We start from the raw sequence: 70,319 nt of genomic DNA, 5'->3' as shown, positions 1-70,319 counted from the left end.
CCTTCATAGTACTTGGCATTATTTGAAATCATCTGTGTGTTCCTTTATTATTTACTCTATCCCCCAACTTAACAGTCAGCACTATAAGAACTTGTCTTATTTGTTTACTAAAGGAAGAAGCAGATAAACAAATGAATGAATAATGCATACTTTTTTTTTTTTTGACACAGTTTCACTCTGTCATCCAGGCTGGAGTGCAGTGGTGCGATCTCGGCTCACTGCAACCTTCACTTCCTGGGTTCAAGTGATTCTCGTGCCTCAGCCTCCTGAGTAGCTGAGATCATAGGCACGCACCCCTAGGCCTGGCTAATTTTTTGGATTTTTAGTAGAGGTGCAGTTTCGCTATGTTGGCCAGGCTGGTCTTGAACTCCTGACCTCTGGTGATCCTCCTGCCTCAGCCTCCCGAAGTGCTGGGATTACAAGCGTGAGGTCACCACTCCTGGCTTAAATAATATATACTTTTTAAAGCAAAGACATGACTTAGAGTTTCTACATAACTCCTGCAATTAAGATTTTTACTGTGATTCAGAATTCTTAAAATATGTATGTGTTCTAAAGAAGCACTCTAAAAGGTTTTTCCTGGAGTAGCATGGTGTCATTATACATTTTCCTCTTTATTTGGCCTCCTGGTGCTCTGACAAATTGCTAGTATATAACTGACTCTTTAATGAGTATAGATCCTTTTGTAGAGTCCATAATGGTTATAAAATGGTCCCAGTGTGTGCTGGTCACTGCCTTAGCTTAGTGGAATCGTTTGTGGAACACTGCTCTGCATAGATAACAGAGATATCAGTAACCAATTGGCCAAAGGCATGAATTCCACCAAAATATGTTTAATGTGTAAGGCTGGGGTAGAGAAAAACATTTTCTTTGCAAATAGAGAAACTATGTACAAAAACACTCGTGAATGATAAATCTCTTATGTGAATTACTCAAGATACATATCGCTTTTTTCTAATATCACCAATATTTAAATCTAAGACAAGTTTCTGTATCACTTTGCTTAGAGTCTTTATATTCCTCTAAAGTAATCTGCTTCTCACTATAAAGTGTTTCTTTTTTTTTTTTTTTTTTTCTTGAGACATGGTCTCACTCTGTCACCCAGGCTGGAGTGTAGTGGTGTGATCTTGTCTCACCACAACCTCCACCTCCCCGGATCAAGCAATCCGCCCACCTAAGCCTCCCAAAGTGCTGGGATTACAGGCAGGAGCCACCACGCCCGGCCCATAAGTGTTTTGCAACTGTACATTATTATATTCAAATAATTATATATTGAAATTATTTGAATTATTATATTCAAATAATTTATACTTATAAACATATCTTGTTTGGATGATCTTAGGAGTCTATAACTGTCATTTTCTCTCCTTTATTCCATCCTGGCCCATCCAGGTTTTCTGATCTATTTATTTCCAGCTGCAACTGGGTAGTCTTCCTCAGGATTAGAATATCTTTCCCCTTTGATTGAGTCCAGTTGATCAAAACAATGAAGTTAGTGAAGAAAACTTCTCAAACTCTTCTTATGTTCAAACTGTCGACAGAAATATGTCACACTTTACTATTAGCACTTACGCTGTTACTGTCTGTCACTGCATAACCAGGGATGACACAGGCTTCCTTGCTTTGTTCTCTTAACTGAGCTAGTTTTCTCTCCAATTGCTCTTCGTGTGTGTGTGTGTGTGTGTGTGTGTGTGTGTGTGTGTGAGAGAGAGAGAGAGAGACATCCTTCCACATTTTCTGTCTTAACTAAATCAGTAATGGCTGATACTAAATTGTTGCAATTTTCTCTCTCTTCCAGTTTTAGGGCCTCATTTTCTATGCATACAACCCTCGCTTACCTATAGCAAGTTCTGTAACCATCTGATAAATGTGCTTCATGAATTTCCATATTCTTATCAAGTGCTTTAGAAAGTGTGGTCCCAAGTTATTTGTTCTAAGGAAATTCCTATGACTGGCTGGGCATGGTGGCTCATGGCTGTAATTCCATCACTTTGGGAGGCCAAGGTGGGCAGATCACCCGAGATCAGGAGTTCGAGACCAGCCTGGCCAACATGGCAAAACCCTGTCTCTACTAAAAATAAAAAAAATTTGCCAGGCATGGTGGCATGCACCTGGAGTCCCAGCTACCGAGGAGGCTGAGGCAGGAGAATCACTTGAACCTGAAAGGCAGAGGTTGCAGTGAGCCCAGATCGTGCCACTGCACCCCAGCCTAGGCAAAACTCCCCAACTCAAAAAAAAAAAAAAGACAATTCCTGTGCTTGCTTTAGCACCCTATGCTGCCTCTCGCCACTTACTGGGGATCACCGAGAAGAAAGAAAAACATGAGTTCATGCTCACTGATATGCTCACTGAGCATTCTGAATCCCTGGTTCCCTCTAAAATCCTTTCTTGATGAATCATGTATGCCTGGGTCAGACAGGCTTCTCCCCATCTCCCCAGCCTTGCTTTTCTCGCTTATAAGTAGGTTCACTACTCTATCATTCCCCCTCCTGCAGGCTTCCTCTCCCCCTCAACTTTCTGAGTCAATGCTGACTGAGGTGGAAAGCACACAGCAGTGTAGCTTTAAATATGGCCCATGAACTACTTTCATTAAAACCACCTGGGTGGGTAGTTTCAAATGCAGAGTGCTGAACTTCTGGCCTGTCTATCCTAAAAACTATATATTTTAACAAATTTTCCAAATGATACATACAGTTCTTATCATGTACCAGACATTGTTCTAAGCACTTTATATATAACTAATTTAATACAACAACCTACGAGGTAAGGATGATTATTATCCTCATTTTACAGATGAGGAAATTGAGGAAAATAAGTTATATAATTTGCCTAAGCTCATAGCTACGATAGGATGGAACCAGGATTAAAACTGGGGCAGGTCTTCCTTCTGGAGTCCCCACACTTAACCACATATTACACTGCTGCACCCACCTAAAGTTAGAGCATCACAGACATTACGGATTAGAATGCAGGTTACCTGCACATGCTTCTCAAGAAAAACAACAAAGAACATGAAAATAAGGTCATGAATGTAATTCTGAAGAATTTTTTTTTTAAAGAAAAGGTCACACAGTCCTTCCAAGGACTGTTTTATTTTTTAGGAGAAGTTACCATTTTCTAACTTCTCTATTTAATATTAACTAGGGGCTTTAACTTTGTGAAGTTATATCGACTTGTAGATTTATGTCTGATAAAGATGCAAATAGGAGAGGTACTGTGGCTCATGTCTGTAATCCTAACACTTTAGGAGGCCAAGGCAGGAGGATTGCTTGAGCCCAGGAGTTTGAGACCATCCTGGGCAATACAGTGAGACCCCATCTCTACAGAAAATTTAAAAATTGGTAGAGTGAGGTGGTGCATGTCTGTGGTCCCAGCTACCGGGGGACTAAAATGGGAGGATCACTTGAGCCTGTGAAATTGAGGCTGCAGTGAGCTGTAATCATGTTACTGCATTCTGGTCTAGGCAACAGAGCTATACCCTGTCCCAACAACAACAACAAAAAAGATGCAAATGAATTCTCTCCAGTAAAAGACATTATTCCAAAGGTTACAGTTTACTGCCGGGTAAGGCATTAGTCAGCTTTGTTTCTAACTTAGAAAATTTATTCTAACATTTGTTTATTTAATTATCTATAAATACCCTTAAAACCAGCTTTATTGTAGTTTTCCCCTGACTAATAAAATTATTAAATCTTTGACATGTGCTCGTTCTACGTTTGCAAAAAAAGTTATGATTTTAGTTTGCAAAAAAAGTTATGAAAATTACACTTTTACACTCCAGACATGGGTAAACCATTTACAAGAATTCTTCTGACATAGTATTTTTCACAGTCAATTAAGTCTGTGGAGAAGTGCTTACTTGGTGCCAACTACTGCTCCAAAATAACTAGCAGCATGATGCCAACGAAAGGGCATGGACTGAGCTAAATGGGTCTATTTCCTTTTTTTTTTTTTTTTTTTAGACAGGGTCATGCTCTGTCTCCCAGGCTGGAGTGCAGTGGTGTGATCATAGCACACTGCGCACACTGCAGCCTCTGACTCCTGGGCTCAAGGGATCCTCCCGCCTCAGCCTCTGAGTAGCTGGGATAATAGGTGCAAGCCACCATGCCCAGCTGTCCTCCAAAGTCTATGTGGTACTTCCTTAAATTTTTAGCTGGTACTCAGCCCTCCCCTGAACACTGATGCAGAAAGTTGCTCAAATCAGTCTCATGTGAAAGTAAAACATTTTCTGATGGCTGGAGGACCACAGCACAGGGGCAAATTTCCTGATAGAAGTCACCTGCCTACTTGAGTCCCAAGGACTAAAATGGCACTCAATTTCTTCAAGGCTGATTTCCATCAGTGAATTGAATGTTCCAGTGCCAGCCACTGCTTCAGTTGAAGGTAAGCTTGCCACCCATGTACTGTGACTCAAATATCAGCCTCTGTAATTAAGAGTTCTCCAGGGTCTCCTTTGTTTTTTGCTTTTTGATCTTTTTTCTTCTTGTGGAGACAGCATCTCCATATGTTGCCCAAGCTGGTCTCAGACTCCTGGGCCCAAGCCATCCTCCCTCCTCTGCCTTTCTGAGTGCTGGGATTACAGGCATGAGCCACCATACCTGGCAGAGTCTGCTTTGAACTTGAGTCCACATACCAATTTTGTTCTCTTCTGCATATGTTTCCTACCACTACTGATACTTAATGCCTTCTCCTTAAGTTACAGGTTAAGATCAACATTTACTCAGTTTGACTCTTCCAGAGAAATAATTTGCATTTGTAACTACAAATATTTACCCATGGTCACAATTAGAATCTCCCCTATCTAAAGGTATATTTTTTTTTTCTGAGAGAAGATTTTAAAATATGAAATTGATTTAAATGTAAGAAGGTGTTATTACTATTAATTAAGAACCTGGGCCAGGTGTGGTGACTCACACCTGTAATCCCAGCACTTTGGGAGGCTGAGGCAGGAGGATCACGAGGTCAGGAGTTCAAGACAAGCCTGGTCAAGATGGTGAAACCCTCTCTCTACTAAAAATACAAAAATTAGCTGGGCCTGGTGGCAGCCACCTATAGTTCCAGCTACTCAGGAGGCTGAGGCAGAGAATTGCTTGAAGCCGGGGGGTGGAGGTTGCAATGAGCTGAGATCAAGCCACTGCACTCCAGCCTGGGTGACAGAGTGAGACTCCATCTCAAAAAACTAATTTGTATGAGAGGTCAGTTAGGTATGCATGCAAGTCACCTAAGAAAGCAGGCAAAGATAAGCCTTCATATTCTTGAGACTTTTCAAATGTCTCATCTGACACTGCAGAATTCTTTCTGGCATTTTTGCAATTTCAACCATTTAGCATTAGTATGAGCGAAGTTTGACCAGCAGGCCATATGCTGCCAACCAAAGCTTGCAATGCAGCTTAGAATTTAATTTCAGGAATCCTTTAATCCTAATAACGGAGAAACTGAGATTCACTTAGGTAAACTCAGCCTAGACCTAATTTGACCCTTGACAGTCAACAATTTCTAATTAGGTCTTGCAGACAGGGAAGGACCAATCAAGTGCAGCAGGCTGAACTGCTGTGTGTACAGTTTATGGCAAGGAGTAATTGGAAAATCCAGTCTGAGCCTGTACTTGGGCCTTTATAAGGGGTCATGGTTCAAGCTGAAGCTGACAGTTTCTCTCAGAGCAGCAGCTATGAGTCTTGCACCTCCCTGGTTGAGAATGAAACACAGTTCCCAAGAACAATTCGTAATCCCATTACATTTTAAAAATATAATTAAAGGGAATCTTGGTGGGTGGGTGGCAAGATGACAGAGTAGGAACAGCTCCGGTCTGCAGTTCCCAGTGAGATCAACAAATAAGGTGGGTGATTTCTGCATTTCCAACTGAGGTACCTGGCTCATCTCATTGGGAGTGGTTAGACAGTGGGTGCAGCCCACGGAGGGTGAGCCAAAGCATGGTGGGGCATCACCTCACCCGGGAAGCACAAGGGGTCAGGGAACTCCCTCCCTTAGCCAAGGGAAGCCATGAGGGACTGTGCCGTGAGGAATGGTGCACTTTGGCCCAGATACTACACTTTTCCCACAGTGTTCACAGTCCGCAGACCAGGAGATTCCCTCAGGTGCCTACGCCACCAGGGCCCTGGGTTTCAAGCACAAAACTGGGCGGCCATTTGGGCAGACACCAAGCTAGCTGCAGGAGTTTTTTTTTTTTTTTTTTTCATACCCCAGTGGAGCCTGGAATGCCGGCAAGACAGAGCCGTTCACTCCCCTGGAAAGGAGGCTGAAGCCAGGGAGCCCAGTGGTCTAGCTCAGCGGATCCCACCCCCATGGAGCCCAGCAAGCTAAGATCCACTGGCTTGAAATTCTCGCTGCCAGCACAGCAGTCTGAAGTAGACCTGGGACTCTTGAGCTTGGTGGGGGGAGGGGTGTCTGCCATTACTGAGGCTTGAGTAGGCAGTTCTTCCCTCAGAGTGTAAACAAAGCCACCAGGAAGTTTGAACTTGCAAGAGCCCACCGCAGCTTGGAAAGCCGCTGTAGCCACCCTGCCTCTTGAGATTCCTCCTCTCTGGGCAGGGCCTCTCTGAAAGAAAAGCAGCAGCCCAGTCAGGGGCTTGTAGATAAAACTCCCATCTCCCTGGGACAGAGTGCATGGGGGAAGGGGCAGCTGTGGGCACAGCTTCAGCAGACTTAAACATTCTTGCCCGCCGGCTCTGAAGAGGGCAGTGGATCTCCCAGAACAGTGCTCAAGCTCTGCTAAGGGACAGACAAAGTCCTCAAGTGGGTCCCTGACCCCCATGCCTCCTGACTGGGAGACACCTCCCAGCAGTGGTCAACGGACACCTCATACATGAGAGCTCCAGCTGGCATCTGGCAGGTGCCCTCTGGGACGAAGCTTCCAGAGGAAAGAATAGGCAGCAATCTTTACTGTTCTGCACCCTCTGCTGGTGATATCCAGGCAAACAGCGTCTGCAGTGGACCTCCAGCAAATTTCAACAGACCTGCAGCAGAGGGGCCTGACTGTTAGAAGGAAAGCTAACAAACAGAAAGGAATAGCATCAACAGCAACAAAAACGATGTCCACACAGAAACCCCATCTGAAGGTCACCAACATCAAAGACCAAGGGTAGATAAATCCACAAAGTGAGGAAAAACCAGCACAAAAAGCCTGAAAATTCCAAAAAACCAGAATGCCTCTTCTCCTCCAAAGGATTAAAACTCCTCACCAGCAAGGAAACAAAACTGTACAGAGAAAGAGTTTGACGAATTGACAGAAGTAGGCTTCAGAAGGTGGATCACAACAAACTCCTCCAAGCTAAAGGAGCATGTTCTAACCCAATGCAAGGAAGCTAAGAACCTTGAAAAAAATGTTAGAGGTATTGCTAACTAGAATAACCAGTTGAGAGAAGAACATAGATGATCTGAAGGAGCTGAAAAACACAGCACGAGAACTTCGTGAAGCATACACAAGTATCAATAGCTAAATCAATCAAGTGGAAGAAAGAATATCAGAGACTGAAGACCAACTTAATGAAATAAAGCATGAAAACAAGATTAGAGAAAAGAGAATGAAAAGGAAGGAACAAAGCCTCCAAGAAACATGGGACTATGTGAAAAGAACAAACCTACATTTGATTGGTATACCTGAAAGTAACAGGGAGAATGGAATCAAGTTAGAAAACATTCTTCAGGATATTATCCAGGAGAAATTCCCCAACCTAGCAAGACAGGTCAACATTCAAATTCAGAAAATACAGAGAACGCCACAAAGATACTCTTCAAGAAGAGCAACCCCAAAACACACAATCATCAGATTCACCAAGGTTGAAATGAAGGAAAAAATATCAAGGGCAGCCAGAGAAAAAGGTTGGGTTACCCACAAAGGGAAGTCCATCAGACTAAGAGCGGATCTATCTGCAGAAACCCCACAAGCCAGAGAGAGTGGGGGCCAATATTCAACATTCTTAAAGAAAAAGAATTTTCAACCTAGAATTTCATATCCAGCCAAACTAAACTTCATAAGTGAAGGAGAAATAAAATCCTTTACAGACAAGCAAATGCTGAGAGATTTTGTCACTACCAGGTCTGCTTACAAGAGCTGCTGAAGGAAGCACTAAACATGGAAAGGAACAACCAGTACCAGCCACTTCAAAAATATACCAAATTGTAAAGACCATTGACACTATGAAGAAACCGCATCAACTAAAAGGCAAAATAACCAGCTAGCATCATAATGACAGGATCAAATTCACACATAACAACATTAACCTTAAATGTAAATGGGTTAAATGCCCCAATTAAAAGAAACAGACTGGCAAATTGGATAAAGAGTCAAGACCCATCAATGTGCTGTATTCAGGAGACCCATCTCACATTCAAAGACACACATAGGCTCAAAATAAAGGGATGGAGGAATATTTACCAAGCAAATGGAAAGCAAATAAGTAGGAGTTGCAATCCTAGTCTCTGATAAAACAGACTTTAAGTCAACAAAGACCAAAAAAGACAAAGAAGGGCATTACATAATGGTAAAGAGATCAATGCAACAGGAAGAGCTAACTATCCTAAATATGTATTCATCCAATACTGGAGCACCTAGATGCATAAAGCAAGTTCTTAGAGACCTACAAAAACACTTAGACTTTCAAACAATAGTAGTAAGAGATTTTAACACCCCACTGTCAATATTAGACAAATCAACAGGACAGAAAATTAACAAGGATATTCAGGACTTGAACTCAGCTCTGGACCAAGCAGAACTAATAGACATCTACAGAACTCTCCACCCCAAATCAACAGGATATACATTCTTCTCAGCACCACATTGCACTTATTCTAAAATTGACCACATAATTGAAGTAAAACACTCCACAGCAAATGCAAAAGAATGGAAATAATAACAGTGTCTTAGAACACAGTGCAATCAAATTAGAACTCAGGATTAAGAAACTCACTCAAAACCACACAACTACATGAAAACTGAAAAACCTGCTCCTGAATGACTACTGGGTAAATAACAAAATTAAGGCAGAAATAAATAAGTTCTTTGAAACCAATGAGAACAAAGACGCAACATACCAGAATCTCTGGGACACAGCTAAAGCAATGTTTAGAGGAAAATGTATAGCACTAAATGCCCACAGAAGAAAGCAGGAAAGCTCTAAACTCAACACCCTAACATCACACTTAGAAGAACTAGAGAAGCAAGAGCAAACAAATTCAAAAGCTAGCAAAAGATAAGAAATAACTAAGATCAGAGCAGAACTGAAAGAGATAATGACACAAAAAAACTCTTCAAAGAAATCAATGAATTCAGCAGCTGGTTTTTTGAAAAGATTAACAAAATAGATAGACTGCTAGCCAGACTAATAAAAAACAAAAGAGAGAAGATTCAAATAGACACAATAAAAAATTATAAAGGGGATATCACCACTGATCCCACAGAAATGCAAACTACCATCAGAGAATACTATAAACACCTCTATGCAAATAAACTCGAAAATCTGGAAGAAATGGATAAATTCCTCGACATATACCCCTCCCAAGACTAAACCAGGAAGAAGAGGAATCCCTGAAAAAATCAGTAACAAGTTCTGAAATTGAGGCAGTAATTAATAGCCTACCAACTAAAAAAAGCCCAGGACTAGATGAATTCACAGCTGAATTCCACCAGAAGTACAAAGAGGAGTTGGCACCAGGCCTTCTGAAACTATTCCAAATAATAGAAAAAGAGGGACTCCTCCCTAAACTCATTTTATGGGGCTACCATCATCCTGATACCAAAACCTGGCAGAGACACAACAAAAAAAGAAAATTTCAGGCCAACATCCCTCATGAACATCTATGTGAAAATCCTCAATAAAATACTGCCAAAACAAATCCAGCAGCACATCAAAAAGTTTATTCACCACAATCAAGTCGGCTTCATCCCTGGGATGCAAGGCTGGTTCAACATATGCAAATCAATAAATGTAATCCATCACATAAACAGAACCAATGACAAAAACCACATGATCATCTCAATAGATGCAGAAAATGCCTTTGATAAAATTCAACACCGCTTCATGCTAAAAACTCTCAACAAACTAGATATTGATGGAACATATCTTATAAGAGTAACAGCTATTTATGACAAACCCACAGCCAGTATCATCCTGAATGAGCAAAAGCTGGAAGCCTTCCCTATGAAAACCAGCAGAAGACAAGGATGCCCTCTCTCACCACTCTTATTCAACATAGTATTGGAAGTTCTGGCCAGGGCAATCAGGAAAGAGAAAGAAACAAAGGGTATTCAAATAGGAAGAGAAGAAGTCTAATTGTCTCTGTTTGCAGATGACATGGTTATACATTTAGAAAACCCCATCGTCTCAGCCTGAAATCTCCTTAAGCTGATAAGCAACTTCAGCAAAGTCTCAGGATACAAAATCAATGTGCAAAAATCACAGGCATTCCTATACACCGATAATAGACAAACAGAAAGCCAAATCATGAGTGAACTCCCATTCACAATTGCTACAAAGAGAATAAAATACCTAGGAATATAACTTACAAGGGATGTGAAGGACCGCTTCAAGGAGAACTACAAACTACTGCTCAAGGAAATAAGAGAGGACACAAACAAATGGAAAAACATTCCATGCTCATGGATAGAAAGAATCAATATTTTGAAAATGGCCATACTGCCCAAAGTAATTTATAGATTCAATTCTATCCTCATCAAGCTACCATTGACTTTCTTCACAGAATTAGAAAAAAACACTGTAAATTTCAAAGGGAACCAAAAAAGAGCCCATATAGTCAAGACAATCCTAAGCAAAAAAGAACAAAGCTGAAGGCATCTTGCTACCTGACTTCAAACTATATTGCAAGGCTACAGTAACCAAAACAGCATGGTACTGGTACCAAAACAGACATATAGACCAATGGAACAGAACAGAAGCCTCAGAAATAATGCCACACATCTACAACCATCTGATCTTTGACAAACCTGACAAAACCAAGCAATGGGGAAAGGATTCCTTATTTAACAAATGGTGTTGGGAAAACTGGCTAGCCATCTGCAGAAAACTGAAACAGGACCCCTTCCTTACACCTTATACAAAAATTAACTCAAGATGGATTAAAGACTTAAATGTAAGACCTAAAACCATTAAAACCCTTGAAGAAGCTGAGTACGGTGGCTCACACCTGTAATCCCAGCACTTTGGGAGGCTGAGGCAGGCAGATCACGAGGTCAGGAGATCAAGACCTTCCTGGCTAAGAAGGCAAAACCCTGTCTCTACCAAAAATACAAAAAATTAGCTGGGTGTGGTGGCAGGTGCCTATAGTCCCAGCTTCTCGGGAGGCTGAGGTAGGAGAATGGCATGAACCAGGGAGGCAGAGCTTGCAGTGAACTGAGATCATGCCACTGCACTCCAGCCTGGGCGACTGAGCAAGACTCCATCTCAAAAAAAAAAAAACAAAAAAACAAAAAAAAAAAACTCTAGAAGAAAACCCAGGCAATACCATTCAGGACATAGGCACGGGCAGACTTCATGACTAAAACACCAAAAGCAATGGCAACAGAAGCCAAAATTGACAAATGGGACCTAATTAAACTAAAGAGCTTCTGCTCAGCAAAAGAAATATCATGAGAATGAACAGACAACCTACAGAATGGGAAAAAATTTTCCCAATCTATTCATCTGACAAAGGGCTAATATCCAGACTCTACAAAGAACTTAAATTTACAAGAAAAAAACAACCCCATCGAAAAGTGGGCAAAGGATATGAACAGATACTTCTCAAAAGAAGGCATTTATGTGGCCAACAAACATATTTTAAAAAAGCTCATCATCACTGGTCATTAGAGAAACGCAAATCAAAACCACAATGAGCTAACATTTCACCCCAGTTAGAATGGTGCTCATTAAAAAGTCAGGAAAAAACAGGTGCTGGAGAGGATGTGGAGAAATAGAAACACTTTTACACTGTTGGTGGGACTGTAAACTACTTCAACCCTTGTGGAAGACAGTGTGGCAATTCCTCAAGGATCTAGAACTAGAAATACCATTTGACCCAGCCATCCCATTACTGGGTATATACCCAAAGGATTATAAATCATTCTACTATAAAGACACATGCACGTGTATGTTTATTGCCACACTGTTCACAATAACAAAGACTTGGAACCAACCCAAATGTCCATCAATGATAGATTGGATAAAGAAAATGTGGCACATATACAGCATGGAATACTATGCGGCCATATAAAAGGATGAGTTCCTGTCCTTTGCAGGGACATCGATGAAGCTGGAAACCATCATTCTCAGGAAGCTAACACAGGAACAGAAAACCAAACACCACATATTCTCATTCATAAGTAGCAGTTGAACAATGAGAACGCATGGACACAAGGAGGAGAACATCACACAGTGGGGCCTGTCAGGGGGTGGGGGGTTAGGGAGAGATTGCATTAGGAGAAATACCTAATGTAGATGATGGGTTGATGGGTGCAGCAAACCACCATAGCACGTGTATACCTATGTAACAAATCTACATGTTCTGCACATGTATCCCAGAACTTAAAGTATAATAAATAAAAAATACATACATGTAGATACATGTATATATACATACATAAAAATAATACATGTGTTAAAGGCATTTTATCTTCTGTAAATTATCATAGAATTCATATATTTAAACATAAAATTATAATTCAGATTAAATAATGCAATATTAAGAAGCATTTTGAGGCAAACCTTGTTTCACAGGATTGTTCGAGGAAATTTAAAATAAACTAGTTGTAATAGTCTCTTGCGCAATGTTAAAATGTGTTCAAAGGTCAGCATTATATTTAGATACTTCTGTTACGCAATTTCTGGAAATTTATCTCCTCAAAAGGAAGTCCTTCAAGTGAAGGGGGAAATCTCTTTTTTTTTTTTTTTCTTTTTAAGACAGAGTCTTTCTCTACCACCCAGGCTGGAGTGCAGTGGTGCGATCCCGGCTCACTGCAACCACCACCTCCCAAGCTGATTCTCATGCCTCAGCCTCCCGAGTAGCTGGGATTGCAGGTGTGTGCCACCACACCTTGCTAATTTTTGTATTTTTTAGTAGGGATGGGGTTTTGCCATGATGGCCAGGCTGGGGTTGAACTCCTGGCCTCAAGTGATCTGCCTGACTCGGCCTCCCAAAGTTCTGAGATTACAGGCATGTGCCACTGCACCCAGCCTGGGAAATCATTTTATTTAAAAAAGACTGAGCTTCATATATTGTACTTTCTACTTTAATAATAATACATATGATAACTTAAGAGGGAATAAATGAAGCTCAAAAGCATTTCTTTTCCTTTTCTTGGCCCACCCATATGCATACATGTTCTAACACATTCACCTCTATGAATTGGGCTTACTCTAAGTGTTCAAGCCAACTTGTGAATCTCTATGGGAATAGTAATCACAGTGCTTACCATTTACCCTGCAGGAGAGAACCAGAACTATACCCCCTCTACACATGCATACAGTTCATTTGAACTCATTCTACTTGTACCAAGCAATCTAGCCTCCCTTGACCACTCTCAATTAATTTTCAGCTACCTGTAAGCAACAGTTCAAAAGGTCAGATGTAACGATCCCTGACCGTGGCAAATGCAGTAATAGACAAAAGCAGAGAAGAGGAACACCCAAAAGAGAAGAGAGAGAGAGGCAGACACTACGAGCAGAACGGTAGAGGCCCCTAGGTCATGTGGAAGAATTAAAATAGTTTCAATAATCCTTGAAAACACCATCAATTTGAAAGACAGAAAACCAAACAACCACAATAGCATAGCATTCTGGGGCATCTAACACAGGACATCTGAGCCTCTCAAGCAGTGGTCTGGGAGTGAAACAATGCATTATAGCATAGATCTGTCATCAAGGAATTTTAGCTGAACTAAATAATCATCTTTTGGGAATAAATTTGATTTCTGAAAGCAGTTAAAAATCACTTACTCTGGCCAGGCATGGTGGCTCACACCTGTGATCCCAACACTTTGGGATGCCAACATGGGAGGATCACTTGAGGCCAGGAGTTTGAGACCAGCCTAAGCAACATAGCAAGACCCCGTCCCTACAAAAAAAAAAATTGTTTTTAATTAGCCAGGCACAGTGGTGTGTACCTGTAGTTCTAGCTACTGGGGAGGCTGAGACAGAGGATAACTTGAATTCAGGAGTTGGAAACTACAGTGAGTCAAGATCACACCCCTGCACTGCAGCTTAGGAAACAGAGTGAGACACAATCACAAAAAAAAAAAAAAAAACACTTAGCTGCAGTAAGCAACTAGAAAAAAATAAAAATTAAAAAAATTTGAAATCACTTAGACCCCAATTTGCATGAGTAAGATATGAAGACAAACTGAGAAATGTTATTTCAATTAATAATAAAAGCTTTTGTGGTAATGTTTTATGGGACATAAAACAAACAAAACACAAATAAATAAATGCAAGCTTTGCTTGAGCTCAGGAGTTTAAGACCAGCTTGGGCAATATGGCAAAACCCTGTCTCTATAAAAAACACAAAACTTAGATGGGTGTGGTGGCTTGTGCCTGTAGTTCCAGCTACTCAAGAAGCTGAGGTAGGAGGATGGCTTGGGCCCAGGAGGCAGAGGTTGCAGTGGGCTAAGATCAAGCCACTGCACTTCAGCCTGGACAATAGAGCCAGATTCTGTCTCAAAAAACAAATTAAAAAACTAAAAATAAAAGCTGACATAATGAAACTGGTTTACTTTCGTGATTCCAAACAAGGAATTCTAAAAAAGACTGGAGAAAGGACACTTGGTTAAATTAAATAGACTGTCCACCTATTCATTTTAAATTATTTTCTAGGGTGTTCAATAAAAAGCAATCTTATTAAAACTTCTGGTTGAACATGGCAGGTGGAACACAGGTAATTATTTTTATTTCATTCTTTGGAACCCCATCAAAACAAAAAAATGAGAGACAACAGCAGATGAGCAATGTCATCACATTTTCAGTAGATAGAAAGCAGATGGAAGAGTACTAACTAACAAAGTGGAGAAAGTTTACAACCTGAATTATAATAGAGATAAATACCATAAGAAAGAATCCACAGAACCTTGGAAAAGCTCAGGATTTAATAGCATCCAGCACAGCAAAGGGAAAGGATGGAACAAGTGGACAAAGCCAGATGGACTCTAAATTTAGAGTATTTTTTCTGGTTTTATTTTTGTTTTGTTTTGAGATATGATCTTGCTCTTTTGCAGTGGCTGGTCTTGAAATCCTGGCCTCATGGAATCCTCCTGCCTCAGCCTCCCAAGTAGCTGGTATTACAGGTGTGCACCACCACATCCAGCTTAAAGTCTCTACTCTGGATGAGCTCCAGATTGCTTTCCCCTGCCTGCACTCACCAACAGCTGGGCAGAAGAGTGGTCTTTTTTCCCTGGAAAATCTGAATGGCTCCAGAGAAAAATTCCTGGTACTAACTCCCAGCAAAAAAGTTAGGCTCTCAGCCTGATTACCTCACGATAAATCCCACTACTTAAAAAGTCCTCCACAAACATATAAAGCTGCAAATCAATAGTTTGGAGCTGTGCTCTAAAACATGAACAGAAGGTAAAGAGTCAACAGACATTTAAGGAAATCATCTAATACAGAAGGCAGAGATGAAAACAAACACACAAAAAAGAACTTGGAGAAAATAAAAATAATGCACAAGCTGCCAGGCACAGTGGCTCACGCCTGTAATCCCAACACTTTGGGAGGCCGAGGCAGGTGGATCACAAGGTCAGGAGTTCAAGATCAGCTTCGCCAACATGGTGAAACCCTGTCTCTACTAAAAATACAAAAAAAAAAAAAATGAGCCAGGTGTGGTGGTGCATGCCTGTAATCCTAGCTACTAGGGAGGCTGAGGCAGGAGAATTGCTTGAACCTGGGAGGTGGAGGTTGCAGTGAGCCAAGACTGTGCCACTGCCCTCCAGCCTGGGTGACAGAGCACGACTCCATCTCAAAAACAAATACATAAAATAAAATAAAAATAACAATAATGCACAAGTTAACATCAAAAGAACTGTAATCCATGTCCTCTGAGAGACAAAAGGTAGTATTGCATCCAAAAAACAAGAACAGAATACTATTGTAAAAAGAAAAATAGAACAAGAAAGAGCTTGCAGAAATTAAAAATAGGAATGAAAATTCAGATAAAGATGAGGTGGAACAAAAGGTAAAATGGTGAGCAATTAAAAAAAACTAAGGAAATTATAATATCTGTCTAGAAGTTTGAACATTTGAATAACAGGACTTTCAGAAGAAGTCAGAAAGCAAGATAAAATTATCAAAGGAATAGTGGGCAAAGGATATGAACAGACACTTCTCAAAAGAGGACATTTATGCACCCAATAGACACATGAAAAAAATGATCATCATCACTGGCCATCAGAGAAATGCAAATCAAAACCACAATGAGATACCATCTCACACCAGTTAGAATGGCAATCATTAAAAAGTCAGGAAACAACAGGTGCTGGAGAGGATGTGGAGAAATAGGAACACTTTTATACTGTTGGTCAGACTGTAAACTAGTTCAACCCTTGTGCAAGACAGTGTGGTGATTCCTCAAGGATCTAGAACTAGAAATACCATTTGACCCAGCCATCCCATTACTGGGTATATACCCAAAGGATTATAAATCATGCTGCTATAAAGACACATGCATATGCATGTTTATTGCGGCACTATTCACAATAACAAAGACTTGGAACCAACCCAAATGTCCAACAATGATAGACTGGATTAAGAAAATGTGGCACATATACACCATGGAATATTATGCAGCCAGAAAAAATGAGGAGTTCATGTCCTTTGTAGGGACATGGATGAAGCTGGAAACCATCATTCTGAGCAAATTATCACAAGGACAGAAAACCAAACACCACATGTTCTCACTCATAGGTGGGAATTGGACAATGAGAACACTTGCACACAGGGTGGGGAATATCACACAGTGACTTTTAAAAGTCAGCATTGGAGACAAATTATGAGCTCATGCCTGTAATCCCAGCACTTTGGCAGGCCAGGCAGATGGATTACCTGAGGTCAGGAGTTCGAGACCAGCCTGGCCAACATGGTGAAACCCTGTCTCTACTAAAAATACAATTAGCCGGGTGTGTTGGCAGGCACCTGTAATCCCAGCTACTCAGGAGGCCGAGGCAGGAGAATCACTTGAACCCAGAAGGTGGCAGTTGCAGTGAGCCAAGATCTGGCCACCGCACTCCAGACTGAGCCTGGAGTCTCAGAGTGAGACTCTATCTTGAAAAATATATATAAAAATTGTAAGCCACACATTCCTACCAACTCTAATAGAAAAGGATTTTATGTATAAATCTGAAACTCAGTCATCTTGCTTACTCTCGTCCCTGGAACTGCATCCAAGTGGAGATACCTAGCAGGTAGCTGGATATGCCTGGAGCTCTTGAGAGACGGTGAGTTTTCATAAGGAGAACACTGGGTGATATAGAACATGGCAGTCTGTAAATGTTACACCAACAGTATGTCTTAAAATATTGTTCTATGTATTAACAGATTAACTCAAATCACTAAAAGCAATTCTAGGAGGGACCAAAATAATCCAGTAAAAATAAGCAGGTCCTTGACATTCTAGAAGGACTGCATATCACTTAGAAATCTTCTCTTAATATTATCCCTCTTAAATGAGCTTTTAGCAAGAGTTTGACTCCCTACAGATATGTAGTCACTTGAGGAAGTCTTTCTCCACACATTGATGATCAATTCTGCCAATGTATACAGAAACCTTTGGACAACAACGAGAGCCCAAACTTCTATACCATAGAGCTTGTCTGTAATACCTTTGGCCTAGACGATTCTCTAAGCTCATGTTACCAATTATACAACTGGTAAAAGGAAAAAAGAAAAACGTCAATGAAGTGTTTTTATTTTCATCTTAGCAGTGTACTTTGTGGTGGACACTTCCAGATATTCTAATTGCAGCATATAATCCTGGGTAATTAAATGAATTTGCCTGCTTATTTATTTCGTATAGACCAACTAACTGTTGGAAATATCTACTGAAAATGAATATATAAAATAGGTATATTTCCTGCTCTCATGGATGGAAACTAAATAAGCCATCACAAAATATATAATTACAGATTGTATGGCCGGATGCAGTGACTCACACCTAATCCCAGCACTTTGGGAGGCCAAAGCAGGTGAATTGCTTGAGCTCAGGAGTTGGAGACCAGCCTGGGCAACATGGCAGAACCCCATCTCTACAACAACAACAAAAAAAATTAGCTGGGCATGGTGGCACACACACCTGTGGTGCCATCTACTCCAGGAGGCTGAAACAGGTGGAATGCTTGAGCCCAGGAGGCAGAGGTTTCAGTGAGCTAAGATTGTGCCACTGCACTCCAGCCTGGGTAATAGAGTGACAGACACTCTATCTCAAAAAATAATAATAATAATAATTACTGATTGTGAAAAATGCTTTGAAGGAACAGTCCAGTAGAGAGAATGACAGAGCAACTGTCAGGCCTCTGAGCCCAAGCTAAGCCATCATATCCCCTGTGACCTGCACATATACATCCAGATGGCCTGAAGCAACTGAAGAACCACAAAAGAAGTGAAAATAGTCACTTCCTGCCTTAACTGATGACATTCCACCATTGTGATTTGCTCCTGCCCCATCCTAACTGATCAATTGAACTTGTGACATTCCTTCTCCTGGACAATGAGTCTCATGATCTGCACCTCGTGACCCCCGCCCCTGCCCACAAGAGATAATCACCTTTAACTGTAATTTTCCACTACCTACCCAAATCCTGTAAAACCGCCCCACCCCATCTCCCTTTGCTGACTCTCTTTTCAGACTCAGCTCACTTGCGCCCAAGTGAAATAAACAGCCTTGTTGCTCACACAAAGCCTGTTGGTGGACTCTCTTCACATGGACTCGTGTGACAGTAACCTAATTTAAACTGTGAATGGGGTATATCAAGGAAGAGCTCTTTGAGAAAGTGAGGTTTAAATTGAAACATAAAGAATGAGTAATACCTCTTCCAATAAAGAATGTAGGATTAGGCCTATTCCAGGCAGAAGTACAGCACGTAAGCATTCCCTGAGACAAAAAAAAAAGAGTACTTCACATTGCTGAAAATAGGCCTTTCGGGCTGGAAATCAGTTGGCAAGAAGATGGTCAGGGAAGGATTCTGAAGTCAAAGCCAAATAAAGCAAATAAATGAAGACCTTATTAGGTCACTGTACAGAGTTCTGATTGTACCTAAGATAAGTATTATAAACAAAAAGATGACATAATTTGATTTATGTTTCTAAAATTTAAAAAGTGCTACAGAGGGATTTTATAACAATCACCCACTTTAAGCCAGTTTAAGGAATTTTAGTAAATTTACACAATTGTGCAACTATCGCTGCAGTCACCCAAAGTTCATTTGTGCCCATTTGTGCCTGTTCGTATCCACCCACTGCCCAAGGAAACCACTAATCTGATTTCAGTCTCAGTAAGTGTGCCTTTTCTAGAAATTTCTTTTTCTTCTTTCTTTTTTCTTTTTTTCTTCGAGACAGAGTCTAACTCTGTCACTCAGCCTGGAGTGCAATGGCACAATCTCGGCTCACTGCAACCTCTGCCTCCTGGGTTCAAGCAATTCTTGTGCCTCAGTCTCCCGAGTAGCTGGGACTACAGGCATGTGCCACTATGCCTGGCTAATTTTTGTATTTTCAGTAGACATGGGGTTTCACCATGTTAGCCAGCCTGGTCTTGAACTCCTGGCCTCAAGTCATCCATCCGCCTTGGCCTTCCAAAGTGCTGGGATTACAGGCATGAGCCACTGCACCCAGCCAGAATTTTCATCTGAATTAAATACACTATGTGGAGTTTTGCGTCTGACTTGTTCTATTTAGCACAATGTTTTTGAGGATCATCAGTATTGCTGAAGCTGTCCTCAAAAGGTTAACGAAAATTCTGGAGAAAAATATAGTTATAATTAAGCATTAATCAGGTTGCACTTTGACCCACTTTCTTGTAACCAAAAGTCACACAACACTAGAAACTGACCATTTGCATCCCAGTTGTTCCTATAGATAGGATTTCTGATATTAGGATCATTAGGCTTTCAAGAAATGTTTAGCAAGATGGCCGAATAGGAACAGCTCCGGTCTACAGCTCCCAGCGTGAGCGACGCAGAAGACGGGTGATTTCTGCATTTCCATCTAAGGTACCGGGTTCATCTCACTAGGGAGTGCCAGACAGTGGGCGCAGGTCAGTGGGTGCGCGCACAGTGCGCGAGCCGAAGCAGGGCGAGACATTGCCTCACTTCGGAAGCGCAAGGGGCCAGGGAGTTCCCTTTCCGAGTCAAAGAAAGGGGTGACGGACGCACCTGGAAAATCGGGTCACTCCCACCCGAATATTGCGCTTTTCGGACCGGCTTAAAAAACGGTGCACCACGAGACTATATCCCTCACCTGGCTCGGAGGGTCCTACGCCCACGGAGTCTCGCTGATTGCTAGCACAGCGGTCTGAGATCAAACTGCAAGGCGGCAGCGAGGCTGGGGGAGGGGCGCCTGCCATTGCCCAGGCTGGCTTAGGTAAACAAAGCAGCCTGGAAGCTCGAACTGGGTGGAGCCCACCACAGCTCAAGGAGGCCTGCCTGCCTCTGTAGGCTCCACCTCTGGGGGCAGGGCACAGACAAACAAAAAGACAGCAGTAACCTCTGCAGACTTAAATGTCCCTGTCTGACAGCTTTGAAGAGAGCAGTGGTTCTCCCAGCACGCAGCTGGAGATCTGAGAAAGGGCAGACTGCCTCCTCAAGTGGGTCCCTGACCCCTGACCCCTGAGCAGCCTAACTGGGAGGCACCCCCCAGCAGGGGCTCACTGACACCTCACATGGCAGGGTATTCCAACAGACCTGCAGCTCAGGGTCCTGTCTGTTAGAAGGAAAACTAACAAACAGAAAGGACATCCACACCGAAAACCCATCTGTACATCACCATCATCAAAGACCAAAAGTAGATAAAACCACAAAGATGGGGAAAAAACAGAACAGAAAAACTGGAAACTCTAAAACGCAGAGCGCCTCTCCTCCTCCAAAGGAACGCAGTTCCTCACCAGCAATGGAATAAAGCTGGGTGGAGAATGACTTCGACGAGCTGAGAGAAGAAGGCTTCAGACGATCAAATTACTCTGAGCTACGGGAGGACATTCAAACCAAAGGCAAAGAAGTTGAAAACTTTGAAAAAAATTTAGAAGAATGTATAACTAGAATAACCAATACAGAGAAGTGCTTAAAGGAGCTGATGGAGCTGAAAACCAAGGCTCGAGAACTACGTGAAGAATGCAGAAGCCTCAGGAGCCGATGCGATCAACTGGAAGAAAGGGTATCAGCAATGGAAGATGAAATGAATGAAATGAAGCAAGAAGAGAAGTTTAGAGAAAAAAGAATAAAAAGAAATGAGCAAACCCTCCAAGAAATATGGGACTATGTGAAAAGACCAAATCTACATCTGATTGGTGTACCTGAAAGTGATGGGGAGAATGGAACCAAGTTGGAAAACACTCTGCAGGATATTATCCAGGAGAACTTCCCCAATCTAGCAAGGCAGGCCAACGTTCAGATTCAGGAAATACAGAGAACGCCACAAAGATACTCCTCGAGAAGAGCAACTCCAAGACACATAATTGTCAGATTCACCAAAGTTGAAATGAAGGAAAAAATGTTAAGGGCAGCCAGAGAGAAAGGTCGGGTTACCCTCAAAGGGAAGCCCATCAGACTAACAGCGGATCTCTCGGCAGAAACCCTACAAGCCAGAAGAGAGTGGCGGCCAATATTCAACATTCTTAAAGAAAAGAATTTTCAACCCAGAATTTCATATCCAGCCAAACTAAGCTTCATAAGTGAAGGAGAAATAAAATACTTTACAGACAAGCAAATGCTGAGAGATTTTGTCACCACCAGGTCTGCCCTAAAAGTGCTCCTGAAGGAAGCGCTAAACATGGAAAGGAACAACCAGTACCAGCCGCTGCAAAATCATGCCAAAATGTAAAGACCATCGAGTCTAGGAAGAAACTGCATCAACTCACGAGCAAAATAACCACCTAACATCATCATGACAGGATCAAATTCACACATAACAATATTAACTTTAAATGAAAATGGACTAAATGCTCCAATTAAAAGACACAGACTGGCAAATTGGATAAAGAGTCAAGACCCATCACTGTGCTGTATTCAGGAAACCCATCTCACGTGCAGAGACACACATAGGCTCAAAATAAAAGGATGGAGGAAGATCTACCAAGCAAATGGAAAACAAAAAAAGGCAGGGGTTGCAATCCTAGCCTCTGATAAAACAGACTTTAAACCAACAAAGATCAAAAGAGACAAAGAAGGCCATTACATAATGGTAAAGGGATCAATTCAACAAGAACAGCTAACTATCCTAAATATATATGCACCCAATACAGGAGCACCCAGATTCATAAAGCAAGTCCTGAGTGACCTACAAAGAGACTTAGACTCCCACACATTAATAATGGGAGACTTTAACACCCCACTGTCAACATTAGACAGATCAATGAGACAAAAAGTCAACAAGGATACCTAGGAATTGAACTCAGCTCTGCACCAAGCGGACTTAATAGACATCTACAGAACTCTTCACCCCAAATCAACAGAATATACATTTTTTTCAGCACCACACCACACCTATACCAAAATTGACCACATACTTGGAAGTAAAGCTCTCCTCAGCAAATGTAAAAGAACAGAGATTATAACAAACTATCTCTCAGACCACAGTGCAATCAAACTAGAACTCAGGATTAAGAATCTCACTCAAAACCACTCAACTACATGGAAACTGAACAACCTGCTCCTGAATGACTACTGGGTACATAACGAAATGAAGGCAGAAATAAAGATGTTCTTTGAAACCAACGAGAACAAAGACACAACATACCAGAATCTCTGGGATGCATTCAAAGCAGTGTGTAGAGGGAAATTTATAGCACTAAATGCCCACAAGAGAAAGCAGGAAAGATCCAAAATTGACACCCTAACATCACAATTAAAAGAACTAGAAAAGCAAGAGAAAACATAGTCAAAAGCTAGTAGAAGGCAACAAATAACTAAAATCAGAGCAGAACTGAAGGAAATAGAGACAAAAAACCCTTCAAAAAATTAATGAATCCAGGAGCTGGTTTTTTGAAAGGATCAACAAAATTGATAGACCGCTAGCAAGACTAATAAAGAAAAAAAGAGAGAAGAATCAAATAGACACAATAAAAAATGATAAAGGGGATATCACCACCGATCCCACAGAAATACAAACTACCATCAAGGAATACTACAAACACCTCTACGCAAATAAATTAGAAAATCTAGAAGAAATGGATAAATTCCTGGACACATAACACTCTCCCAAGACTAAACCAGGAAGAAGTTGAATCTCTGAATAGACCAATAACAGGAGCTGAAATTGTGGCAAGAATCAATAGTTTACCAACCAAAAAGAGTCCAGGACCAGATGGATTCACAGCCGAATTCTACCAGAGGTACAAGGAGGAACTGGCACCATTCCTTCTGAAACTATTCCAATCAATAGAAAAAGAGGGAATCCTCCCTAACTCATTTTATGAGGCCAGCATCATTCTGATACCAAAGCCGGGCAGAGACACAACCGAAAAAGAGAATTTTAGACCAATATCCTTGATGAACATTGATGCAAAAATCCTCAATAAAATACTGGCAAAACGAATCCAGCAGCACATCAAAAAGCTTATCCACCATGATCAAGTGGACTTCATCCCTGGGATGCAAGGCTGGTTCAATATACGCAAATCAATAAATGTAATCCAGCATATAAACAGAGCCAAAGACAAAAACCACATGATTATCTCAATAGATGCAGAAAAAGCCTTTGACAATATTCAACAACCCTTCATGCTAAAAACTCTCAATAAATTAGGTATCGATGGGATGTATTTCAAAATAATAAGAGCTATCTATGACAAACCCACAGCCAATATCATACTGAATGGGCAAAAACTGGAAGCAATCCCTTTGAAAGCTGGCACAAGACAGGGATGTCCTCTGTCACCACTCCTATTCAACATAGTGTTGGAAGTTCTGGCCAGGGCAATTAGGCAGGAGAAGGAAATAAAGGGTATTCGATTAGGAAAAGAAGAAGTCAAATTGTCCCTGTTTGCAGACGACATGACTGTATATCTAGAAAACCCCATTGTCTCAGCCCAAAATCTCCTTAAGCTGATAAGCAACTTCAGCAAAGTCTCAGGATACAAAATCAATGTACAAAAATCACAAGCATTCTTATACACCAACAACAGACAAACAGAGAGCCAAATCATGAGTGAACTCCCATTCACAATTGCTTCAAAGAGAATAAAATACCTAGGAACCCAACTTACAAGGGATGTGAAGGACCTCTTCAAGGAGAACTACAAACCACTGCTCAAGGAAATGAAAGAGGATACAAACAAATGGAAGAACATTCCATGCTCATGGGTAGGAAGAATCAATATCGTGAAAATGGCCATACTGCCCAAGGTAATTTACAGATTCAATGCCATCCCCATAAAGCTACCAATGACTTTCTTCACAGAATTGGAAAAAACTACTTTAAAGTTCATATGGAACCAAAAAAGAGCCTGCATCACCAAGAGAATCCTAAGCCAAAAGAACAAAGCTGGAGGCATCACACTACCTGACTTCAAACTATACTACAAGGCTACAGTAACCAAAACAGCATGGTACTGGTACCAAAACAGAGATATAGACCAATGGAACAGAACAGAGCCCTCAGAAATAACGCCGCATATCTACAACTATCTGATCTTTGACAAACCTGAGAAAAACAAGCAATGGGGAAAGGATTCCCTATTTAATAAATGGTGCTGGGAAAACTGGCTAGCCATATGTAGAAAGCTGAAACTGGATCCCTCCCTTACACCTTATACAAAAATCAATTCAAGATGGATTAAAGACTTAAACGTTAGACCTAAAACCATAAAAACCCTAGAAGAAAACCTAGGCATTACCATTCAGGACATAGGCATGGGCAAGGACTTCATGTCCAAAACATCAAAAGCAATGGCAACAAAAGCCAAAATTGACAAATGGGATCTAATTAAACTAAAGAGCTTCTGCACAGCAAAAGAAACTACCATCAGAGTGAACAGGCAACCTACAAAATGGGAGAAAATTTTTGCAACCTACTCATCTGACAAAGGGCTAATATCCAGAATCTACAATGAACTCAAATAAATTTACAAGAAAAAAACAAACAACTCCATCAAAAAGTGGGCAAAGGACATGAACAGATACTTCTCAAAAGAAGACATTTCTGCAGCCAAAAAACACATGAAAAAATGCTCATCATCACTGGCCATCAGAGAAATGCAAATCAAAACCACAATGAGATACCACCTCACACCAGTTAGAATGGCAATCATTAAAAAGTCAGGAAACAACAGGTGCTGGAGAAGATGTGGAGAAATAGGAACACTTTTACACTGTTGGTGGGACTGTAAACTAGTTCAACCATTGTGGAAGTCAGTGTGGCGACTCCTCAGGGATCTAGAACTAGAAATACCATTTGACCCAGCCATCCCATTACTGGGTATATACCCAAAGGACTAAAGGACTATAAATCATGCTGCTATAAAGACACATGCACACGTATGTTTATTGCGGCATTATTCACAATAGCAAAGACTTGGAACCAACCCAAATGTCCAACAATGATAGACTGGATTAAGAAAATGTGGCACATATACACCATGGAATACTATGCAGCCATAAAAAATGATGAGTTCATGTCCTTTGTAGGGACATGGATGAAATTGGAAATCATCATTCTCAGTAAACTATCGCAAGAACAAAAAACCAGACACTGCATATTCTCACTCATAGGTGGGAATTGAACAATGAGATCACATGGACACAGGAAGGGGAATATCACACTCTGGGGACTGTGGTGGGGTGGGGGGAGGGGGGAGGGATGGCATTGGGAGATATACCTAATGCTAGATGACGAGTTAGTGGGTGCAGCGCACCAGCATGGCACATGTATACATATGTAACTAACCTGCACAATGTGCACATGTACCCTAAAACTTAAAGTATAATAAAAAATAAAATAAAATAAAAATAAAAATAAATGAAGATATACTCCTCAAAAAAAAAAAAAAAGAAAAGAAAGAAAGAAATGTTTAAGCAGATCCTGAATTCCAGCAGAACAGCTGACAGCAACCAGATTAAAGACCCCAAGGAGGAACCAAGTCAGCGTGAGAATAGTTTCTTCATCTCCCTGCCCCATGACTTCACCCTGCACTCCGACCAATCAACAATCTCCACACTTCAGCCCACTCTGAAACCCTTAAAAACCCTACCTCCAAGCTCCTCAAAAAGATGGATTTGAGGTTTCCTCCTGTCTCCTTGTTCAGCAGCCTTATGATTACAACTCTTTCTCTGCTGCAACCTGGTGTCTCAGTGCATTGACTTGTTATGTGCATGGGGCAGTGAACCTATTACAATTACACTGTGTGTACCAACAGTTTGTTTCTTTTTATTGCTGAGTAGCATCCGGTGGTATGCATATAACACATGTTGTTTATCCATTCACCAGTTGATGGACATTTGGATTGCTGGCTATTACAAAAGGCCACTGTGAACATTCGTCTACAAGTATTTGTGTGGACATATGCTTTCTTTCTCTTGGGTAGAATCCTAACAGTGGAATTGCTAGGTCCTATGATAAGTTCCTGTTTAACTTTTTAAGAACTTGAACTGTTCTCCCAAGAGGTTGCACCATTTTGCATTTCCATTAGAAATGTATGGGGCTTCCCATTTCCCTACATCTTTACCAGCACTTTTTATTGTCTGTCTTTTTTGCTTTAGTCATTCTAGTGGGTGCGTAGTGGTATCTCTCTGTGGTTTCAGTTTACATTTCTCTAAGCAACAAAAACATTGAACATCTTTTCTTTTCATGTGCCCATTTGCCAGATGTATATATTCTTTGGTGAAGTGTCTATTCAAATATTTTGGCCATTTTTTAGATTGGGGTTTTAGTCTTACTTTGAGTTATTTTGAGTTATAAGAGTTCTTTATCTATTCTGGATATTACTCCTGATTAGAAATACATTCTCCTCATTATGGCTCACCTATTTTCTTGCTGTTTAGGAATTTGAATAGATGGGGATACGAGTTTGCACGTTATGCAAGTTATAAAGCCTCTGCCTTAGTACAGGCAAAAGATGTTGGTTTAAAAATGGGGGAAGTAGAGGCCAGGGACAGTGGCTCACACCTATAATCCCAACACTTTGGGAGGTCAAGGCGGGTGGATCTCTTGAGTCTGGGAGTTCGAGACCAGCATGGGCAACAAGGCAAAACCCTATCTCTACAAATAATATAAAAATTAGCCAGGCATGGTGGCATGTGCCTATGTGTCCAGAATTGGTGAGTTCTTGTTCTCGCTGACTTCAAGAATGAAGCCACAGACACTTACCGTGAGTGTTACAGTTCTTAAAGATGGTATGTCCGGAGTTTGTTCCTTCAGATGCTCAGATGTGTCCGGAGTTTCTTCCTTCTGCTGGGTTCATTCATGGTCTTGCTGACTTCAGGAGTGAAGCTGCAGACCTTTGCTGTGAGTGTTACATCTCACAAAGGCAGTGTGTCTGAAGTTGTTTGTTCCTCCCGGCGGGTTTGTGTTCTCGCTGGCTTCAGGAGTCAAGCTTCAGACCTTTGTGGTGTTACAGCTCATAAAAGCAGCGCAGACCCAAACAATCAGCAGCAGCAACATTTATTGCAAAAAGCAAAAGAACAAAGCCTCCACAATGTGAAGGGACACCTAGCAGATTGCCTCTGGGGGCTCAGGCAGCCTGCTTTTATTCCCTTATCTGGCCCCACCCACATCCTGCTGATTGGTCCATTTTACAGAGAGCTGATTGGTCCGTTTTACAGAGAGCTGATTGGTCGGTTTTACAGAGAGCTGATTGGTCCGTTTTTACAGAGTGCTGACTGGTGCATTCACAATCCCTGAGCTAGACACAGAGTGCTGATTAGTGCATTTACAATCCTCTTGCTAGACATAAAAGTTCTCCAAGTCCCCAACAGATTAGCTATACACAGAGTGCTGATTGGTTCACATAGAATCCTCTAGCTAAACATAAAAGTTCTCCAAGTCCCCACCCGACTCAGGAGCCCAGCTGGCTTTACCTAGTGGATCCCATGCTGGGGCCACAAGTGGAGCTGCCCCCACAAGTGGAGCTGCCCCCCAGTCCTGCACAGCATGCCCACACTCTTCAGCCCTTGGGCAGTCTATGGGACCAGGCACCACGGAGCAGCGGGCGGCGCCTCTCCGGGAGGCTCTGGCGGCACGGGAGCCCACAGGCAGGGGTGGGGGCTTGGGCATGGCAGGCTGCAGGTCTTGAGCCTGGCCCTGCAGAGAGACGGTTGAAGCCTGGTGAGAATTCAAGCATGGCTTGGGACGGCTGGCAGTGTTGGGGGAGCCGGCACACCCTCAACAGCTGCTGGCCCAGGTGCTAAACCCCTCACTGCCCGGGGCCAGCGGTGCCAGCCGGCTGCTCCAAGTGCAGGGCCTGCTGAACCCATACCCACACAGAAGTTACGCTGGCCTGCGAGCGCTGCACACAGTGGCGGTTCCCGCCTGCGCCTTTCCCTCCACACCTCCACACAAGCAGAGGGAGCCGGCTCTGGCCTCAGCCACCCCAGAGAGGGGCTCCCACACAGTGCAGTGATGGGCTGAAGGGCTCCTCAAGTATGGCCAGAGCAGACACCAAGGCCGAGGAGGTGCCAAGAGTGAGGGAGGGCTGCTAGCACATTGTCACCTCTCACCTGTAGTCCCAGTTACTGGGGAGGCTGAGGTGGGAGGATTGCTTGAGCCCAGGAGGTGGAGATTAGAGTGAGCTGTGATTGCACCACTGCATTCCAGCCTGGGTGGGAGTGAGACCCCATCTCAAAAGAAAATTAAAATAAAAAAGGGGGGCAAGTGAAGGTGGAAAACAACTGACAGATTACAGACATATTTTGAAGGTAGAATCCACAGGACTTAATGATGAATTGGGCATGTGATGCAAAGGAGATCTCAAAGATACTCCTGGTTTACTGGCATGAAAATAGATTGAAGAGACATCATTTTCTGATATAAGGGAGATGGCATGAAAATCAGATTTGAGACTCAGAAGGTTCAGAGTTCAGTTTAAAAAAAAGAAAGATGAGGGCATGGAGTTTTGAGATCTTTGCGCAACATCCAAATGGAGCTATCCAGTAACTAGCTGGAAATGGAAATAAGGATCTAACACTCAGAGACAAACAAAAAAAATGTTCATACGTAATTTTCTTTTTTTTTTTGAGACACAGTCTCACTATGTCGCCCAGGCTGGAGTGCAATGGCGCAATCTCAGCTCACTGCAGCCTCCGCCTCCCAGGTTCAAGCAATTCTCATGCCTCAGCCTCCTGAGGAGCTGGGAGTACAGGCGACTGCCACCACTTCTGGCTAATTTTTGTATTTTTAGTAGAGACGGGGTTTTGTCATGTTGGCCAGGCTGATCTCGAACTCCTGACCTCAGGTAATCCACCCACCTTGGCCTCCCAAAGTGCTGGGATTACAGACATGAGCCACTGTGCCCAGCCTGCAAATAATTCTATAGGCTAGATTCCTAGAACGGGATTGCTGAGGCAATAGATAAAATTCTGATAGATACCACCAAATTATACTCCAAAATGGCTACAACAATTTATACTCCTTCTCAGGCCGGGCGTGGTGGCTCACGCCTGTAATCCCAGCACTTTGGGAGACCGAGATGGGCGGATCACAAGGTCAGGAGTTTGAGACCAGCCTGGCCAACATGGTGAAACCCCGTCTGTACTAAAAATAGAAAAACAATTTTTACTCCTTCTCTTTTCAGTGCCCCCTCTTTCACATCCCCACCAAATCCAGGTCTTTTTTATTAGCTCTTTTATATAATTTTTATCTCATAACTTATAAATAAATGTGAAAAACAGAATCTATTTTGATTCACATTTCCCTGATTTGGTGGTTGAGCAACTTTTTAAGTAAATGAACCATTTTTATGTCATCCTTTGTAGTTCCATTCTTATTTTTTGGCTTTTTTATTGTTATTATTAATGATTATAGGAGCTCTTTATGCTTTGTAAATATTAATTTCTGTCTGTTATCTATGTTGCATGAATTTTCTCCCAGACTGTCTCTTATTTTGTGTATGGTAACTTTCATCATGAAAACACTTTGAGTTTTATTACAGCACATCTGTTCATCTATTTCTTTGCAGCTTCTGGATTTGGTGTCTTGCAGGTGCCTTTGCCTTTTGAAAATTACTAAGATATGCTTTGTTTTGTTTCATCTAGTATGGTTTCTTATGCATTAGCCTCTAAGTAATTTGGACTTTATATTATGCATGCTGTAAGATAGGAATTAAATTTTTTTTCTTTAAAGAGTAATTGATTTTCTCAATAGCATTTGTTGAACAATTCATTATTCCCTCATTGATTGGAAATGCCAACTTTAATATATTAACTTTCCATAAATACACACACGTTACACAATTCTTTCATTTTTAAATTTTTTGTTCTGACAGGGTCTTGCTATCTTGCCCAGGCTGGTCTCAAACTCCTGGCCTCAAGCAATGCTCCCACCTCAGCCTCCTGAGTAGCTGGAACTACAGGTGCAAGCCAACATGTCCAAGCTAATTTTTAAATTTGTTTTTTGTAGAGACAAGGTGTCACTATATTGCCCAAGCTGATCTTGAACTCCTGGGCTCAGGCAATCCTCCTGTGCTCCCAAGGTGCCAGGGTTACAGGCCTGAGCCACCACTCTTAATTCTTCAAAACTCATCTAAGACATCGTTTTTTTGTTGTTGTTGTTGTTGAGACAGGGTCTCACTATGTTGCCCAGACTGGAATGGAATGTAACGATCATGGCTCACTGCAGCCTCAACCTAGGCTCAAGCAATCCTTTCACCTCAGCCTTCTCAGTAGCTGGGACTATGGGTGTGCACCAGCTCACTTGGCTAATTTTTGTATTTTTTATAGAGACAAGGGTCTTGCCATGTTGCCTAGGCTGGCCTCGAACTCCTGGGCTCAAGCAGTCCTCCCACCTCAGCTTCCCAAAGTGTTGGGATTACAGGTGTGAGCCGCTGCGCCTGACCTCAACATTCTTTTTTTTACAATAAGAGAGTACAGTAATTACACAATAGTTCCTGATAATAAAACATAGTATCAGCATATGTGTGCTTGTCTTTTTTAGCAGGGGGTCATGCACTTTGTTCAGAGAGATATGATGTCAAGCTATTATGGAATGGCTGCTTTAATAGGAGAGTGTAGATGACATCACATAACATTTTACTTTCAGCTAAGTTAAATATCTACTGACCTAGATTTTCATGATGCTATTAAGATACAGGCTCTACGTTAGCTTCAGTAGCTCTGAGGGCTATATGTAGCAAAACAGCTACATTCAGAATAGATTCCTGACCACAAAAATAAACGTCAAGGAAAGATCGATAAAAGCTGCAAAGAATTTTACGTTGCTTCTAAGAGATTTTGCCACAAGGTGATAAATGAGTAAGACCATGGTCAATAAATGGGAGAGCAGTGCCTGAATCTCTCCTGCTTGTCCTGTAAACTATTTACCTGAGATACCCCAAGTGGAATTTGCCCAGGAGGAAACATACTGGCTAGCACTTTAGATTTAATAACTAGTGAATTAAAGGTTTATAATCTGTAGGGAATGGAGAATTGACCTTTAAAAAATAAAGTAGACCATACTTTGAGTCCCACCAGATGGGACCATCCTAATGGAGTTAAAATACAAGCAAGTGCTGCAAATTAGAAACCCTTATTCCACATGCCTTGAATATCCTAGAAACAAGAAATTTCCATCAGACACTTTTTGTTTATTGGGACCATGCTATGTGAGAGTGTGTTCTCAAACTCAGCCAGAAAAATGCTTAGGGTAGATATCCTTATTTGTTTCCGCCTATTGTTACATTCCTAAGAAAATAAAAGCTAGGATTTTGAGTCCATCTTCTAGTGTTCTAATTCAAAACAGAGGAATTCGTCATTTTAAATCTATAAAATAAAAATAGTTACCATTTCTTGAGCAATTACTTTGTGTCTACCAGTCAGCATCCTAAATGTTATACATTCATTCACTAATATTTACAGTAGCCCTATTAAACAAGGATCATTGTACCCCCCACGCCCCCTTCTTTTTTTTTGAGACAGAGTGTCGCTGTTGTCACCCTGGCTGGGGTGCAATGGTGCGATCTCAGCTTACTGCAACCTACGTGTCCCAGGTTGCAGCAATTCTCCTGCCTCAGCCTCCTAAGTAACTGAGATTACAGGTGCCCACCACTACGCCTAGCTAATTTTTTAAATATTTTTAGTAGAGATGGGGTTTCACCATGTTGGCCAGGCTGGTCTTGAACTCCTGACCTCAGGTGATCCACCCACCTTGGCCTCCCAAAGTGCTAAGATTACAGGCATAAGCCACCCCGCCCGGCCCACTGTTCCCCTTTTATAGGTGAGAAAACTGAGGTTCAAAGAAGTTAAATGACTCCAGCTGGGCACAGTTGCCCACACCTGTAATCCCAGCACTTTGGGAGGCCAAGGCAGGTGGATCATTTGAGGTCAGGAGTTCGAGACCAGCCTGGCCAACATGGTGAAACTCCATCTTTACTAAAAATACAAAAAAAATTAGCCAGGCATGGTGGTGCGCACCTGTAGTCCCAGTTACTTGGGAGGCTGAGGCAGGAGAATCTCTTGAACCTGAAAAGTGGAGGTTGCAGTAAGCCAAGATTGTGCCACTGCACTCCATCCTGGTCAACAGAAGGAGACTCTGTCTCAAAAAACAAAAAAAAAAACAAAACAAAAAAACAGAAAAAGAAAAAGGAAATTAAATAACTGAAAACTAGTGCATGGCATGGCCATGATTCAAATCCAGACGCAGCCGATTCCAGAGCTCATGCTCTTAACCCCTATACTATATCAGCTCTAAGTAGGAAAAGAATGAAAGGACTAGGGTAATGGATGTTAGATAAGTAGGTTGTCATCCTTGTATAACAAACAATGAGAAAATTGATTTGATCTAAATTTCCCTAGAGAGAAATGCAAAGAATTGATACTTATTTTCTATAAACCCAGGTACATGAATCAGCCTACAGCTGTGATGCTTACTTTAAGAAGTTGATGCTGGCTAGGTGCAGTGGCTCACGCCTGTAATCCCAACACTTTGGGAGGCCAAGGCAGGTGAATTGCTTGAGCTCAGGAGTTCAAGGCCAGTCTGGACAACATGACAAGACTCCATCTCTACAAAAACCTCAAAAATTAGCCAGGCGTGGTGGCATGCTTCTATAACTCCAGCTACTTGAGAGATTTAGGTGGGAGGATGCCTTGAGCCCAGAAGGTCAAGGTTGCAGTGAGCTGAGATCGTGCCACCGCACTCCAGCCTGGGTGAAAGAGCAAGACCATGCCTCAAAGAGAGAGAGAGAAAAAAAAAAGATGTTTAGGCTATGCGTGGTGGCTCACGCTTGTAATCCCAACACTTTGGGAGACCAAGGCAGGAAGATCACTTGAATGCAAGAGTTTGAGGCCACAGTAAGTTATAATTGTGCCATTGCACTCCAACCTGAGCAACACAGCAAGACCTTGTCTCCAAAAAGGAAAAAAATAATAATTCAGCATGTTATCCAGGTCTTAAAAAAAATGATGCTTGGTTATTTCGATTTGTTTAGGTTTTTTGTCTTCCTCTTATATGTAAAAGGCAGGTTCACTTAACTAGTCTGTCAACAATGGTTTCGTCAAAATTTTCATCCCCCTACCATGTCTCAACATAGTTTCACATTATAATTAAAAAATAAATTTTGTCTTCCCATATTACAGTGAAAAGGGAATAAACATTTAATGTTGACACAGACTACATTAGGTTCATTTTAAACATGTTTTTTCTTTAATGTTATTACAGTTAAGTGACATCTATAGTACAATGCATGATTTGATTTTGTGATAATGCAAGTAGCAATTATGAGCTATAGGCTCTGTTGATGAGACCACATCAAGTTACACGGTATGAGTAGGGGATGGAGTAAATACTCAGAGTGTACCTGATAAAAACATAAACTAAAAGTCATATTACATGGAGAAAACATTTTGTTTAGTGGGACAATTTGTAAAAGACAGGATGAAATCCATGACTGGCCTGTTACTTTCAGATAAAAATTCAAAGAGGGTAAAGAAAGCCAAATCCTGCCGGATGCAGTGACTCACACCTGTAATCCCAGCACTTTGGGAAGCCAAAGTGGGTGGATCACATGAGGTAAGGAGTTGGAGACCAGCCTGACTAATATGGTGACACCTCGTCTCTACTAAAAATTCAAAAATTAGCCGGACATGGTGGCGTGCACCTGTAGTCCCAGCTACTCGGGAGGCTGAGGCAGGAGAATTGCTTGAACCAGGGAGGCGGAGGTTGCAGTGAGCCGAGATCACACCATTGCACTCCAGCCTGGGAGACAGAGTGAGACTCTGTCTCAAAAAAAAAATAAAAATAAAAAGCACAAATCCAAAGGTAAATCAGCTCCTATAAAGTGAGTAGACAAGTTGCCCCAATTCCAGGTCAGGTATCTGGGCTATCAAGGCTGTAGGCAAATCCCACTATGCAAGGGTAAATCCAACCACCACCAGGAGAATGTCCCTTTGTTCTTTAGATTAGCCCACACTTACCAAAGAGAAAGAAGTTTGGATTCACATCCCTAAACTGAAACTAGTTGCAAGTGATTTCATTAACCTTGTGTTTTTCTAAACCAGCCAAGTATTTGATTCAAAATATCAAATCAGACTCATCACTTATTCTAACTGGAGCTCTGTTTCCCATCTATAAAATATGCTAGATTGAATATGTCCGACTGACTGTGTTCAAGAACTGTAAAATTCTACAACTGTAGGATAACAGGAAGAATTAGCACAATGGCAGTTCCTGAGGGGGACAAAAAGTCCCAGAATAATTATCTCACCATGAACTGAGAAGCACAAACAGGTGGATGAATGTAAGAATTGTATCTAAGTCAAAAGAGGTACCAAGTTCAGGGAACTCTGTACTTTCTAGCCCACATTCAGAATATCATAATCTGTTCTAAAAGACACATTCTAACAATGACGTTGATTGACTGAATGCAATCAGTAGAGGGTGACCAGGATGGTAAGGCATCAAGATATCATGTGCTATAAAAAACATCAGGAGGAGTCTGAAGAGCAGGAATTGTTTGCTTGGAGCCCCTGGTGAGATTGTTCCTCCCACAGCCTTACCACTAGAAACCACCCAAGAGTCCACACCAGAGAAAGAGGCTATAAATGAACTGACCTCCCACCTTCTAAGGAGCTAATGCCATCATGCCTTGCTTTCCTATTTACCTTAGTCATCCACAAAAGTCCAAGTTCCAAAATTTAGGGTCATCACTAGATTTTTCTCCCCACAGGACACTGTACATGTCTGACTGGTCCAATCTTTGTCCTTCCTGAGCCACACAAATATCTCTACTATGTCCTATGGAATTCACAAGTGTCAGCAAAACTCCCTCTATCCTCAAACACCTGAGTGTTTCCTACTCTATGTGCTCCTCAATAACCCCTTTGAGTACACTGCTACACCTGGGTCCTCCTCGTGTGTAATTTTTTCTTTCCACATTCAACCTCTCACAATGCCTGGAGATGGTATAAATATCCTTGCCCCTCATTCTCATATACAAAAGTTTTACTCTTTAAAGAACATTCCATTAGATGTTCTCATATCCCCTGCCCTTTTATTTTATAACTATCTATCAACCTCCCTCGTTCCTTAAAGATGTGAAGCTCTTGAGCTTCTGTGTCTTTCTACCACAACTGCTATCATGCATCTTACTGATTCTACAATCCAAATACATGAGTCAACCAACACTTGGGCTTCTCAAGTCCTTGACCACTGAGGATCATTTCCTGTCTCTGAAATCTTTGCTTCAGCCATCTCCTCAGACCATCACAGTTTACTGCAGCCTTGACCTCTTAAGCTCAAATGATCTTCTCACTTTAGCCTCCCGAGTATCTGGGACCACAGGCACGCCTCACCATGCCTGGCTAATTTTTTAAATTGTTTGTAGAGATGGGATTTTCCTATGTTGTTCAGGCTGGTCTTGAACTCCTGAGCTCAATAGATCCTCCCACTTCGGCTCCCAAAGTTCTGGGATTACAGAAATGAGTCACCGTGACTGGCCTTCCCCAAAACTCTAAAGCCCATTTTCCTACTCCACCTTTGCTATCACTTTCTTCTTTTACTCAGTTTTTTGTGTTTTGTTTTTCTTAGCTCTCTTTTCTCTGTACTTACACTCTCCTTCTAACCACAGGTCCATGGTTTTAATGACCAGCTCTACAGTGACCTCTCAAAGATTTATTTCTCCTCAGAGTCCCGGATTTGTCTATACAAAGTTCAGCAGCTTCCTTTGGTTGTCCAATACGTATCTCAAATTTAACATAGCCAAAACAGATCTATTTTCTTTTTTTTTTTTCGAGGTGGAATTTTGCTCTTGTCACCAAGGCTGGACGTGCAATGGCACAATGTTGGCTCACTGCAACCTCTGCCTCCCGGGTTCAAGTAATTCTTCTACGTCAGCCTACCGAGTAGCTGTGATTACAGGCGCCTGCCACCATGCCCAGCTAATTTTTTGTATTTTCAGTAGAGACAGGGTATCACCATGTTGGTCAGGCTGGTCTTGAACTCCTAACCTCAGGTGACCCACCCACCTTGGCCTCCTAAAGTGCTGGGATTGTAGGCGTGAGCCACCAAACCCAGCCAACAGATCTATTTTCTACACCAAAAACCTGCTTTTTATCCCAATCGTTCCCATCTCACTTGCCGAGTTGCTCAAACCAAGCACTTACGAGCTAGCCTTGGTTACTCTCTTTCATTCACCCTCCTACACTCAATCTACCAACAAGATCTGTATACTTCATCATGTCTAAATGGAAACTGACTTCTTAATGCCTTCACAGCTACCACCTCAGCCCAAGCCCCGTCCATCTCTGACCTGGACTAGAGCTGTGTCTGGAATGCGTTTCCTTCTGGTTGGTTCTTGGTCTCGCTGACTTCAAGAATGAAGCCACGGACCCTCTTGGTGAGTGGAGTTTGTTCCTTCAGATGTTCAGATGTGTACGGAGTTTCTTCCTTCTGGTGGGTTCATTGTCTTGCTGACTTCAAGAGTGAAGCCGCAGACCTTCGCAGCAAGTGTTACAGCTCTTAAAGGTGGCATGTCCAGAGTTGTTTGTTCCTCCTGGCAGGTTCACAGTCTCACTGGCTTCAGAAATGAAGTTGCAGACCTTCGCAGCGAGTGTTACAGCTCATAAAAGTAGTGTGGACCCAGAGTGAGCAGCAGCAACATTTATTGTGAAGAGCGAAAGAACAAAGCTACCACAGAATGGAAGGTGACCCCAGTGGGTTGCTGCTGCTGGCTCTGGTGGCCAGCTTTTATTCCCTTTTTTGGCCCCGCCCACATCCTGCTGATTGGTCCATTTTACAGAGTGCTGATTGGTCCATTTTTACAGAGTGCTGATTGGTGCATTCACAAACCTTTAGCTAGACACAGAGTGCTGATTGCTGTGTTTACAATCCTTTAGCTAGACAGAAAAGTTCTCCAAGTCCCCACCTGACCCAGAAGCCCAGCTGGCTTCACTTCTCAGTGCAATAGTCTTCCTTCTTCCACTCTTGCTCCTTGAAATCCATTCTCCCTTCAGCTGCCATAAAGCATATACTGCCCTACTCAAAACTCTTCAAGAGCTTCCCAACCCACTTATAATAGATTTCAGACTCCATATGAGGCCCTTCATACGCTGGTGACCAACTTAATGCTCTGACAACCAACTTAATGCTCTTATCTCATCTCTTGCCCCTCTCCAACTCTCTCACCCAGCTGCAGCTTCACTGCCCTTCTTGCAGTGACTGAAACATGGCAAACTTTTTTCCGCCCTCCATCTTTATGCTTATTTCCCTCTCCACTTAGAACGTTCCTCAAATTTTGCTTGCCATGACCCTTTATGTCATTTAATTCTCCACTGATATGTCACCTCCACAAAGAAGTCATTTCTGATCACCATAAGCAAAATACCCCCATTCCTTTTACCTTGATTTATTACCTGAAATCGTCATGTGAGTCTATCTACTTTTTTAAAAAATCACCTATTTGACCCGCTAGAATGTGATCTCTATGATGGCAGTGTTTATATCCTGTTCACCACTATCACCCACACCTAAAACAGTGACTGAAACATGATCAATATTCAACAAATATACGTTGAATAGATAAATGGCCCATTTGGGGCAATGAATGTATAAGCATCTTTCTACTAAGAAAAATGACTTACCCCTTTTAGGAAAACAATCATAATTACATGAATTACGCATATGCTGACTATTTTGACATCTGAAAAAGTTTTGCTTAAAAGCATAGAATATCTGCTGTGACAGTTGTTGGAAATTTTGACTGCCTAGCATATTTCCCCTCTTTGTGACAATACCCCTAATTTCTTTTACAGAAAAGACCTTCTCCATTGTGTGCAGTCTTGACGAAACCATAAATCAAGGTTCTCTTGTCATCCCACCCCATCACACTATTCCCTTTCTCTGTTTCCCTTCTCCTTTCTTCTCGCTCTCTGTGTCTCTCTTTCACCAGGCTAAGAGGTAGAATCACAACACAAGCCAGAATAATTCTTTTTCCAGAACTTTGTTTATTGAGATTTGTAACTTAAAGGATTGAAAATGTGGGTGGTTAACTCCACACAGACTCACCCTTCGCAGTGCAATCCCTGATGGAGGCCACTCCTGATTGTCCTGGGCTTGCTTCTTGCAGGCCTAGCAGCCCCTGCCCACGTCCACCTGAACCAGATTAGTAGCTTTCCCTGGGATAACTGGGACAAAGGGAAGGACCCTGTGGTGATCAAAAGCCTATCTCTGGAAGCTGACCCCAACGTCGTTCCTGGGAACGTGATCGTCAGTGCTGAGGACAAGAACCAGCGTCCCCCTCAAATCTCCTCTGAAGGGAGGAATTAACTGTAGAGAAGGAAGTGTCTGGCTTCTGGGTCAAGATCTCATGCATGGAACAGATTGGCAGCTGTGCCTATGAAAACTTCTGTGATGTGCTTGATATTTTCATTCCCCCTAGGGAGCCCTGCCCAGAGCCCCTGCATACCTATGGGCTTCTTTGCCACTGTCCCTTCAAAGTAGGCACCTACTCACCATGAGTGAGTTCACTGTGCCTGACCTGGAGCTGCCCAGCTGGCTCAGCACCAGAAACTACCGCATTGAGAGCATCCTGAGCAGCGGAGGAAAGCGTCTGAGCTGCCTCAAGATTGCTGTCTCTCCCATCCTGGCTAACAAGGTGAAACCGGTGGCGGGCGCCTGTAGTCCCACCTACTTGGGAGGCTGAGGCGGGAGAATGGCGTGAACCCAGGAGGCGGAGCTTGCAGTGAGCCCAGACTGTGCCACAGCACTCCAGCCTGGGCAACAGCGAGACTCAGTCTCAAAAAAAAAAAAAAAAAAAAAAAAGATTGCTGTCTCTCTAAAGGGAATATAACATGGCATCAGCCACAGCAGAATTAAGGGATATGAGGAAGGTTCCTTTTCCTCTGTCATGTGCTTGTCAACGTCAAATTTTGACTCTCTGCCCCGCTTCAAGCCCCTTTCTGCAATGAGTCAGCTATCCTCACTGAAAATCATTGTGTGCCACTTACATTTTAGGCTGGGACAAGCAGCCCTGAACTAAGGCAGGATGATTTCGACAGTTTTTTTGTTTTGTTTTCTTTGTTTTTTGAGACAGAGTCTCACTCTGTCACCCAGGCTGGAGTGCAGTGGCACGATCCCAGCCCAGGGCAACCTCCACCTCCCAGATTTAAGCGCTTCTCCTGCCTCAGCCTTCCGAGTAGCTGGGATTACAGACAGGCGCCATGGCGCCCAGCTAATTTTTGTATTTTTAGTAGAGACAGGGTTTCTCCATGCTAGCCAGGCTGGTCTCGAACTCCTGACCTCAAGTGATCTGCCCGCCTTAGCCTCCCAAAGTGCTGGAATGACAGGGTGAGCCACCATGCCTGGCCAGAGTTGAACAGTTCTTGATAGCCCAGGACATCTGCTGGGCTGGCCACATTACCCATCCTCCTTTAGACATTCTCTCTAAAGAGTTTCATTCATTTCCAAAACAGTTGAGGAATGGGAACCAATGTGTTTTGGGGCCTCATGTTTACACTGATCTAATCTTGACCTCCTGAAAAATCTTTGTGACTTTTTTTGTCACTGAGTTAAAAGCAGAGTGAGAGTATTAACATTTTTGTTCTACTCCAGCTCCCTCTTACAATTAAGGGGAAAAGTAGTTGGTCTTAGTCTATTTATCCCTTAACTTCTATGATTAATTTTGATTTCTTTTCTAGATTTGCCCAATTAATACTGGGGTACAGTGTATCCTGGAGAGCAGGGTGTGTGGGAGGAGTCTCTTGGGGGAGATAGGAGATAGGAGTGCTCTATTGTTTACAAACACAGGTGCCCACAGGGCCAAGCAAGAGATGAGTGACAAGGACCATGAGAAACAGGTTGCTTCCAAGGGAGATGTTTGTTTTTCCTTTTTAGATAAAGATAATACTACAGTGTAACTCTTTCTTATTCTATACAGAAAGTCACAGCACATGTGCATTGATACAAGGCTGCTGAGGCCTGGTCTCCAGTTGGAAATATAATTAAGGGTGACAAGGACTGGAGTAAGTTGGAGAGTACACAGCCAGCCAGTCTGTGACGACAACTGCTACCTTGCTATAACAAGTTAGTGCCACATAAGAATGTCATAGGCCCAGTATTTGACAGATAGTTTCAATTTTTACTCCTAGAGAAGCCAAAAATCCAGAATTTTATATGAAATCTTACCATTTTAAAAGATTGGCAACTAATTATTTTTCTTTTTCTTTTTCTTTTTTTTTTTTTTTTTTTTTTTTTTTGAGACAGAGTCTCCTTCTGTCACCAGGCTGGAGTGCAGTCACACGATATCGGTTCACTGCAACCTCCGCCTCCCGGGTTCAAACGATTCTCCCGCCTCAGCCTCCTGAGTAGCTGGGATTATAGGCACGCACCACCACACCCAGCTAATTTTTGCATTTTTAGTAGAGACAGGGTTTCACCATGTTGGCCAGGATGGTCTCGATCTCTTGACCTCGTGATCCGCCCGCCTCAGCCTCCCAAAGTGCTGGGATTACAGGTGTGAGCCATAGTGCCCGGCAATTATTTTCCTTAAACACTGTGCAGCCCAAAGGGGCTGAGCGGACATGTGAGTGGGGAAAGCCAGCTTGTGGGTGGCCATTTTGCAGCCTCTGATCTAAGACGGTGCATGCCTTGTCCTCTTAAAACAACTCCTGTGGCACCACTTCTCCCTCCACAAGGCCAAATCCATCATGTCTGATCTTAAGGAGAAGGCCCTTCCAGTGCTAGGAGAGGTATGGGCAGCCTCTCATCTGTGAGCTATGGGGATCAGCAGGCCACCTGCCCCAGTCTTGGAGCTCTGTAGGGTGAATGAGGCAGATGTGGAAGAGTTGGCCCCACCAACAGCTGCTTTCTGGAGCAGGGGTCCAAGGAAGATAAGGTGGACTCAAGGTCAGGCTGCCTGGATTTGTCCACCACCCTGTTATGCCATGACAACTTCTGAACCACACACCAGACCTGAGTTCTGGGCTCATTTGAAGCCTGGAATAGCAATAAATATGGGGAAACCCCCTCTCTCCTAAAAATACAAAAATTAGTCAGGCATGGTGGTGTGTGCCTGAAGTCCCAGCTACTCGAGGAGGCACCAGAATCACTTGAACCCCAGAGGAGGAGGTTGCAGTGAGCTGAGATTGCACTACTGTACTCCACCCTGGACAACAGACTGGGACTCTGTCTCAGAGAGAAAAAAGAGAGAGAGAGTTATTATTAATTCTCTAGGAATAACTAGATTGATACAAAAACTACTGTTCGTTCTTTTTTTGTTGTTGTTGTTTTTCAGACAGGGTCTCACTCTGTCACCCAGGCTGGAGTGCAGTGGTGTGATTACAGCTCACTGCAGCTTCAGCCTTCCAGCCTCAAGCTATCCTCCCACCTCAGCCTCCTGTGTAGCTGGCAAATAGACACACACCACCAAGTCCAGCTAGCTTTTGTATTTTTTGTAGAGACAGAGTTTTGCCATGTTGCCCAGGCTGGATTGTCTTTTATATTTAGTTATGTTTAATTATACGTGATAAATGCTATAGAGTTCTCATTAAAATGAACTATAGCAAATTTTTAAGTAAAAAACAATTTGCATAATATATTTTTAAAATAAGCACTCCTAAAATAATACTGTGTATTTTCATCAGTTTATTTGTATAAATATGCATATAAATGGATAAATAAAGACCCCAAGGATACATGCAAACTAAAAATAGTAATTAATTATGTAGAAGAAAAAATCGGGGGAGTCAAGGATGACTGTAGCTTAATCTGTCATAAATATATGAACTTAAAAACATAATTTTAAGGAGAAAAAAATTGTAAGTACATTCAGAGGCACAAAGTCTGCTTTTGAACTCCTTTAAAAATATACAAGTGCAGACATAAAAGCTCCATGGGGTCACAATAAAATTGTAAAGGCTTGTGTACTATTATCATAATCGTAGGATGACCAATCATAGTGATTTTCCCAGGATGACTGGTCATCTTACATAATGGTATCCCTTAGAGTAAAAAAGCAGTGTTTTTTTCTTAAGTTTGGCAGGATAATTGCTGGTATATGTAGTAAATAAAGTTTGGGGGGACTCAGGCTTTTTTCTAATGCCTGGGCATTGATAATACAATCAGTCTATATAAGATTTATTAATTTAGCAAACAGTAATTGATCGTTTATTGTGTGTCATCACTATAATAGTGATATAGGAGATAGAAAGAAATCATTTAGGTACATTGTTAGGATGAAGAGACTCCCCAGCAGAAAACTTTCCTTCTAACAAAAAGCAGCTCGGAAATTGCTCCCTTTCTAACCTCATGCAGTTCAAAGAAATCACTTCTCCTCTAACAAAGAACAGCCTGGAAGATCAGGCTGTAAAACACAGATAAGCAACTTGGGCACAGAGTGGGGAGCTTCCTGGTTATCACCAAACTTCACATACCTACAATGGACCCCAGTAAAAACAGTGCACTTTTTTTTTTTTTTTTTTTTTTGAGTCGGAGTGTCGCTCTGTCGCCGAGGCTGGAGTGCAGTGGCATCATCTCGGCTCACTGCAAGCTCCGCCTCCCGGGTTCATGCCATTCTCCTGCCTCAGCCTCCCAAGTAGCTGGGACTACAGGCGCCCGCCACCACGCCCGGCTAATTTTTTGTATTTTTAGTAGAGACGGGGTTTCACTGTGTTAGCCAGGATGGTCTCCATCTCCTGACCTCGTGATCTGCCTGCCTCAGCCTCCCAAGGTGCTGGGATTACAGGCGTGAGCCACCGCGCCCCGCCCCCAGTGCACCTTAATAAGCACATTCCTTTCCCTCTATTTAGCCTCACTAAGATAGGGAAGCTGGAAGCATGCACTGGGCGGGGGAGGCCTGCAGCTGCAAGAAGGTGCCTGGGAACGGGCACAGAAACTCTCCCTCCCCTTTTAGCACACGCAGATAAGCAGCAGCACAGCAGCACAAACTAAGAGCCTGCCTGCATAATCAAAGAATGGGGTGGGGCTATTAGAAACTCTGCTCTATGCAGACGGCACACCTGGTCCTAACCAGTTCTTCAGGCCCTATGGAGCTAAGACACCCCCTTCTCACTAGCTCATTTTTTAAAAACCCTGACATTTTTACTACAACTTGGCAATCAGTTTGGACCCCTCTCTGTGACAGACAGCTGTTCTTTCTTCTCACCTTTTAAACTCCTGCTCCAATCTCAGTCTGTATGCATCTGCATCCTTGATTTCCTTGGCCATGAGATCAAGAACCTTGGAATTTACCCCAGACAATGAGCCTGTTTTAGTAGTTCCTATAGATCCTATAATAAGTGAGGCACAATCCCTTTATTTTCTTATTTATTTTTGAAACAGCGTCTCATTCTGTCGCCCAGGCTGAGGTGCAGTGGTGTTCCCGGACCAAACCAAGGGTCGGGTTCCTTATTCTCATGGCCCAATAACGAGATGCAGATGAACTGGGAGAAAAGGGAGTTTTTATTTCTATAACTGGTTAGAGGGAGAAGGGCTGGAAATTATCGCCAGACCAAATAAAAATTACAAAGTTTTCCAAAGCTTATATACCTTCTAAGCGATATGTGTACGTGTAAGTGTGCATTTACCTAAAGACATAAGCGATTAACTTCTTTTAATCTGTAACTAAGATCTGAGTCCTGAAGACCTTCCTCTGGAGCCTCAGTAAATTTACTTAATCTAAATGGGTCCAGGTGCTGGGGTGATTACCGACCATTATCTTGTCTCCTGCTAAGTCATGGAGGTTTGGGGACTTACTTTAGTCCCCAATAAAGCTTGTTTGTGGAGGCCTGGAGAGTTTCTTCAGGCCCACAATAAAACTTGTTTAATCCTCAACAGGTCCTGTTAAGAATTCCTTCATTATCTTGTCATGCTTTAAGGCCGAGGAAAAGCCTAAGCAAAATTCTTGGTGGGCTTTTGTCACATTCCAGACTTTGTACAAGGGCACTAGCTCTTTCAGCTTTCAATATTTAACTTAACCACTCAATCAGTACTGAAACAGTTGTTTTGGAGGCCTGCATTAGTGGGACCTGGCCTGCCACAGTGTGATTACAGCTCACTGCAGCCTCGATCTCCTGGGCTTAAGCAATCCTCATGCTCAGCTGAGACTACAGGTACACACTGTCATGCGCATCTGTGTGAAGAGGCCACCAAACAGGCTTTGTGTGAGCAACAAGGCTGTGTTTATTTCACCTGGGTGCAGGCGGGCTGAGTCCAAAAAGAGAGTCAGCAAAGGGTGGTGGGATTATCATTAGTTCTTATAGGTTTGGGGATAGGTGGTGGAGTTAGGAGCAATGTTTTGCAGGCAGGGGGTGGATCTCACAAAGTACATTCTCAAGGGTGGGAAGAACTACAAAGAACCTTCTTAAGGGTGGGGGAGAAACAAATCACAATGGTGGAATGTCATCAGTTAAGGCTATTTTCAGTTCTTTTGTGGATCTGCAGTTGCTTCAGGCCATCTGGATGTATACGTGCAGGTCACAGGGGATATGATGGCTTAGCTTGGGCTCAGAGGCCTGACACACACCACAACTTTTTTTTTTTTTTGAGAGATGGGGTCTCACTGTGTTGCCCAAGCTGGTCTCAAACTCCCAAGCTCAAGTGATCTTCCTGCTTCAGCCTCCCAAAGCACTGGGCTTACAGTTGTGAGCAGCTTCACCAAGCCATGGCACAATCTTTATCCTCAAATACCTTAGCATCCCAAGAAGAAAATACACAAGTAAGCAGGTAACCCAAAGACAGTATTAAGTGACAAGTAAGTAGAAGGAGCTGAGGGAGCACTTGGGTGGAACATCTAACAGCCTTAGGAGAGCAGAGAAGCTTTTCTGGAGGAAAGCACAAAGGCAAAAACAAGAATTGTGTGAAGGCCAACCCTACAGACTGCCAGATGTTCCTGCAACATCTCTGTGACACCTATATTAGTCCGTTTTCACACTGCTGTAAAGAAATAGCAAGAGTGGGTAATTTATAAAGGAAAGAGGCTTAATTAACTCACAGTTCCACATGGCTGAGGCAGCCTCAGGAAATTTACAAAAAATGGTGGAAGGCAAAGGGTAAGCAAGACAACAGGAGAGAGAATGAGAGTGAGCACAGGAAATACTGCCACTTTTAAAGCCATCAAGATCTCGTGAGACTCACTCATTGTCATGAGAACGGCATTGGGGACACCGCCCCCATAATCCAATCACTTCCCACCCTCGACATGTGGGGATTACAGGTCCCTCCCTTGACATGTGGGATTACAATTGAAGATGAGATTTGGGTGGGGACACAGAGCCAAACCATATCAACACCTCTCCCCTCCTGGAGCTTCCACAGTAGCAATTGGTGTTACACTGATCTGTGAGCTCCCTGAATGTCTGCTTAGAGTTCTTAGAGGCAGGACCTGCTCCATCTTACTTTGTAACTACAGCAAGGCTGTCATGTGTGAATGAATAAAGAGCTTTTACTGACCAAAAAAAAATGTAAGTGATGGAAAGTATTAAATCATCTTATGGGCCAGGCACAGTGGCTCATGCCTGTAATCCCAAAATTTTGGGAGGCTGAGGCAGGAGGATTGCTTGAGCCCAGGAGTTCAAGACCAGCATGGGCAACATAGTGAGACCACATTTCTAAAAAAACAAAAAAATTAAAAATTAGCTAGGCATGGTGGTGCACACCTGTAGTCCCAGCTACTCAGGAGGCTGAGGCAGGAGGATTGCATGAGCCTGAAAGGGTCAGGCTGCAGTGAGCCATGATTGCACCAGCACACTCCAGCCTGTATGATGCAGTGAAACTCTGTCTCAAAATATGTCTTTAAAACTTTTTTAAATCATCATATGTTGTGTCTAAGGGCAGGAAGCAATCAATCAATCAATAAAATAAAAATAAATCATCATACGACAGGAAGCATCTTTCTTTCTTAGTAATATATAAGATAATGGTGGGGTCAGGTGCAGTGGCTCATGCCTGTAACCCCAGCACTTTGGGAGGCCAAGGCAGGAGGATTGCTTGAGCCCAGGAATTCAAGACCACTGTGGGCAACATAGCGAGACCCCCATCTCTATAAAAAAATTAAATTGGAAAAATTTAAAAAGATAATAGTGCAACTTAAATTGATGGCATCTTAGATTCAATTAAATGTGGTATTTTTAAAAGGATCACTCTGGTTCCAGTGTTGAATAAAGCCAGTACGGGAGGTAAGGAGGAAGGGGGAAAATGAGAAAAGCAGAGAGATGATTCAGGATGCTATTGCAGTAGAGAAATGATGGTAACTGGGATCAAAGTTGTAGCATAGTAGAAGGGAGAGATTGTCTGATTCTGAATGTATTTTTAAAGGGCAGTTGATAATGGACAGCAAGAAATAAGGAGTGAAGGAAAGAGACGACTCCAGGATTAGTTCAAGATTTATGACCAGGACAACTAGAAGAAGGGAATTGCCATTTTCTAAACTTTCAAGTTCTTAGCCACAACTTGGCCACTAAAAATCTGAGTAACTTTAGAAAAGTCATTACCCTTCTCTGAACCTCAACTTTCACATTTGTACATGAGAGATCTAAACCAGATCAGAAGTTCTCAAACTGTGTTCGGTACAGGTGCCTTACGATGCTTCTCAGGAGATGGGAGAAAATTCAGGCAAACTGGATTACAGGCTGTGTATAGTAGCAGTCCATGTAAAGTTGCATTTAAAAACAGGAATTAAAAGTATTTAAAATAACTATATGCCAGGTGCAGTGTCATGCACCTGTCCCAGCTACTTGGGAGGCTGAGGTAGGAGGATCACTTGAGTGCAGAAATTTGAAACCAGTGTAGACAACATAACAAGACTCTATCGCTATAAAAAATAAAATAATTAATTTAAAACATATAGCTACCACAGTTTGTTAATGAAAATATACTATAAAAGATGTAAAGTGTAACTTCAATAGCATAAAATGGGATAAGGGAGAAGTAAAAGTATACAGTTTTTGTACGTGCTTGAAGTTAAGCTGTTATTAACTTAAATTCGAATGTTATAACTATAAGATACTTTATGTAAGCCCCATAGTAACCACAAAGAAAAAATCTCTAGTAGATACACAAAAGATAAAGAAAAAGAAATCAAAGCGTACCACTACAAAAATTCAACGAATCACAAAGGAAGACAGCAAGATTGGAAGAAAGGAACTACAAAACAGTCAGTAAACAATTAACAAAATGGCAATCATAATTTCTTACCTGTCAAAAATTACTTTAAATGTAAATGGATTGCTGGGTGCTATGGCTCATGCCTGTAATCCCAGCACTTTGGGAGGACAAGTCAGGCAAATCACTTGAGATCGGGAGTTCAAGACCTGCCTGACCAACATGGAGAAACCCCATCTCTACAAAAAATACAAAATTAGCCATGCATGGAGGCACATGCCTGTAATCCCAGCTACTTGGGAGGCTGAGGCAGGAGAATTGCTTTAACCAGGGAGGCAGAGGTTGTGGTGAGCCGAGATGGTGTCATTGCACTCCAGCCCAGGCAACAAGAGTGAAACTCTGTCTCAAAAAAAAAAATGTAAATGGATTAAATTCTCCAGTCAAAAGACAGAGAATGCCTAAAAAACAAAAAGTTCAACCATATGCTGCCTATATAATTCAATCATAAAGACACATTTAGACTAAAAGCAAAGACATGGAAACAGATATTTAATGTAAATAGAAAACAAAAGAGAGCAGGAGTGGCAATATTTATAACAGACAAAATAGATCTTAAGTAAAAAAACTGTAAAAATGGATAAAAATTGTCATTATATAGTGATAAAGGGGTCAAGTAATCAAAAGGATATGACAACTTTATTTCACACATTTAGAGAGAAGGATGTAACAACTGTAAATATATACACCCCCAACACTGGAGCTCCTAAATACATGAAGCAAATATTAACAGATCTGAAGAGAAAGATAGATTGCAATATGATAATAGCAGGAGACTTTCAAACCCTATTTTCGATAATGAACAGATCATCCAGACAAAAAATCAATATGGAAACATTGGACTTGAACTACACATTAGACCATGGGTGTCCAATCTTTTGGCTTCCTTGGGCAACATTGGAAGAAGAAGAATTGTCTTGAGCCACCTATAAAATACACTAACAATAGCTGATAAGCTAAAAGAAAAAAAATCTCATAATGTTTTGAGAAAGTTTACGAATTTGTGTTGGGTCACATTCAAAGCCATCCTGGGCTGCATGTAGCCCATGGGCTATGGGTTGGACAAGCTTGTTTTAGACCAAATGGACCTGAAACATATATAGGACAATATATCCAACCCCACTAAACTACACATTCCTCTCAAGTATACACACAGAACATATTCCAGAATAGATATGTTAGGCCACAAAACAAGTCTTTAAAAATGTAGTCCAGGGGCAGTGGCTCATGCCTATAATTCCAGCACTCTAGGAAACTGAGGCAGGCAGATCACTTGAGGTTAGGAGTTTGAGACTAGCCTGGCCAACATGGTGAAACCCTGTCTCTACTAAAAACACACACACAAAAAAAAAATAGCTAGGCGTGGTGACGGGTGCCTGTAATCCCAGCTACTCAGGAGGCTGAGGCATGAGAATCACTTGAACCTGGGAGGTGAAGGTTGCAGTGAGCCAAGATCATGCCACTGCATTCCAGCCTGGATGACAGAGGGAGAATTCTGTCTCAAAAAAAAAAAAAAAAAAAAAAAGGAAAAAACTCTTAAGAAGGTGCAGTGAGAAAGAAAATGGCAGATAGGAGACAGGTCTAATGTGTAGCTCCCACTTGGATGAACAGAACAGCTTGTAGAGACTCACATCGTGAAATTTTGCTCAAGTACCCCTGCAGGAACATATCAGGAAAACTGAAAGAATTCACAGACCCTCTGAAAGAAGCAGTTTGCTGTTGCAAACTCTATGAGATAGTAGAAAAACTGTGAGTTCCCAACGTGTGAGGTGGGGGAAACCCTGCCTCCAAACACACATCCCCACTGGGGAACCTGAAAATCCAGATCACAGGAGAAGAATTTAACCTTACCTAGAGCTAAAACAGATTTAGGGAGCTGAGCAAAATATGAAAAGTAGAAAAAGCAGTGGGAAGAGCCTTGTAGGCACTCCCAGTCCCTGACTTAATCTCACAGGGGTCCTCGGGGAAGGCAGCCAGAGGAATTAGGGAAGGGTCAAAGGGTGAAAGAAGCTTCTACCTGAACTTTGTAATAATTTTGACCCAGCATGAATTTTTGTGAGCAGAACTCAGGGGGTGAACAGGAAGTGCAGATAGCAGCTCAGAAGCTACAGCCAAAGGTGTAGGCAGACAGGGAGGGGCAAGGCCTGAAAGTTCTGCTACCCTTCTCAGCAGGGAAGCTTACGGCCTGGGGCAAGAGCTCAGCCCCGCATGCCAGCTGCCTGAATATAAACTCGGTGCTGTTGGCAGGGCACAGCAGGAATGAGACGGCCTTGCTGGCTGTGTGGAAGCTGGAGGAGGCTAACCACCGCTGGCTTTCTCCACTTCCCTGGCAACCTGGATGACACAGCAGAGGCAGCCATAATCCCCCTGGGAACATAATTCCATTGGCCTGAGAACCACACTCCCCATACCGGACAGTGGCCTCAGCAAGCCCCAGAGAAGAGTCTGAGCTCAGACCCATCTAACCCTGCCCCCATCTGATAGTTTTTCTCTACCTGCCCTGATAGCTGAAGACAAAAGACATAAACTCGTGGGAGCTCTGTGGCCTTGCCCATCACCTGAGAAGCTGAACACTTATCCTGACCAACATAGGGCAAGCTTATATCCCCCTTCTACCACAGCTGGTGCTCTCTTGAAAGCGCCACTTCCTAGCTGGAGGTCACACAACTTAAGCCATTATAGCAACTCATAAGAAAACCTGCTCCAAAGAAGGAGAAAACAACAGCTAATTCCACTGCCTACAACATGGCTAACCAGAGGTTCCTGAATCCTTCCACATGACAACTTCACTGCTAGGATTACCAGCATTCTAGAAAAACAGTGCACTAAACAAAAGTACAACCAACAATTCCCACAGAGTCCACTTCACTCCCCTGCCACCTTCACTGGGTATCCACAGCTGGGAGACCAAAGGACAGATCACATCACAGGTCTCTTTGCAGACAATCCCCAGTACTAGCCCAGAGCCCAGTAGCTCTGCTGGGTGGCAGTAACAATCATTGCAGCCCAACTCTCAGGAAGCCCCCATCCCAGGAGAAGGGAGAGAACACCACAGCAAGGGATCACGTGGTGGAACAAAAGAACCTGAACAGCAGCCCTTGAGTTCCAGATTTTTCACCTGAAATAATCCTCCCAAATGAGAAGGAACAAGAAAAGTGATTCTGGTAATATGAAAAAACAAGGTTCTTTGATACCCTTAAAAGATCACACTAGCTCTCTAGCAATGGAACCAAAACAAGAAGAAACCTCTGAATTGCCAGATAAAGAATTCAGAAGGTTGATTATTAAGCTACTCAAGGAGGTACCAGAGAAAGTGTAGGGTCCAGTCCTACTGGGCCTGTGGGTTTTTCTCTTCATGTGAGGAGACAAGAGATCGTAGAAATAAAGACACAAGACAAAGAGATAGAAGAAAAGACAGCTAGACCCGGGGGACCACTACCACCTAGACGTGGAGACCAGTAGTGCCCGCAAACGCCTGGCTGTGCTGTTATTTATTGGATACAAGGCAAGAGGGCAGGGTAAGGAGTGTGAGCCATCTCCAATGATAAGTAAGATCACACGAGTCACGTGTCCACCAGACCGGGGTAGGGGGGCCCCTTCCCTGTTTAGTAGCCGAGGCGGAGAAAGAGAGGGGACAGCTTATGTCCTTATTTCTTCTATGCATTTCAAAGACTTTAGTACTTTCACTAATTCTGCTACTGCTATCTAGAAGGCAGAGCCAGGTGTACAGGGCGGAACATGAAAGTGGACCAGGAGCGTGACCGCTGAACCACAGCATCACAGGGAAAGGATTAGGCCTCCGGATGGCTGAGGGCGAGACTGACTGTTGTCAGGCCTTCCACAAGAGGTGGTGCAGCAGAGTCTTCTCTAACTCCCCTGGGGGAAAGAAAGACTCCCTTTCCCGGTCGGCTAAGTAACAGGTGCCTTCCAAGGCACTGGCATTACCACTAGAACAAGGAGCCCTCTAGTGGCCCTGTCTGGGCGTGACAGATGGCTCATACTCTTGTCTTCCGGTCACTTCTGTGTCCCTTCAGTTCCTATCTCTGTATGGCCTGGTTTTTCCTAGGTTATAATTGTAGAACAAAGATTATTATAATATTGGAATAAAGAATAAAGCTACTAATGATTAATAATATTCATATGTAATCATATCCATAATCTATTTCTAGTATAACTATTCTTATTCTATATATTTTCTTTATTATACTGGAACAGCTTGTACCCTCGGTCTCTTGCTTTGGCTGGCACCTGGGTGGCTTGCCACCCACAGAAAGGTGAAAACCAACTTAAAGACATTTTGAAAACAATAGAGGATATGGATTAAAAATTCTCCAGAAAAATAGATATCATAAAGAAAAAACACTCACAACTTCTGGAAATGAAAGACACACTTAGAGAAATACCAAATACACTGGAAAGTTTCAACAATAGACTAGAACAGTAGAAAAAAGAACTTCAGAGCTTAAAGACAAGGCTTTCAAATTAACCCAATGAGACAAAGACAAAGAAAAAATGAATTTTAAAAAAATGAACAAAGTTTCCAAGAAATTTGAGATTCTATTAAATGAGCAAACATAAGAATAATTTGTGTTCCTGAGGAAGAAGAGAAATCTAAAAGTTTGGAAGACATATTTGAGGGAATAATAATGAAAAAAAAAGCTTCCTTGGCCCTGCTAGAGATCTAGACATTCAAATACAAGAAACTCAAGGAACACCTGGGAAAGTTATCATAAAAAGATCATTACCTAGGCACTTAATCATCAAGTCAAGACAAAGGAAATAATCTTAAGAGCTGTGAGGCAAAAACATCAGGTAAAACATAAAGGAGAACCTATTGAATTAACAGCAGATTTCTCAGTAGAAACCCTATAAGCCAGAGGGATTGGCGTCCTATCTTTTTTTTCTTTCTTTCTTTTTAAGACGGAGTCTTACACTGAGGCCCAGGCTGGAGTGCAGTGGCATGATCTTGGCTCACTGTAACCTCTGCCTTCTGGGTTCAAGCGATTCTCCTGCCTCAGCCTCCCAAGTAGCTGGAACTACAGGCACGCACCACCATGCCCAGCTAATTTTTGTATTTTTGGTAGAGATGGGATGTCACCATGTTGGCCAGGATGGTCTCAAACTCTTGACCTCGTGTTCTGCCCCCCCTTGGCCTCCCAAAGTGCTAGGATTACAGGCGTGAGCCACTGTGCCCTGCCTGGGGTCCTATCTTCAGCCTCCTTAAACAAAATAATTATCAACCAGGAACTTTGTATCCAGCAAAACTAAGCTTGATAAATGAAAGAGAGATAAACTCTTTTTCAGACAAATGCTGAGAGAATTCACCACTACCAAGCCAGCCTACAAGAAATGCCAAAAGGAGTTCTAAATCTTGAAACAAAACCTCAAAATATACCAAAATAGATCTTCCTCAAAGCATAAATCTCATAAGGCCTATAAAACACAGTGAAAACAAAACAAGGTATTCAGGTAACAACTAGCATGATGAATAGAATAGCACCTCACATCTCAGTAGAAACGTTGAATGTAAATGGCCTAAATATTTCACTTAAAAGATAAAGAATGGCAGAATGGTTAAAAATCCACCAACCAAGAATCAGCTGCCTTCAACTGACTCACCTAACACACAAGGGCCCGCACTGAGTTAAGGTAAAGGGGTGGAAAAATATATTCCATGCTAATGGAAACCAAAATCAAGCCAGAGTAGCTATACTTATATCAGACAAAACAGACTTTAAAGTAATGACAATTTAAAAGAGACAAAGAGAACATTATATAATAATAATAGGATTAGTCCAATAGGAAAATATGACAATCCTAAATATATATGCATCTAACACTGGAGCTCCCAAATTTATGAAACAATTACTACTGGCTAGGCGTGGTGGCTCACACCTGTAATCCCAGTGCTTTGGTAGGCGGAGGCAGGCAGATCACTTGAGGCCAGGAGTTGAAGATCAGCCTGGCCATCATAGTGAAACCCTATCTCTACTAAAAATAGAAAAATTAGCTGGGTGTGGTGGTGCATGCCTATAATCCCAGCTACATGAGAGGTGAAGGTTGCATTGAGGCAAGATGGCACCACTGCACTTCAGCCTGGGTGACAGAGTAAGATTCTGTCTCAAAAATAATAATAATAATAATAATAATAATAATTACTACTAGGTGAAAGAAATGATATAGATGGCAACACAATAATAGTGGGGGATTTCGATACTCTACTGACAGCACTAGACAGGTCATCAAGACAGAGAGTCAACAAAGAAATAATGAACTTAAACTATGCCCTAGAACAAATGCACTTAACAGATATTTACAGAGCATTCTACCCAACAACTACAGAATATACATTCTATTCTTCAGCACATGGAACATTCTCCAAGATAGACAATATGATAGACCACAAAACAAGTCTCAATAAATTTGAGAAAATTGAAATTATATCAAGTACTCTCCCAGGGCAAAGTGAAATAAAATTGGAAATTAACTCCAAAAGGAACATTCAAAACTATATGAATACATGTAAATTAAATAATCGGCTCCTGAATGATCCCTGGGTCAACAACGAAATCAAAATGGAAATTAAAAAATTATTTGAACTGGGCCGGGCATGGTGGCTCACATCTGTAATCCCAGCACTTTGGGAGGCCAAAGTGGGTGGATCACCTGTGGTCGGGAACTTGAGACCAGCCTGACCAACATGGAGAAACCCTGTCTCTACTAAAAATACAAAATTTGCCAGGCATGGTGGTACATACCTGTAATCTCAGCTACTTGGGAAGCTGAGGCAGGAGAATCGCTTGAACCTGGGAGATGGAGGTTGCAGTGAGCCGAGATTGCACCATTGTACTCCAGCATGGATGACAGAGTGAAACTCTGTCGCCAAAAAGAAAAATTTTTTTGAACTGAATGATAATAGTGACAAAACCTATCATAACCTCAGGAATACAGCAAAAGCAATGCTACAAGGAAAGTTTATAGCATTAAATGCCTACCTCAAAATGTCTGAAAGAGCACAAAGAGACAATTAAAGGCCACACCTCAAGGAAGTAGAGCAACAAGAATAAACCAAACCCAAACCCAGCAGAAGAAAAGAAATTACAAAGATCAGAGCAGAGCTAAATACAATTGAAACAAACAAACAAAAAAAGAAAACAAGAGATAAATGAAGCAAAAAGCAGGTTCTTTGAAAAGATAAACAAAATTCATAGACCATTAGAAAGATTACTCAAGAAAAGAAGAGAGAAGATTCAAATAAGCTCAATTAGAAACAAAATGGGATGTATTACAAACAATATGGCAGAAATACAAAAGATCATTCAAGGCTGCTGTGAACACCTTTACCCTCACAAACTAGAAAACCTAGAGGAGATGTATAAATTCCTGGAAATATACAACCCTCCTAGATTAAACTAGTAAGAAATAGAAACTCTGACCAGACCAATAACAAGCAGCAAGACTGAAATGGTAACTTAAAAATTACCAACAAAAAAAATGTCCAGGACCAGATGGATTCACAGCTGAATTCTATCAGACGTTCAAAAATAATTGGTACCAATCCTACTGAAACTACTCTAAGAGATAGAGCAAGAGGGAATCCTCCCTAAATCATTCTATAAAGTCAGTATAACCAGCCGGGCTTGGTGGCTCATGCCTGTAATCTCAGCACTTTGGGAGGCTGAGGCGGGCAGATCACGAGGTCAGGAGATCAAGACCATTCTAGCCAACATGGAGAAACCCCGTCTCTACTAAAAAATTCAAAAATTCTCCAGGTGTGGTGGTGCATGCCTGTAATCCCAGCTACTCGGGAGGCTGAGGCAGGAGAATCACTTGAACCAGGGAGTCAGAAGTTGCAGTGAGCCGAGATCACGCCACTGCACTCCAGCCTGGTGACAGAGCAAGACTCCATCCAAAAAAAAGTCAGTATAACCATAATACCAAAATTAGGAAAGGACAAAAGAAAACTACAGACCAATATCCCTGATGAACATAGATGCAAAAATCCTCAACAAAATACTAGGTAACTGAATCCAACAGTATATCAAAAAGATAATACACCATGATTAAGTGAGTTTCATGCCAGGGATTCAGGGATGATTGAAATACAGAAGTGAATGTAATACACCACATAAACAGAATTAAAAACAAAAACCATATGATCATTTCAATAGACACAAAAAAAGCATTTTATAAAACCCAGCATTCCTTTATGATTAAAACCCTCAGCAAAACTGACACAGAAGGGATACCTTAAGGTAATAAAAGCCATCTATGACAAACCCGTAGCTAACACTATACTGAATGGGAAAAAGTTGAAAGCATTTTCAATGATAACTGTAACAAGATAAGGATGCTCGCTTTCACCACTTCTATTCAACATAGTACTAGAAGTCCTATCCAGAGGAATCAGACAAGAGAAAGAAATGAAGGGCATCCAAATCAGTAAAGAGGAAGTCAAACTGTCACTGTCTGACAAATAATCATGTCAAATATGATCATACTCCTAAAAACCCTAAAGACTCATCCAAAAGTCACCTAGATCAGATAAATGAATTCAGTAAAGTTTTAAGATACAAAATCAATGTACACAAATCAGCAGCACTGCTATACACCAATAGCAACCAAGCTGAGAATCAAATCAAGGACTCAAGCCCTTTTACAATAGCTGCAAAAAATAACAATAATAAAATGCTTAGTAATATACCTAACCAAGGAGGTGAAAGACCTTTACAAGAAAAACTGCAAAACACGGCTGAAAGAAATCATAGATGACACAAACAAATGGAAACACATCCCATGCTCATGGATGGGTAGAGTCAATATTGTGAAAACGATCATATTGCTAAAAGCAATCTACAAATTCAATGCAATTTCCATCAAAATACCATCATTATTCTTCACAGAACTAGAAAAAAAATCCTAAAATTCATACATAACCAAAAAAGAGCCAGCCAGCATAGCCAAAGCAAGACTAAGCAAAAAGAATAAATCTGGAGGCATTATATTACCCAATTTCAAACTGTACTACAAAGCATAGTTACCAAAACAGCATGGTACTGGTATAAAAACAAGCAAATAGACAAATGGAACATAATAGAGAAACCAGAAATAAAGCTAAATACTTACAGCCAACTGATCTTCAACAAAGCAAACAAAAACATAAAGTGGGGAAAGGAAACCCTATTCAACAAACAGTGCTGAGATAATTGGCAAGCCACATATAGAAGAATGAAACTGGATCCTCGTCTCTCACTTTATACAAAAATCAACTCAAGATGGATCAAAGACCTAAATCTAAGACCTGAAACCATAAAAATTCTAGAAGACAATATTGGAAAAACCCTTCTAGACATTGGCCTAGGCAAAGAGTTCATGACCAAGAACCCAAAAGCAAGTGCAACAAAAACAAAGATAAATAGCTGGGACTTAATTAAACTAAAATGCTTCTGCACAGCAAAAGAAATAATCAGCAAAGTAAACAGAAAACCCATAGAGTGGAAGAAAATATTTACAAACTATGCATCCAACAAAGGACTAACATTCAGAATTTACAAGGAACTCAAGCAAATCAGCAAGAAAAAAACAAATAATCCTATCAAAAATTAGGCTAACGGTTGGGCTTGGTGGCCCATGTCTGTAATCCCAGCACTTTGGGAGGCCAAGGTGGGTGGATCACTTATGCCCAGGAGTTTGAGACAAGCCTAGGCGACATAGAGAAACCCTGTCCCTATAAAAAAATACAAAAATGAGCAGGGTCCAGTGGCGTCTGTGTAGTCCCAGCTACTTGGGAGGCTGAGATAGGAGGATCCCTTGAACCCAGGAGGTGGAAGCTGCAGTAAGCTGAGATTACACCACTGCACTCCAGCCTGGGCAAGAGAGAGAGACCCTGTCTCAAAAATAAAATAAAATAAATTTTAAAATTTTTAAAAAAAAAAGTGAGCTAAGGACATGAATAGACATTTATTTTTATTTATTTATTTATTTTTGAGATGGAGTCTCACTGTCACCGAGGCTGGAGTGCAGTGGTGCAATCTCGTCTCACTGCAACCTCCACCTCCTGGGTTCAAGCTATTCTCCTGCCTCAGCCTCCCAAGTAGCTGGGATTACAGGTGCGTGCCACCACACCCACCTAATTTTTTTGTATTTTTAGTAGAGACAAGGTTTCACCATTTTAGCCAGGAGGGTCTCAAACTCCTGACATCGTGATCCACCTGGCTCAGCCTCCCAAAGTGCTGGGATTACAGGTGTGAGCCACTGCACCCGGCCATAGACAATTCTTAAAAGAAGATATACATATGACCAGCAAACATATTTTAAAAAATGCTCACATCACTATTTATCAAAGAAATGTGAATCTAAAACCATAATGTGGTACCACTTTACTCCTGCAAGAATAGCCATAATTTAAAAATTAAAAAAAATTGATATTGGTGTGGATGTGGTGGAAAGGGAACACTTTCACGCAGCTGGTAGGAATATAAACTAGTACAACCACTATGGAAAACAGTATAGAGCCTCCTTAAAGAACTAAAATTAGAACTACCATTTGATCCAGCAATCCTACTGCTGGGTATCTACTCAGAGGAAAAGAAGTCATTATATGAAAAAGACACTTGCACATGCACGTTTATAGCAGTGCAATTCAAAATTGCAAAAATATGGAACCAGCCTAAATGCCCAATCAACCAACAAGTGGATAAAGAAAATATGGTATATATATACCATGGAATACTACTCAGCTATAAAAAGCAGTAAAATAATGGCATTTGCAGCAACCTGGATGAAGTTGGAGACCATTAATATAAATGAAGTAATTCAGGAATGGGAAACCTAACATCATATATTCTCACTTACGAGTGGGAGCTAAGCTATGAGGACACAAAGGCAGAAGAATGACATAATGGACTCTGGAGACTTGGGGAGAAGGGTGGGAGGAGGGTAAGGAATAAAAGAATACACATTGGGTACAGTCTACACTGCTCAGGTGATGGGTGTACCAAAATCTCAGAAATCACCAATAAAGAACTTATCCATGTAATTAAAAAAAAAAAAAGAAAACATTGAACTTGGAGTACACTGTAGACCAAATGGACCTGAAAGACATATACAAATATTCCATCCAACAGTAACAGGATATACATTCTTCTCAAGTGCACACAAAACATTCTTCAGAATAATTCACATATTAGAAGGAGATTGGCATTAATAACCCAGAGAGCAAATGGAAAATACCTGCAGGTGGGGGCAGGGGAAGTGGTAGCAGGGGTGATAGATGAGATGTTGGACTATAGAAGGGAAAGGAACAGAAAAAATTTGATAATTTTGGATAAATTGCATGAATACCCTGCTTTTAGTGATTAAAAGAACACTTATTTTTGGCTGGGTGAGACGGTTCACACGTAGCACTTTGGGAAGACAAGGCAGGTGCATGGCTTGAGCTTAGGAGTTCAAGACCAGCCTGAGCAACATGGTGAAACCCATCTCTACCAAAAATACAAAAATTATCTGGGCATGGTGGCATGAGTCTGTGATCCCAGCTACTTGGGAGGCTGAGGCAGGAAGACTGCTTGAGCTCAGGAGCAGAGGTTGCAGTGAGCCGAAATTAAACCACTGCACTCCAGCCTGGGTAACAGAGTGAAACTCCATCTCAAAAAAAAAAAAAAAAAAAGAGGAACATGTGTTTTTGTAAAAAAAAGAAAAGAAATAAACCAGAGAGAGGGATACAATGCTGGGAGAACCAGCTGCAATTTAAAATCTTGTACATATCTCCCTAAAGTTATTATATGCAAATATAATAATATACAATATAACATATTGGACATTATATTCACTCTAATATTACAGACAATACATCAGCTGTTATATTTATTATATTAACACTGCACAATATAGTGTGATAAATTTAATGTGTTGTATGATAACACATAGGTAATTATAATATATAATTATATAATAATGTATATATGATAATTATTTTAAAATTAAGAGGACTAAAACTATATCAAGTACCTTTTCCAACCACAATGGTATAAAATTAGAAATCAACAAATGGAGGAATTTTGGAAAATTCAAAAATATGTGGAAATTAAACAACAGGCTCCTGGACAAACAATGGGTCAAAAAAGAAATCAAAAGGGAAATTTTAAAATAATTTAAGACACACAAAAATGGAAAAACAACATACCAAAATGTATGGGATAACAGCAAAAGCAACTGTAAGAAGGAAATTTATAGTAATAAATGCCTACATTGAAAAAGAAGGATCTAAAAAAAAAAAAGAAAACAACCTAACATTACACCCCAAGGAACTAGAAAAAGAAGAACAAACTAAGCCCAAAGTTAGTAGAAGGAAGTGTTACCGGCGGGTCTTTGTTCTTAGAGCTCCCAAGATGGTGGCAGGCTGCTCCCAAGATGGTGGCAGGCTGCTCCCAAGATGGTGGCAAGCCTTTTGTTCTCTGACCTGGGGTTCTTGGCCTCACGGATTCCAAGGAATGGAACCTTGGGCCATGTGGTGAGTGTTATAGCTCTATTAGAAGCCATGGGTCACGGAAGAGAACCGTGGAACCCAGTGACTAGTGTTCAGCTCCATTAGGATGAACCTGGGCACTTAGCCATGCAGGAATAATGGCGAGCCTCTAGCCTGATCAGGAGTGGCAATGGGCGCCTCACTGGATCAGAAGAACAGCGGACACCCTGCCAGATCCCAAGGGGTGGAAGTCAACGGGGGGTCTGTGATGGCAGCATTCAGCAGTGGTGGACGGCAAGTGAAAGCTCTGCTCAAGCCAGAACAAACATGGACCAGAAGAGTGTGAGTTGCAAGATTTAATAGAGTGAAAACAGAGCTCCCATACAACGGGAGGGGACCCAAAGGGGGTTGCCCAATCCAGCACCAATGCCTGGGTTTATATCCCAATCATTGTCCCTCCCCCTGTGCTCTCAGGTGATAGATGATTGACTATTTCTTTACCTCCTGCTTTTAGCCTAATTGGTATTTTAGTGAGCTGAGTTGCAAGCCCAGTGTTTAAAGGTTTAAACACTGTTTAAAGGTGCGGTCACCTGCCCCAGCTAGGCTTAGGAATTCTTAGTCAGCCTAGGAAATCCAACTAATCCTGTCTCTCAGAAGGGAATAAGATCAGGGCAAAAATAAATGAAATAAAGACTAGAAAAATAATAGAATCAAGAAAACTGAGTTGATTTTGTTAAAAGACAAACAAAATCAACAAACCTTTAGCAAGACTAAGAAAAAAAGATTCAAATCAAATCAGAAAGGAAAGATGAGACATTAGAACTGATACTGTCGAGACACAAAGGATTGTAAGAGACTAATATGAACAATTATACTCCAACAAATTGGATAACCTAAAGGAAATGGATAAAGTCCTAGAAACATACAACTTCCCCAGATTGAATTATGAAGAAATAGAAAATCTGAATAGATTAATAATGAGTAAGGAGATTGAATCAGTAATAAAGTCTCCCACCAAAGAAAAGCCTAGGATCTGTTAGCTTCACTGCTGAATTCTACCAGGCATTTAAATAACTAATGCCAATCCTTCTCAATCTCTTCCAAAAACCTGAGGAGAAAGGAATACTTCCAAACACATTTTACAAGGCCAGCATTACCCTGATACCAAAGCCAAACTAAGAAACTACATAAAAAAAATTACAGGCCAACAATCCTGATGAATATTGCTATATTTCTTTTTTTTATCTTATTTCTTTTTCATGCTCTGTCACTCAGGCTGGAGTGCAGTGGTGCGATCTTGGCTCACTGCAAACTTCACCTCCAGGCTCAAGTGATTCTCATGCTTCAGACTCCCAAGTAGCTGAAACTACAGGCGCATACCACCACACCCAGCTAATTTTTGCATTTTTACTACAGACAGGGTTTTACCATGCTGGCCAGGCTGGTCTCAAACTCCTGACCTCAAGTGATCCGCCCACGTCGGCCTCCCAAAGTGCTGGGATTACAGGCGTGAGCCACTGCACCCAGTCAAATATTGCTATATTTCTAGCAAACAGAATTTGGAAGCATATCAAAGGATCATTCACCATTATCTAAGTGGGATTTATCTCTGGGATGCAAAAATGGTTCAACATATGCAAATCAATAACTGTTATACATCACATTAACAGAATGAAAGACAATAATTATATGATCATCTCAATAGATGAAGAAAAAACATAACAAAATTCAATACCTTTTCATGATAAAAACGTTCAACAAATTAAGTATAAAAGGAATGTACCTCACTACAATAAAAGCCATCATACTCAGTGATGAAAAGTTAAAAGCTTTTCCTCTATGAAAAGAAACAAGACAAGGATATCCACACTTTCCACCTCTATTCAAAACAGTATTAGAAGTTCTAGCCAGAGTAATTAGCCAAGAAAAAGAAATAAAAGGCACGCAAAACAGAAAGAAAGGAGCCAGCCACAGTGGCTCCTACTGGTAATCCCAGCACTTTGGAGGCTGAGGCAGACAGATCACTTGAGTCCAGGAGCTTGTGACCAGAGGCAGACAGATCACTTGAGTCCAGGAGCCTGTGACCAGCCAGGAAATAAGATGAAATCCTCTCTCTACAAAAAATACAAAAATTAGCCGGGCGACCGGGCACGGTGGTTCATGCCTGTAATCTCAGCACTTTGGGAGGCTGAGGTGGGCAGATCACGAGGTCAGGAGATCAAGACCATCCTGGCTAACATGGTGAAACCCCATCTCTACTAAAAATACAAAAAATCAGCTGGGCGTGGTGGCGCTCGCCTGTAGTCTCAGCTACTTGGGAGGCTGAGGCAGGAGAATTGCTTGAACCTGGGAGGTGGAGGTTGTGGTGAGCCAAGATGGCACCACTGCACTCCAGCCTGGGTGACAGAGTGAGACTCCATCTGAGAAAAAAAAAAAAAACTTAGCCAGGTGTGATGGCATGCATGTGTACTCCCAGCTACTAGGCAGGCTGAGGTGTGAGGATCGCTTGAGCCTGGGAAGTTGAGGCTGCAGTGAGCCAAGATTGTGCCACTGCACTTCAGCCTGGGCAACAGACCCCTGTCTCAAAAAAAAAAAAAAAATGAAAATTCTCTATGTTTGCAGATGGCATGATTTTATATGTAAAAAACTTTAAAGACTCAACCAAAAAAACTATTAGAACTAATAAACAAGGTTTATAAAGCTATAAGATACAAAATTAACATGCAAAAATTAGCAGCATTTCTATACAATAACAAAGATCTAAAAAATAGAGTGGAGGGAAATGGAAATAAAAAATAAAATTTAAAAATGAAAATATAACATTTGGGGCTAGATTATGATAGAAAAAAATGAGAATACAATGCCATTTACAATAGCATAAAAAATAAAATACTTAGTCCAGATGAACATGGTGACTCATGCCTATAATCCCAGCACTTTGGGAGGCTGAGGCAAGAAGACCATTTGAAGCCAGAAGTTCAAGACCAGCCTGGGTAACATAGCAAGAACTTTATCTCTAAAAAAATTTTAAAAATAAAAATAAATACTTAGGAATACAATTAACCAAAGAAGTGAAAGACCTGTATACTGAAAAAAACAAAACACTGATGAAATAACTGAAGACACAAATAAATGAAAAGCTACCTGTGTTCATGAATTTAAAGAGTAAATATTGTAAAAATGTCCAAACTAGTCAAAACAATCTAAAAATTCAATGCACCCCTATCAAAATTCCAATGACAAATTTCCACAGAAATAGAAAAACAATTCTAAAATGAACCACAAAAGACCCCAAGTAGCCAAAGCAATCTGGAGAAAGAAAAACAAAGCTGGAGGCATCACCCTACCTGATCTTAAAATCTACTTACAAAGCTAGAATAATCAAAACAGTATGGCACAAAAACAGACATACAAGTCAATGAAACAAAACAAAAAGCCCAAAATCCCAAAATCAAATCCACATGTTTATGGTCAACTGATCTTCAACAAAGTTGCTGAAATCATACAATGAAGACAGGATAGTATCTGGTGTTGGGGAAAGTGGATATTCACATGCAGAAGAATGAAATTGGGCCCTTATTTCACACCATATTTAAAAATCAACTAAAAATGGATTGAAGACTCAAAAGTAAGAGCTGGAACTATAAAACTGCTAAGAAGAAAATGAAGACCAAAATCTTAAGGGTTTTTTTGTGTTTGTTTATTTGCTTGTTTGAGACAGAATCTCACTCCACCCACCAGGCTGGAGTGCAGTGGCATGATCTCAACTCACTCTGCCTCCCAAGTTCAAGCGATTCTTGTGCCTCAGCCTCCCAAGTAGCTGGGACTACACACCCAGCTAAATTTTGTATATATAGTTGAGACATGGTTTTGCCATGTTGGCCAGGCTGGTCTCAAACTCCTGGCCTCAAATGATCCACCTGCCTTAGCCTCCCAAAGTGCTGGGATTATGGGTGTGAACCACCATGCCCAGTCTATTTGTTTTAGAGATGAGGTCTCACTGCCCAGTCTGGTCTCAAACTCCCCCCAAGCGATCCTTTCACCTTGTCCTCCCACAGAGCTGGGATTACAGGTGCGAGCCACTGCACTCAGCCCAAAATCTTGTTGTTTTGTTTTGTTTTTTAAAGACAGGGTCTCACTCTGTCACCCAGGCTATAGTGCAGTGGCATGACTGTGGCTTATGGCACCCTTGAACTCCTGGGCTCAAGCAATCCTCCCACCTCAGCCTCCTGAGTAGCTGGAACTACAGGCAGGCACCACCACACCAGGCTAGTTTTTTCAAAATTTTTTGTAGACACAGGGTCTCACTATGTTGCCCAGGTTGATCTCAAATGTGTGGACTAAAGTGATCCTCCTGCTTTGGCCTCCAAATGTGCTGGGATTAAAAAATCAAACTCATGGAAGCAGGGAGTAAAGTGGTAGTGTCAACAAAAAGAGTCGAGCTCTGAAAAATATTTGAAGAGATTTATTCTAAGACAAATTTGAGTGACCAATGGTCTCTGACAGTCCCAGGAGATCCTGAGAACATATGCCCAAGGTGGTAGGTCTACAGCTTGGTTTTATACATTTTAGGGAGACATGGAACATCAATCAATGCATGTAAGACATACATTGCTTTAGTCTGGAAAGGCAGGACAACTAGAAGGAGGTGGGGGGCTTCCAGATCACAGGCAGATTCAAAGATTTTCTTTTTGGCAGTTGGTTGAAAGAGTTATTATCTAAAGACCTGGAATCAATAGAAAGAAATGTCTGGGTTATGGTAAGTGGTTGTGGAGACCAAGATTTTAATCAAGCAGATGAAGCCTCCAGGTAGCAGGCTTCAGAGAGAATAGATTGTAAATGTTTCTTATCAGACTTAAAAACTCTGTTCTATCAGTCTTTTTTTTTTATGGAATGCTTCATGAATTTGCATGTCATCTTTGCATAGGGGCCGTGCTAATCTTCTCCGTATCATTCCAAGTTTACTATATGTGCTGCCAAAGCAAGCACTATTCTATCAGTCTTAAGGGTTCTGTGTTGATGTTAATGCTGGACAGCTGTACCTGAACTCCAACAGGGAGGAGGGCATAATGAGGCATGTCTGACCCCCACTCCCTGTTATGGCCTGAACTAGTTTTTCAGGATAACTTTGGAATGCCCTGGGCAAAGGGGAGGACCCATCAGTCAGCTAGAGGGCTTAGAATTTTATTTTTGGCATGTAGTGTTTACCAGGGCTGGGAATGGAGGTGACTGGGGAGGAGGAGGAAATGGGTAGATGTTGGTCAAAAGATACGAAGTTGAAGTTAGGAGTAATAAGTTGTGGAGATCTATTTTGCAACATGATAACTATAATTAATAATAAGGTAGAGTATATTTGAAAATTGTTAGAGAATAGATTTTAAATGTTATCTTCACACATTTAAGTATGTGGGGTGATGAATATGTCAATTAGCTTGATTTAATCATTCCACAATGTATTCATATCTCAAAACATCACATTGTACACCATAAACATATACAATTTGTCATTTGTCAATTAAAAAATGAATTACTAGCCTGGGCAAATAAGCAAGACCCTGTCTCTACAAAAAAATAAAATAAAATAATTAGCCAGGCATGGTGGCATGTGCCTATAGTTCCAGCTACTCAGGAGGCTGATGCAGGAGGATCCCTTGAGCTCAGGAGTTCAAAGCTGCAGTGAATTATGATCATGCCACTGCACAACAGCCTGGACAACAGACCAAGACATTGCTTCTAAAAATAATAATAATTAAGCAATTTTAGAAAGGAAACAAATAAAAACAAGAATCTACTGGTAAAATGGAAAAAAATTTACCATCCTCTTACCTAGATGATCTATGAAAGCCTTTTCATTACAGCTCTAGAGTTATATAATCAAGTTAAAAGTTGATGATTTGTGTGAGTGGCATTAGTCTGGCTCTATCACATCACTGCAACAGTGTGGCAGGCCTCCATAACAACTTTTTTAGTACTGACTGACTGGTTAAGTTAAATATTAAAAGCTAGTGCCCTTATACAAATGCTGCAATATAACAAAAGTCCACCATGAGTTTTGCTTAGGCCTTTCCTGAGCCTTAAAGCATGACAAAATAATGAAAGAATTCTTAACAGGGCCCATTTAGGATTGCACAAGTTTTATTGAGGGTCTGAAGAAACTCTCCAGGCCTCCACAAACAAGTTTATTGGAAATCTGAAGGAACTCCCCAAAACTCTGTGATTTAGCAGGAGACAAGATAAGTGCAATCAACCCAGCACTTGGCACTTGGACCCATTTAGATTGAGTAAACTTACTGAGGCTCCAGAAGAAGGTCTCCAGGACCCAGACCTTAGTTATAGATTAAAAGAAGTTAATCACTTATGTCTTTAGATGAATGCACACTTACACGAAAACATATAGCTTAGAAGGTATATAAGCTCTGAAAAACTTCGTAATTTTGAGTTGGTCTGGTGATAATTTCCAGGCCTTCTCCCTGTAATCAGTTACAGAAATAAAAACTCTCTTCCTCCCCAGTTCATCTGCATCTCATTACTGGGCCATGAGAAATAGCAGCCTGGCCCTCAGTTTGATCCAGGAACAACAGGAAGCAGAAAGATTGAGTGGTTTTGTTGTGACCTATCACAAAATCAGTATCAGTACTGTGGTGGGGTTTTTTTAATTTTTTTTTATTTTTTCCAAGACAGGATCTCACTCTGTCGCCCAGGCTGGAGTGCAGTGGTGCAATCTTGGCTCACTGCTACAACCTCTGCCTCCTGTGTTCAGGTGATTCTTGTGCCTCAGCCTCCTGAGTAGCTGGCATTACAGGCACATGCCACCACACCTGGCTAATTTTTGTATTTTTAGTAGCAACACAGTTTCATCATGTTGGCCAGGCTGGTCTTGAACTCCTGGCCTCAAGTGATCCACTCTCCTCAGCCTCAGCGGGGATTACAGAAGTGAGCCACCACTCCGGTCCTGTGGTGGTTATTCTAACAAACCTGTGTGTGTGCTTGGTGGGAGAGAATCCAGTGTAGGATTGCTCTGACAATGTAGCAATGGATTATTTTAACACTATTTCATTATTTATCTCTCCTTGGAACTAAATTTGAAGTTTCAGCAGTGGGTCTCCTTTCAATAGTTTGTTCAGAGTTCAGTTCCTTTCATTCCTACTTAGAGCTTTCTGGCTATAAAGGCAAATTTCTGAGTTATCTGAGTGACTCATTTCAGGTGAGTGGGAACAAAAGCAAAACAGGAAATAATTACCATAACAAGGGCCAGAGACACACCTATAGGTGATAAGACTGGTAACAAGCCAGTGTCTTTGTAGAACACTTAATTTCTGAAAATGTTGCATAATGTTCACACTCATCTGGTATTTTAACAGTGTTTCACTTTGGCATGGTCTGTTCTTATGTGACTAAAGAACTCCTGAGTCCTCTATTTGTTTGTGCTGTTTTCCATAAAAGGAAATGGGGGTGAGAAATAGTGAAATAGCTCCATCCAGATAGTTGAAGCAATATAGAGTTGCACAAAATTAAACTCATCTTAAGATAAATGGACATTGATGTTTTGGTGCTCTAAAATTGCTCCAAATTATTCTTTGTAAGTTATGCATACTGTTTAAGGGTATTTATTAGCTGTGGACCTTGGACAAGTGATTTAACCATCCTGTGCTTCTGGTTTTTTTGTTCGTTTGTTTGTTTTCCCTCTTTCAGCAGAATCATGTTTCTTTATCTGTAAATTGGAGTAATGATAGTACCTTCTTCAGAAGGATGTAATAAGGACTAAATGACTAAAGTGCTTGGAACAGTGCAGAGCAGTACATGAAGTAAGGACGTGTGTACTAGCTATTGCAGTTACTGATGTAGAAAAAAAACAGGTTCTTGTCAAATGACCAGGATAATTTAGGCACAGGGACACACTGTAAGGTTAGTACGGCAGGGTTTATTGGGTGAAAAGGAAAAAAAAAAAGGGAAACAGGAACTCCAGCAAACTGAAAGAGAGGCCGGCTAGCAGGTTTTCCTCCACAAAGATTGAATCCCAGGTCACCACACAGGAACAGGAGATGCCAGGATCCTCGCCACTGCAAATAGCGTGAACTTCCCGAGGCTCCACCCAGTCCTCCCACTGCGCAGGTGGCCATTATTCAGAAAGAATCGGTTGGGAAAGGGCAGGCTTCATCCAGACTAGCACTCTGGTTTTTCAGCCTTCAGACTGTTTTAGGCTTGAAGGAGGGGTTTCACTGGGAGACTCTTGGCTGCCTCCTGTCTCTGTCGTTACTGTGTCCATCCTGAAGAGTCATCAATAAGACAAATGGGGAACAGATTGTGACTTTATTTTTAAAAAAAAGAGAGAGAGAGAAACATCTCCACTGCCGCCCCGCCCCTCCCCCCCTAAAAAACTACCAAGAGCTATGGGTAAAACAGACAGAACAGAGACCCCTCTTTGAGGCCTGTGGGTCCCCTCCCCTCTCCCCTAGCATGGAAATAAAGGAAAATCTTGAGTTCCTTCAAGGGAAATTCCAGGCACCTAGCTAGCCTTGAGAAGTAAATGAATAGCTTGTTACTCGGGAGGCTGAGGCAGGAGAATCGCTTGAAACTGGAAGGCAGAGGTTGCAGTGAGCCAAGATCACGCCACTGCACTCCAGACTGAGCAACAAGAGTGAAACTCCATCTCAAAAAATAAAAAATAATAATAATAATAAAACAGTAGCCAAGGAAGTTAGAGTCAGATGTTTTGTTCTCTATAGAAACTAAAGATAACATCTTAACATATGTCCCTGAATTGTCGGAGACCCAGATCCCCACCAAATGGATCTGCCGGCACATAGAGCTCAGCTAAGGAGGAACCAAGGACTGAACTCTGATGGCTGTTCTGAATCTCTTCCTGAGGGGCCTGAAGGAGGTCACACCCACAAGGCAGAGGTAACATTCTTTTCTGCTGATCTCAAATTTTTGTACAAAGCTTAACCTCTTTAACCAATTGCAAATCAGAAAGTCTTTGAATCCAGTCTGGGTGTGGTGTGTTATGCCTGTAATCCCAGTGCTTTGGGAAGCAAAAGCCAGAGATCGATTGGAGCCAGGAGATCAAGACCAGCCTGATAAACATAGCAAGACTCCATCTCTACAGAAAATTTAAAAATTAGCCAGGCATGGTGGTGCATGCTTGTAGTCTCAGCTACTTGGGAATCTAAAGGAGGAAGGATCAGGCCTGGCACAGTGGCTCAAGCCTGTAATCCCAGCAGTTTGGAGGGCCAAGGCAGGCCGATCACCAAAGGTCAGAGTTTGAGACCACCCTGGCCAACATGGTGAAACCCCATATCTACTAAAAATACAAAAATTCTGGGCAGGAGATTTTAGTGTTATAATGAGGCAACTCTATAGGGTAAAGATCATCATTCTTCTGGTCTTGTATGTGTGTGGATGATAGAGTTGACTTCCTTGAGTAAGACTTAGGGTGGGATGCTACTTGTCTTAGTTTCTTCAAAGTCCTGAGATCAGTGGGTATGCTGCCTTGACTAAGATGGTGGGATGCTGCTTATCTTAGTTTCTTCAAGGTCCCCGGGTCAGCAGGTAGGACAGAAAAAGAGGAAAATTATGTATTAACGGGGGTGGAGGGACCAAGTCCTGTCCCTACTCTGTCTCAATATTAGTACAAGTGCAAGGCCCTCTTTGCATTAAGCCTTCTGTTAAGATCCTAAGGAGCCCCTAATGGGGCAGAGAGAAGGTAAATTTGGCTGGGATTCCAGAATGGGTCAAGTAAATTGCTGAAGTGAGCAGGGAGAGACATATTTTGGGAAATCTTAGAACTTTAGGGGATAGTGAAAGAGGGAAGGTATTGAACTTTCTTCTTTCCTCTCTCCCCTTACCGCTGAATTACAGAGGATGGGAAAAAAGTTGGTTATAAAAAATCTTGAGCTGCTTTACAACCAGCCTGCCAGAGTAAT

General features: G+C 41.7%; 1 non-coding gene and 1 pseudogene across 1 annotated transcript; one reads left to right on the top strand and one right to left on the bottom strand.

Moving 5' to 3' along the window:
* Positions 1-35,228: 35,228 nt before the first annotated feature.
* LOC134809694 (ganglioside GM2 activator-like) lies at positions 35,229-39,480 on the top strand (annotated as a pseudogene).
* A 25,798-nt stretch (positions 39,481-65,278) lies between these two features.
* LOC112207011 (U6 spliceosomal RNA) lies at positions 65,279-65,385 on the bottom strand. The gene has a single exon (XR_002941497.1). It is a non-coding gene; the product is annotated as a U6 spliceosomal RNA (small nuclear RNA).
* Positions 65,386-70,319: the final 4,934 nt, after the last annotated feature.

This window comes from Pan troglodytes, chromosome 1, assembly GCF_028858775.2.
Source record: "Pan troglodytes isolate AG18354 chromosome 1, NHGRI_mPanTro3-v2.0_pri, whole genome shotgun sequence".
In the NCBI taxonomy this organism is placed as follows: Eukaryota; Metazoa; Chordata; class Mammalia; order Primates; family Hominidae; genus Pan; species Pan troglodytes.
This window is presented reverse-complemented; position numbering and strand designations above follow the sequence as displayed.